Genomic DNA, 72,089 nt, shown 5'->3' with positions numbered 1-72,089 from the left:
TTTTTGTAAAGCTTCTTGCTTTGTCCAAGGTGTTAGTGATTTAAGCCTTTGAGTAGAATGTGAAAAACCTTTTGGAGAGCTTAATTCACTACCACTTGAGAAATATTTTCTCATGATTAAACAAAAGAATTTTTTTTTTTTTTTTGTATATGCTATGCAAAAAGTTATAAAATGTTTTTGGTATTTTCTAGGAATGAAAATAGCACTTGGAAGTCTAAGTGTACAAGTTGCACTATCAAGGGAGGTGAGCTACAAAGAGCCACTTAATAACCAAGCCTTTTCAAGTGGAAATCACTAAACTCCTTTGTGATACTTCCAATTCCCCAAAACTTTTCACAAAAATTTTGAATGCTTTTTCACAATTTGTTTGTTTTTGAGACTAAACTAAACGTGAGCAAGTAAATCTACACAAGTCTAGACGTTTCAAGGCAGCAAAATAAAGCAATTAAAAGACAAAGAACTTAAAGGAAACAATGTAAGCAACTAGTCGGATATCCTAAGTGGAAGCTTGAAACATATGAAATTTCCAAGCCACTTCCACTAGCACTACACGTGAGGATGCTAACAAGGAGTTAGATATACCTGACCAGCTTCTTAATACTCCCTCCAAGCTTTACAAATTGATTTTAAAATACAAGAGAGATTGCAAAATTTAAACTAGCCTAGAAAGCAATAAATGGCGGTTTTGGTGACCAATTTAGTGACGGATTGTTGTGCAAATTTTCCAACACTTAATCAAGTGTTTAATCCGCCACTAATCCTTCAATATGATGCTACTGGACCTGCAAAAGAAACACAACAAAGAGGTTAATGGTGGCTGCCTCACAAGGTGAAAGGAATGGTCACTCAAGTGAAGGAAGTTTAGGAGAAGTTTTGGTCACTAAATTAGGTCAAATTTTTAGGTCTTAGTGTCCAAACTTTTCCTACTCTTTGTTGAGCAATGCTTGATCCTTGAGCAAGGATTTGAGGCCACTTCCAGCACAGGGAAATTATTGAAAGAAAACTAGACAAGCAATAAAGCACAATTTGGAAAGCTTATACCAAAAGTTAAGAGTAATATGTATATATGACAAGACTCAAAGAGGTTCAACAAGTAAAACTGGAAAATAAGACTCCAAATAAAGCTAGCACTCAGTTAGGAATGTTCCTAGATAGGTACTAGAGTAGATGAACAAAACAAAAAAAATTTGAAAGCAATTGGATAAGTATAGCACAAGTAGTAGTCAAAACAATAACAAGGAATCAAGTGATTTTTCACCAATGTACACCTCTCAGCTTTTTCACTTTAAAATGCTTTCTCTAATTTTTTTTTTAATTCTTTCTTTTTCTATATTCAAGTTAAGAGTCCAGAGAGTATATTTGCCTTTTGTTTCAAATTTTTCTAAGATTCCAAGCTATAGAAACCGTGACTACAAGTTAGACAAAAATTCAAGTGAAAACAAGGAAACTAGTGCACTAGTTTTTAGGTTTTGTCTTGGATTCTTTTGTACACTTTTCTTCTTTGAATCTTTGTACTTTTCTTTTGATTTAGGCTCTGTTTTTGTCTCTGTTTTCAGCCTATTTACTTTTTAAAATTTGAATCCAAAAGATAGTGCACTAGAAGTAAGATTAAGCACTTGAAATTTTGAGTCACAAAATTTTTTTTATAAGATTTTTCAATGGAAATGTGATTTGAAAACTTAAGACACAATGGAAACCTAACTCTAAAGAAACTTACTAGAACTAATAGCAAGTTATGAACACAATAAGGTAAAAGAAAAAGCACATATAGGAGGCAAGAACAATAAGCAATCCGAGAGCAACAAATTGATGAACTAGACACAAAGAAAATTTAGGTCAACATGCTATTCAAGGAATTTTAAGACATATAAAGACTACACAAACATACTAAGACAAAACATGGATTAAAAACCAAAATCTAAATGCAATGTATGCAGTCCAATCACGGACACATATTAGGAATGGAGAGACTCAAAATTAAAATAAAAAATAAGCACAAGCTAATAGGTCCTAAACAAGTTGATTGAGGAAGAAAATTCAAGAACAATCAACCAATGGATCTATGGAACAAAATATGATATAAAGCATGTAGATCCGAAAAGAAACTCAAACAAGACACTTAGAACACAAAGAACACAAAAATAAACGGACCAAAAACTCAAGAACTTATCTCCTTGAAGACCTTGCTCTTGATACCAAAAATGATAGCAAACCTAGGAGAAGTGATGGATGATCTTCTCCACGGATTTGCTTAGGCCGGATCTTCTTCAATGGAGACTTGATTCTTCACTTATGAACACTTTGCTAGCTACGAACTCAAGATGAACTCAACCTAAACTAGGAAGGAAGCATCCAAGCTCAAGCATCAATGGAAAGCACACTTCAAAGAGGAGGATTCTAAGGTGGAATCCTAAGGTTTTGAAGATGAACTCTAGGGGACTTTTGAGAGGGGAAACTCGGCCAAAGGCTCACAAATTTCTATTATGATCAAAAGTGAATACAAAGAGTGGAAGAATCACTTAAGTAGGGTTCCAAGTGTGCAACTTTGGGCGCCTAAATCCAAGGCTACATGTGGCGCCCAAAATTTGAATTCAAACTTGAAATTTGAATTCAAATTTTGGCTCCCATGTGCTAGTCCGAAAATTTAGGTGCCTAGATGCATTTAGGTTTGATTTGAGAGTTATTTAGGGTTAATTTGAGTGGCACATGTTCAGCCACCCATGGTGCTAAACATGTGACTCAAATGTAACTTAAATGACTTCCAAATTAAACCTAGTTTAACCTATTTTACCTATTTAAGTAATTCTTGTATATTCCTAATCTAATGACCTAAATACAATGGTCAAACAAATACAATGGAAAGGAAAAATTACAAGAATGAAAATGAGCCCAATATTGGGTACCAAAAGCCCAAAGGCCCATGAAGCCCAAAATTAGGCCCAACAAGCCTAAAACCTAAAATGCTACTCTATGTGGTCCAAAATACAAGACCAAAATATATGATACCTATACTAACATGATGTATACAAAACATATGAAAATAGCTATAACAAAATATGGCCCATGAAAAGTTCAACTTGGGCCTTCCCAGGCCCATCAGGCCCATTGGGCCCTGACTGGCCCAAACCTTCATGTCTAGCCAACTCCTCTTGGCTCCTTCAATATGTCACCTCTTGCCTTCCTAGGCAGGATTCCATCAGATACAAATACAGGATGTGATAAAAGGAAGACATTTGTAATTTTGAGTTGTGAAAGAAGTGGAAAATTTAGAAGATCAAACAAAAATGCATTATCTAATAGGGTGACTAGTACCAAAAAATGTGAGTGCCCTTTCAAACTAAGGGGAACAACTTCACAAAAGGCTTGACGATGGACCCTTAAGATAATGTGTGGTTATCACAACCATGATTTAGCGAAAACATTAGTGGGTCATTCATATGCTAGTCGATTGAGTGTTGAAGAGAAGTCTTTAGTTGGTGAAATGACAAAGAACATGGTAAAGCCAAGAAACATACTACTTACATTGAAAGACTGTAATGTGCATAATGTCAGTACTATTATACACATTTACAATTATTGACAAGCTTATCGAACCTCTCTAAAAGATTCTGGAACAGAAATGCAACATCTATTGAAATTATTAGAACGTGATATGTATGTGTATTGGTATAGAAAGGTGGATAATTATGATGTTATCAAAGATATATTTTGGTCACATCTAGACTCCATTAAACTTTTTGGTACTTTTCATACTATTTTGCTCATAGATAATACTTATAAAACCAACAGATATGGGTTGTCATTACTTGAGATTATTGGTGTCACTTCAACAGAGTTAACATTCTCTGTGGCATTTGCTTATATGATGTCTGAGCGAGTTGATAACTTCACTTGGGCACTACAAAAGTTAAAAGGATTGATTACTAATGACAATGACACACCACAAGTGATTGTAACAGATAGAGACCTTGGTATGATGAAGGCCTTACAAATGATATTTCCTAGCTCTACTAATTTGTTATGTCGTTTTCACATCAACAAGAATGTGAAGGCTAAATGCAAGATGGTAGTTTACCCAAAGGAGAAATGGGACTTAGTAATGGATGCATGGGACTTAGTAATGGATGCATGGGATGATGTTATGAATTCTTCTAATGAGGATCAATATGTGTAACGTTTGACATTATTTGAGAAGTTTTGCTCAAATTTTCCTATTTTCAATGATTATGAGAGAGATTCATGGTTGATTCCGCACAAGGAAAAATTTGTCACTGAATGGACAAATAAGGTGATGCATTTGGGTAACACAACAACCAATAGGTAAGCTTAAATATATATTTCTATAACTTGCCGTGAAAATATATTATAATTATTAGTATTAATAATTTAAATACAATTATTATTATGCTAATAATTCTTTTTCTTATTATTATTATTATTATTATTATTACTACTACTACTGCTACTACTTTATTATAAATATTACTCTATTTAAATAATTTATCATGAACATATATTCTAATTATTATGCTATTTTTTTGTTATTATAATAATTATGTCAAAAATATTATGTTAATTATTATTATTATGCTAATTATTTATATAATAATAATTATTATAATTATTATCTTAGTTATTATGTGTTACTTAATAGGGTTGAGGCTACACATTGGAGGTTGAAGAGGTTTCTTCAAGATAGTAGAGGGGATATGTGTAATTGTTGGGATGCTATTATTGGGATACAAACAAGTCCCACATCGAAAAAATAAAACAAAAAATAACAACTTATATAGTACGAACATACTTCAATGATTGAGAGGCCTTTTGGGTAATGACCAAAAGTAAAACTGTGAGGGCTAAGGCCCAAAGCGGACAATATCTCATCATTGTGGAGTATGTTTGTGTAATAACCCCATAAAATAACCCTCATAAAATATCCTCTCAGACAAATACCATAAATAACCCCATCAGTGGTATCAGAGCCGCAGGTTGGATTCGGTGACAACCAATAACCCTTATAAAAAAACATGATAATGATAATATGATATATAAAGACAACATGATAATGATAATATGATATATAAAGACAGATTCCGCTGCATGAAAGGTTAGGTCCCTTGTTTGAGAGGAGGATTGTTGGGATACAAACAAGTCCCACATCGATAAAATATGATAAAAATAACAACTTATATAGTACAAACATACTTCAATGATTGAGAGACTTTTTGGGTAATGACCAAAAGCAAAACCGTTAGGGCTAAGGCCCAAAGCGGACAATATCTCATCATTGTGGAGTATGTTTGTGTAATTACCCTATAAAATAACCCTCATAAAATATCCTCTCAGACAAATACCATAAATAACCCCATCAGCTATGAATAACATGCTTACACTAGAACACACAGAGATTAAGGCATCATTTGAGAAAAGTATAAATGTAGTGAAATACAAACACAATAATTCATTTTACATGAAGTTGGGTGGATTTGTATCGAGGAGCACATTAAGTCATATAGCTTACCAATATGATCAAGTTAAGACCATTAGTATTGATAGGTGATGGCATCCTTACTTGCATGAACATGAGATGATGAGCAAAGAATAGGACGCCTTCTCCAAGGATCAAGTTCTTCAAAGGTGGCACAAGGTTTTAGGGTGGATGATGATGGAATGGACGAAAATGGAGGTTGGGTAGAAGGTGTTTGAGGAAATGCTTGAGAAGGGTACTCTAGGGTTGGCTCACTTCATGATGATGAAGGCCACTTCTAGGGTTTAGCTCTCAAGGTGGAGATAGGATGGGAGGTGGCCGAAAATAGCCAAGGTGACTAAGGATGATATAAAGGCAAAAATGCTCTCTTTATATTCAATTTCCAAAGTATTTACAAGGTGTGGTGCCTAGGGTATTTATAGGAGTGGGAGGCATCTAGGGTTACATTTAGGGTGCCAAATGCACACCAAATGAAACCCAAATTAACCCTAGATACAACTTGGTGGCCAAGGATGGAATCTTTGGGTTTAGTTAGGCTACATCTAGGTGCATGATAAGACCATGCAACCTTTGCCCTCCACTTGGGCCTAAGTCTTTCTAAGTCCAAAAATAGGTCCAAACACCACCAAAAATGTGTCTAGCTCCCTAATTAAATACCTTAGCCAAAAATTAAAAACCTATGATCTAAAACACCCCATAATACAAGGGTAAAATGGGAAATATAAAAGAAAATAAATCGTATGACTAAGATACCCCAAAATACAAGGGTAAAATAGGAAATTAAAGACAAGGGCAAAAATAGGAATAAAAATAAATGCTATAAAAACTTAGGAGCTAAGGCCCAAAAGTAGGCTTACTCCTCCTATGGTTTTTCAACGCTAACCCATTCCTCTTGCCTCCTTCAATATATCACCTCTTGGTCTTCTTGGCCTTAGTGTTATTCCATCATTCTCTCCCTCTTGAAAAGGATTTGACCTCAAATCAAGAGGTTCTTCATGGTGGGCCTCATGACCAACAAAAACATAAAAATAAGCATTAAAGGTGACAGTATATGATAGAAATGGAAAGTGTATCCTAAGAGGAGTTCCACTAAAAATGTTAAAAAGATTGTTTAAACTAAAAGGACTAGACTCTCTAATGTTAAGGATAGGATCCTCCCCATGGTGAAGTCTAGGTGTATAACTAAAACCTAAAAAGTTAAAAAGACTAAAACTATAGCACACTAAAGCACTAGTCCTAAGAACTAAAATATCTTGTTGGAGGTACCCAATGTAGTGACCTAGGTATGTATTGGAAAATAAAGAAAACTTAACTAAAAAATTACCTAAACAACTTTGTATTGCATTATTTGTTAGATACATATGAGAAAAAGGTGTTAAGAGGTGTCTAGAAAACTCATATAATTTAAGTTTGTCTTGTAGGGAAGTATCCAAGTTAAGTTCAAATAAGTTTGAACTTCCTTCAAGATCAAAAATAGAAGATACAACACCATGAGATGTATCCTACAAACCATACAAACCAAAAGTTGGGTGCTTTATGAAGAAAACTAAAGTAGAAAGAGTCTTAAAGAAAGAAGGCTTATCTACCTCGGGCACCACCAAGGAAGTAGTACAAGAGGTGGTACTAAGTGAAGTCCTCTTTTTCTTCACTAAATCTTGAAGTTGAGATTCTTTTTCTTTAAAAAGGACTTGTTTTTGAATCTCCACTTCATGACTAGTGGCAACGTGAGAGAAAGAATTAAGGTCTTGATGAATAAAGAGAGTCTTTTTTAAATCATTTTCAATGGGAAAATGACTCTCTTCAAGCATAAGCCCTTTGGAAGAAACATTATCCTCCTTACTCTTCTCTAAGAGTGTTGGTTGTTGTTTTTCTTGTTCTAACCACTCTTTAACCCTCTCTATACTTTTCTTCTTTTTTTCTTTCTTTTCTTTTTCTTTTCTTCTAAGTTCTTCCTCTCTTTTTGTATTTTTTTCCTCATGCATACTCTTAGGGATTCTAACCTCTTTGGATTTTTGATACCTAGTTGGGACAACCCTAGGTTTGGATCCACTAGTTTCTCTCCTCTCAACTAATTTTGCAAGTAATTGTTTTATTTCCTCCTTATTCCTAGTATTTTCTTTTTCCCTTTTTCTAATTTCTTCCTCTCTTTTTATGTGCTCCTCTTCTTTTTTTCTTATGTACTCTTTTAACTCTCTAATCTCATCTCTAACACTAGACCTAGTACTACAAGAATTATGTCCATGTACACTAGAATGATCACTCATCTTTGATCAAGAAAAGGTTTTCACAAATTTGTTTTCAAAAAGTTGGTAAAAAGGTTTTCACAAAGAATGAGTGATAAAAAGGTTTTCACAAAGAATGAGTGATAAAAAGGTTTTCACAAAAAAAGTGTATAAAATGAACTATCAAGGGAGGTGGACTACTAAGAATCACTTAAAAACCAAGCCTTTTCAAGTAAAAATCACTAAGCCTTTTCAAACTTTTCTCACAAAACAATTTTTCACAATACTTGTGTGTGTGTGCACGACCCCCTAGTAGGCAAAAGAAAGGCCTTCTAAACAAAAATTTAGACAAAATAAAGACCTAAGCAATTATACTACCAAAAGCTTTAAAACATGCAAAGGAAAGCAACTTAAAACATATACTAGTCGAATTCCTAGGTGAAGGTTTTCAAATCACCTTCAAACTACACGAAATTACTACCAAATTGAAGAGGTTTAAAATGGCCAATTACAACCCAAAATGAATGAAAGCAAAAGCCCAAAATACAAAAAAAAGGCCAAAAAATTTAATCAAGAAAGAACAAGTAAGAAAAGAAAATTTTGAGTCTCCAAGTCTTCAAATCTCCACCCCTTCACAATGAACACCCAAGGTTAGCCTTTCAATGGTGTTTGCACTCTTTGATTTAGAGTAATCCTCCAAAGCTCCTTGAACTCAAATCGGACAGCCCCTCCACTCAATCCCCCAAGAAAGTGTGTCGTGTTTAGAAGCTTTCCACATCTAGGTCAAGAAGAAACCAAAACCCAAGAGTACAAGAGGCCAAGAAAGAAAAACTAAAAAGGCACAATTAAAAAGGCTAAACTCAAGTGGAATTGATAAGACAAACTTAAGAGTAGAAAGAAGACACAAAACTAAAATTAAGGCACATTAAGAAAGGTAAGCACACAAGAGAATAAGTCCTAAAATGGCACTAGAATAGAATTTATCAAATAGGCTTAAAAGAAAGTAATGCACTTAATGTGTTTGATTAAATGTCTCATAAAGTCAATAAGCATTGTCCAAAAGTCCAAGAATAACTCCAAGTTCCAAGGTATGAAAATTTGGTCCAAAAATCCACAAGTCTAGCAAAGGTTCCCTTTTTCTTTTGTCTTTGATTCTTTTGATTTTGTTCCTTTTTATACTTGGCTAAGGTGTGGTTTTATTGTCCCAAAAGTCCAGCCACTCTCTTTTTTTTCTTCTTTTTTTTTTTGAATGTTTATACCTTTCCTTTGCTTGGGTTTTACACTTGTGTTTGTTGGTTTGGTTAGAAAATTTTTGGAGTATCCTTTTTAGTGACTTATGATGGCTTAATGAGACATGTTTTGAGTGTTTTCTTAAGGTTTAATGTGCAATGTCCAGCAGAAAAAATATGCACATAAAAGTTATTTTCATACTCAAAACATCAAACAAAACATAGGCATATCAAGTGCACCATGGATTACACAAAGTGGCCGAAAATTTTAAAGCAAATATGTGCAAAGAAATTAATCACACATGATATTTTAGGAATGTGGAACAAGCTAGAACTAATTAGCATGCATGATTGACTCTCTAAAGCACATCAAGGACTCACGACCATTTCATCAAACAAGTGGCATGCATGTCATTTTTTGTTTATTTCAAAGGCTAAGCATAAAAAACTTGGAATTTCTTTCAAGGTAGTTCAAAGAGACAAGCTTATGACAAAACTGGATGGATTAAAAAAATAAAAAGCATTAATATATCATGCAGCCCAAAATTTCCAGCAACTCAAAAATTTAAAGAAAAAGGAAAGAACCTAAATAAGAAAGCCTAAAATGCCAAGATGATTCACAAGGAAGATAAGGTATGAATCAATACAAGAAAGGAGATTTATGGATCATCAAAATATGGCAATTATGATGATTCATTTAAGCACACTTAGAAGACAAACAAAGATGACATGACATGACCGAATATATGTAGAGACAAAGAAAGTGTTACCCTTGAAAAACCAAGGCTCTAGATACCACATGATGGCATCCTAGCTTGCATGACATGGAGTGAAGAGCAAGAATGAGGACGCCTACTCCTTGGATCAAGTCCTTCAAAGGTGATGCGTGATTTAAAGATGATTATAAGGGGATGGATGAAAAATGGGAGATGTGGAGGAAGTGTTTGATGAAAGGTTTGAGAGGGCACTCTAAACCCCATGATCGGGTTTAGAGTGCTTACACTACAACACACAAAGATTAAGGAATCATTCGAGAAAAGTATAAATGTAGTGAAAGACAAACACAATAATTCATTTTACATGAAGTTGCGTGGATTTGTATCGAGGAGCACATTAAGTCATATAGCTTACCAATATGATCGGGTTAAGACCATTAGTATTTGATGGAAGAGCATGGGCTAAAGGCCCAACCACTAGAGCTATGGCCAGGAGGTTACTTGAAGATTTGACTGCTTCAGAGCTTGGTGGGCCCAATGGGCTTGGTGGGCCTAGGGTGCTTCTTACTTGGGCTTAATTGATTATACACCATGTTTATTTGTACTTTCTTAGTTTAGGAATCTATTTTCATGTTGGTCTTGTATTTTGACCATAGATTAGGGTTTAGGCTAGTTGGGCCTAGTTTTGGGCTTCATGGGCCTTTGGGCTTTTGGTACCCAATATTGGGCTCATTATTTTCCTTGTAATATTTCCTATTGATTGTATTCATTAGACCATTGTATTTAGGTCATTAGATTAGGTTTTAAGGAGGAACTATTAAAATTAAGGATTAGGCAACATTAGGTTAAATTTGACTTGCATTTAAGTTGAATTTGGAGTCACATTGTTTGCGCCACCTTGGCTGAACAAGTGTGACACAAATTCAACCCTAAATGCTAATCAAATTCAACCTAAATGGACACTAAACACCCATGTGACCGGACCTTGCATGTGAGTTAAGTTTTTGAATTCAAATTCAAATTTGAATTCAAAAACTTGGCGCCACATTAGGCTAGCACATTGGCGCCAAGTGTGAGCCATTTCCGGATATTATATATGCTACCTCCTTAACCATTTGTACTACTTTGAATATTGAATGAAATTTGAGAGCCTTTGGCCGAGTTTCCCCTTTCAAAGTCACCTTAGAGTTCATCTTCAAAACCTTAGGATTTCACCTTAGAATCCTCCTCTTTGAAGTGTGCTCTCCATTGATGCTTGAGCTTGGATGCTTCCCTCCTAGTTCTAGGTTGAGTGCATCCGTGAGTTCTTAAGCTTTTAAGTGTCTTGAGTTGAAGAATCAAGCCTCCATTGAAGAAGATCCGGCCTAAGCAAATCCGTGGAGAAGATCATCCATCACTTCTCCTAGGTTTGCCATCATTTTTGGTATCAAGAGCAAGGTCTTCAAGGAGATAAGTTCTTCATCTTGTTTTGGTCCGAATATTTTGTGTTCTTTGTGTTCTTATGTTTGTCTTAATTGAGTTTCAATTCGGATCTATATTTTGATGCTATTGAGTTCATAGATCCATTGTTGATTGTCTTGAATTTTCTTCCATAATCAACTTGTAGGAACTATTTGCTTTGTGCTAATTTTGAGTTTATTTTGAGTCTCTCCATTCCTTGTATGTGTCCGTGATTGGACCTCATGCATTGCATTTAGATTTTGTTTTTAAATCTTTGTTTTGTCTTAGAAGTTTGTGTTTAGTCCTTACTTGTTGTAAATTCCTTGAATAGCATGTTTAACCTAGTTTTATTTTGAGTTTTGTGTCCATATATTGCTTTCGGTTTACCTATTGTTCTTGCCTCCTATATGTGCTTTTTCTTTTGCCTTTTTGTGTTCATAACTTGCTATTAGTTCTAGTAAGTTTCCTTAGAGTTAGGTTTCCTTTGTGTTCTTAAGTTTTCAAATCACCTTCCATTAAAAATCTTCTAAAAAAAAATTTTCAAGTGTAATCCTATTTCTAGTGCACTTTCTTGTGGATTCAAATTTAATAAAAAAAAATTTTAGAGGCTGAAAAACAGAGATAAAACAGAGCCTAAACAAAAAAAAAGACCTAAAGTTCAAAAGAAAAATAGTTCAAAAAGAATCCAAACCAAAACCTAAAACTAGTGCACTAGTTTATCATTCTCACTTGAAATTTGACCTAATTTTTGGCTGATTTGTATTCTCGGTTTCTATAGCTTGGAATCTCTAAAAATTTTGAAACAAAAGGCAAATATACTCTCTGGACTCTTAATTTGATACTGGAAAAAGAAATAATTAAAAAAAAATAGAGAAAGAAAATTAAAAGGAAAAAGCCGAGAGGTATACAAGTTGAAAAACCTACTTGATTCCTTGTTATTATTTTGGCTACTACTTTTGCTATACTTGTCCAATTGTCTTCAAATTTTTTTTGTTTTGTTCATCTATTCTAGTACCTATCTAGGAACTCTTCTCTCCGAGTGCTAGCTTTTATTTGGAGTCTTAATTTTCAGTTTTACTTGTTGAACTTCTTTGAGTCTTGTCATATACACATATTACTCTTAATTTTGGTATAAGCTTTCCAAATTGTGCTTTGTTGCTTGTCTAGTTTTCTTTCAATAATTTCCTGTGCTGGAAGTGGCCTTAAATCCTTGCTCAAGGATCAAGCATTGCTCAACAAAGAGTAGGAAAAATTTTGGACACTATAATCACCAAATTTGACCTAATTTAGTGACCAAAATCATCCTAAATCTCCTTCACTTGAGTGACCAATTCCTTCACCTTGTGAGGCAGCCACCTTAACCTCTTTGTTGTGTTTCTTTTGCAGGTCCAGGAGCAGCATATTGAAGGATTAGTGGTGGATTAAACACTTGGTTAAGTGTTAGAAAAGTTGAACACAAAACCGCCACTAATTGGTCACCAAAGCCGCCACTTTATTGCTTTTTAGGCTAGTTTAATTTTTGTCAATTCTCTTGTATTTTTAAACCAATTTGTAAAGCTTGAAGGGAGTATTAAGAAGCTGGTCAGGTATATCTACATCCTTGATAGACTCTCACGTGTAGTACTAGTGGAAGTGGCTTGGAAATTTCATATGTTTCAAGCTTCCACTTAGGATATCCGACTAGTTGCTTAACTTGCTTCTTTCAAGTTTTCTTGTACTTAATTGCTTTACTTTGTTTCCTATAAACGTCTAGAATTGTGTAGTTTTATTTGTTCACGTTTAGTTAAGTGTTAAAAACAAACCAATTGTGAAAAAGCATACAAAAATTTTTGTGAAAAGTTTTGAGGAATTGGAAATACCACAAGGGAGTTTAGTGATTTCCACTTGAAAAGGCTTGGTTATTAAGTGGCTCTTTGTAGCTCACCTCCCTTGATAGTGCAACTTGTACACTTAGACTTCCAAGTGCTATTTTCATTCCTAGAAAATACCAAAAACATTTTATAACTTTTTGCATAGCATACAAATTCTTTTGCTTAACCATGAGTCATCATTCTCAAGGTAGTAGTGACTTTGATACTCCTAAAAGTTTTGAAAGAATTGTCAAGGAGGTTGAAGCACTAAAACTTTGGAAAAATGATGAGATGCTTCAAAAACAAAAAGAGAAACTTGAAAAAGAAGTACAAATCATGGCTTTGGAACAAGAAATCCAAAAGATTAAGCAAAGAGAAGAAAAACTTTTAAAAAGTTTAAATAAAAATAAAAGTCCAAAAGGTTCTTCTAGGAGCTCAACCAAGAGCTCCAATGATTCTCAAAACCAAGATAATGATGGTAGTATGCATATGGATGCTTACTATCAACCAACACCTAGGAGAGTCATTAAAGAACACAAAGTGAGGGAATCAAGGGTTGATCTCCCTTACTTTCATGGAAAAGATAATGTGGACATCTACTTGGATTGGGAGATGAAAGTGGAGCAAATCTTCACTTGTCATCAAGTAGGTGAGGAAAGAAAAGTTCCTTTGGCCACCCTAGCTTTTCAAGGACAAGCCATGTATTGGTGGACATCCTTGGAAAGAGTGAGAAGACTTCACAATGATCCTCCCATCACTTATTGGAATGAATTGAGGAGTGCTATGAGAAGAAGGCACATTCCTTCTTATTATAGTAGGGAGCTTATGGATAAGCTCCAAAGACTCCAACAAAAGGGTATGAGTGTTGAGGAGTATAGGCAAAAGATGGAGTTATATCTCATGAGGGCTGGGATAAGGGAAGAAGAAAGATTGACCATTGCTAGATTTCTAAGTGGTCTTAATTTTGACATAAGAGATAGAGTTGAGTTACTCCCTTATAGGGACCTTGATGATTTGGTCCAACTTTGTATAAGGGTGGAACAACAAAATTTGAGAAAATCCTCTTTTAAAGGTAAAACTCAATCTAGCTCTTATGTTAAGAAAGATTACAAGAGGGAGGGTCACTTTGATTCCTCTAAGAAATTTGGCAAAGAAAAAGAAAAAGAAAAAGAAAATGATAAAAATAAAAATATTGTCACTTCTAGTAGCAAAACTAGTGATATCAAATGCTTTAAGTGTCTTGGGAGAGGACACATAGCCTCTCAATGCCCAACTAAAAAGGTGATGATTTTGAAGGGGCAAGACATTTATAGTAGTGTTGATGAATCTAGTTCCACTACTTCAAGTGATAGTGAATCAAGTGAGGAAGACCATTCCATTGAAAGTGCATATCCTTGTGATGGTCAACTTCTCATGATTAGAAGGCTTCTAGGAAGCCAACCTAATGAGTCTCATCTTTCACAAAGGGAGAACATTTTTCACACAAGGTGTAAAGTTTTAGACAATGCTTGTTCTCTCATTGTAGATAGTGGGTCTTGTTGCAACTGTTGTAGCACAAGGTTGGTGGAGAAGCTTGGTCTTACTATTATTCCTCATCCGAAACCATATCAACTTCATTGGATTAATGAAGATGGGGATATTAATGTTAATCAACAAGTGAAAGTCAAGTTCTCTATTGGTAACTATGAAGACCAAGTGGTTTGTGACATAGTTCCAATGGAAGCTTGTCATATTTTGTTGGGAAGGCCATGACAATTTGACAAGAAAACCATGCACAATGGCCTTACCAATGAAATTACTTTCACCCATAAAGAAAAGAAATTTGTACTTCATCCTTTGTCTCCTTCACAAGTGATAGAGGATCAAGTACAAATGAAAAAGAAAAGAGAAGAAGAAAAAAAAAACTTGAATAAAAAAAAAGAAAAGAAGGAAAAGAAGCATAAATTTTCAAAGAAAGATGAAGAGAAACCTTTTCCAAAAGAAGGAATTCAACAAGAACCTTTTAAAAAAAAAACTTTGATTGTTGAAAAACCTTCTTACATTCTTCTTTGTAAAGGTGTGCTTCAGTGTCATAATTTAAGTATTGAACTTAATTCTTTATCTCCTCAAGTTTCTCATTTATTAAAAGAATTTGATGATATATTCCCTAGTGAAGGTCCACAATGCCTTCCTCCTTTTAGGGGTATAGAACATCAAATTGATTTTGTGCCTGGGGTTAGTCTACCCAATAGACCAGCCTATAGGACAAATCCTCAAGAAACTAAGGAGATCGAGAATCAAGTCCATGAATTATTGAATAAGGGTTGGGTACAAAAGAGTTTGAGTCCCTGTGCTGTGCCTGTATTGTTAGTGCCCAAGAAAGATGGAAAATGGAGAATGTGTTGTGATTGTAGGGCCATTAACAATATCACAATCAAGTACAGGCACCCAATCCCTAGACTTGATGATATGCTTGATGAGTTACATGGTGCTTCCATATTTTCTAAAATTGATCTTAAAAGTGGTTATCACCAAATAAGAATTAAAAAGGGTGATGAGTGGAAAACTGCTTTTAAAACCAAATTTGGATTATATGAGTGGTTAGTTATGCCTTTTGGTCTAACTAATGCACCAAGTACATTCATGAGGCTTATGAATCATGTCTTGAGAAAATGTATAGGAAAATTTGTGGTTGTTTATTTTGATGATATATTAATCTATAGTAGGTCTCAAGATGATCATTTAGGACATCTTAGAGAAGTTATGATGATCCTTATGGAAAACCAATTATTTGCAAATCTTGAAAAATGTACTTTTTGTGTGGATCATGTGGTTTTCCTAGGGTTCATTGTAAGCAAAAATGGGGTTCAAGTGGATCCCGAGAAAATTAAAGCCATTCAAGAGTGGCCAAAGCCTAAAAATGTTAGTGAAGTTAGGAGTTTTCATGGTTTAGCAAGTTTTTATAGAAGATTTGTACCTAACTTCTCTAGCATTGCTTCACCCTTGAATGAGCTTGTCAAAAAAGATATTTTATTTGAATGGACTGCCAAGCATGACCAAGCATTTCAATTACTTAAAGATCAACTTACTAATGCACCCATTTTAGCTCTACCTAATTTTGAAAAGACTTTTGAGCTAGAATGTGATGCATCAGGAGTTGGCATAGGAGCTGTGTTATTGCAAGGAGGACACCCCATTGCATATTTTAGTGAAAAACTAAAAGGTGCCTCCCTCAATTACCCTACCTATGATAAGGAGTTGTATGCCTTGGTTAGAGCTTTACAAACTTGGGAGCACTATCTTGTGTCCAAAGAGTTTGTCATCCATAGTGACCATGAGTCACTTAAATATTTAAGAGGTCAAGGTAAATTAAATAAGAGACATGCCAAATGGTTAGAGTTTCTTGAACAATTTCCATATATTATTAAATTCAAGAAAGGAAAATCCAATGTTGTAGCTGATGCTTTATCTAGGAGACATACTTTGCTTGTGTCCCTAGGAACTCAAATTCTTGGATTTGATAATATTAGGGAATTGTATGAAGAAGATCTTGAATTTGGTGTTAATTATAAAAAATGTCAACAAAAAGCTTTTGATGGTTTCTATATGGCTGAGGGGTATTTATACAAAGAAGGAAGATTGTGTATACCCCAAGGATCCATTAGGAAACTATTAATTAAAGAAAGTCATGAAGGTGGGCTTATGGGGCACTTTGGTGTTGATAAAACCCTTAGTTTGCTAAAAGAAAAATTTTATTGGCCCCATATGCGAAAAGATGTCCAAAGGCATTGTTTTAGATGTTTAGCTTGTTTACAAGCTAAGTCTAAAGTAATGCCTCATGGGACATACACACCTTTGCCTGTTGCTTCTTCTCCTTGGGTGGATATTAGCATGGATTTTGTGCTAGGTTTACCTAGAACCCAAAGGGGAATGGATTCTATTTTTGTGGTAGTGGACCGTTTTAGTGAAATGGCTCATTTTATTCCATGCCACAAAGTAGATGATGCAAGCAACATTGCAAAACTCTTCTTTAGAGATGTGGTTAAACTTCATGGGCTTCCTAAAACTATAGTTTCAGATAGAGATACAAAGTTTCTAAGCCATTTTTGGCGTGTCTTATGGTCAAGACTAGGAACTAAACTCCTCTTTTCAACTACTTGTCATCCTCAAACAGATGGCCAAACTGAGGTAGTGAATAGATCTCTGTCTACTATGCTTAGGGCAGTCCTAAAGGGTAATCACAAATCTTGGGATGAGTTTTTACCTCATATTGAATTTGCCTACAATAGGGTAGTTCATAAAACTACCAATATTTCTCCTTTTGAGGCTGTTTATGGGTTTAATCCTTTAACTCCTTTGGACTTGATACCTCTTCCTAATGTTGAACATTTCATTCATAAGGAAGGGGCTTCAAGGGCTGATTTTGTTAAGAAACTTCATGAAAGGATTAAAATTCATATTCAAAATCAAAATGAGAAATATGCAAAACAAGGAAGTAAAGGCAAGAAGTCTATGATCTTCGAGGAAGGTGATTGGGTTTGGCTTCATTTAAGAAAAGAACGTTTTCCAAATCAAAGGAAGTCTAAACTCAGTCCTAGAGGAGATGGTCCCTTTCAGGTCTTACAGCGTATCAATGATAACGCCTATAGACTTGATTTACCCTCTGACTATGGGGTCAGCACCACTTTTAATGTCAGTGATCTTAAACCTTTTGTAGGTGCTAGTGATGATGAGGAAGAGTCTTCAGATTCGAGGACGAATCCTTCTCAAGAGGGAGGGAATGATGGAAGAGCATGGGCTAAAGGCCCAACCACTAGAGCTATGGCCAGGAGGTTACTTGAAGATTTGACTGCTTCAGAGCTTGGTGGGCCCAATGGGCTTGGTGGGCCTAGGGTGCTTCTTACTTGGGCTTAATTGATTATACACCATGTTTATTTGTACTTTCTTAGTTTAGGAATCTATTTTCATGTTGGTCTTGTATTTTGACCATAGATTAGGGTTTAGGCTAGTTGGGCCTAGTTTTGGGCTTCATGGGCCTTTGGGCTTTTGGTACCCAATATTGGGCTCATTATTTTCCTTGTAATATTTCCTATTGATTGTATTCATTAGACCATTGTATTTAGGTCATTAGATTAGGTTTTAAGGAGGAATTATTAAAATTAAGGATTAGGCAACATTAGGTTAAATTTGACTTGCATTTAAGTTGAATTTGGAGTCACATTGTTTGCGCCACCTTGGCTGAACAAGTGTGACACAAATTCAACCCTAAATGCTAATCAAATTCAACCTAAATGGACACTAAACACCCATGTGACCGGACCTTGCATGTGAGTTAAGTTTTTGAATTCAAATTCAAATTTGAATTCAAAAACTTGGCGCCACATTAGGCTAGCACATTGGCGCCAAGTGTGAGCCATTTCCGGATATTATATATGCTACCTCCTTAACCATTTGTACTACTTTGAATATTGAATGAAATTTGAGAGCCTTTGGCCGAGTTTCCCCTTTCAAAGTCACCTTAGAGTTCATCTTCAAAACCTTAGGATTTCACCTTAGAATCCTCCTCTTTGAAGTGTGCTCTCCATTGATGCTTGAGCTTGGATGCTTCCCTCCTAGTTCTAGGTTGAGTGCATCCGTGAGTTCTTAAGCTTTTAAGTGTCTTGAGTTGAAGAATCAAGCCTCCATTGAAGAAGATCCGGCCTAAGCAAATCCGTGGAGAAGATCATCCATCACTTCTCCTAGGTTTGCCATCAGTATTGATAGGTATATATGTGGTTGCACAATTCGAACTACACATGGTTTACCTTGCGCATGTGAGCTTGCTAGATACAATATAATGTGTCAACCAATTCCCTTAGATACAATTCATAGTCATTGGAGGAGGTTAAATTTTGGTGACCAAGGGAAAAACCATGAAGGTAACGTGTTATCACTGCAACCTTATATAGATGCTTTGCTAAAGCGATTTATGGAACTTGATAATGTTGGAAAAGTAACTATACTTGAAAAATTGTGTGAGCTAGCATTTCCTGATACAACTTCATTGTGTCCACCTCCTAAAAAGGTAAAAACAAAGGGTGCACCAAATGGTTTAGGGTCAAAGAGAGATAGATTAACTAAGCATGATCCTTCTTATTGGGAACATGTTGATGCAGTACTTTCTATCCATGATAGCACATCAACTCACTCTTCATCTTATAGATCATCCCATGATTCTAAACGTAGGAAAGTTTTACCATTTATGGACTATTTTCCGGTTGAGCTTCATCCATTTATTGAAGACATTATTGATGTTAAAGCGGATGGAAATTGTGGTTATCGTGTAGTTGCAGCACAACTTGGTATGGGTGAGGAATCATGGTCTCTAGTTCATCAATATTTAATTAAGGAGCTTCAATAGTGGAAGGATGATTACGTCAAACTCTTTGGTAGTGTTAGCCGAGTGGATGTATTGAGACAATCTTTGTATGTTGATACACATGCATCTGTTGATAAGTGGATGACCTTATCAGATATGGGTTATGTAATTGCCGCAAGATATAAAGTGGTTCTCTTCACTTTATCCTTACAACAAAGTATGACATTCTTTCCTCTTAGAGGATGTCCTCTATCCAAGTCAAGTCACCAGCTTATTACTATTGGGTTTGTAAGTAATTGTCATTTCGTGCAGGTATGATATAATGCATATTATTTTAAATTAAATATTTAATCCAATTAAAAGTTATTAACTTTTATAATTTAAATTAATTTACAGGTTGTTTTGAAGGTTGAAGCTGCATTACCTCCTATTGCTTTGCAATGGTCCAAATATTGCAAAGTTGAATCTCGTTTTTGGCAAACTTCGTATATTAGCCGTATGCAATGGTTTAGATCATTATTTACTATAAAATAGATTATGTAGACATTACTAAGGATTGAGCGACCATATGTTGTAATTTTGAATAAGATTGACCTACCAGAGGTATGTGGTGCCCGCGCTTCTATGTGAGTTAAGTATTATCTTTTAATTTCCTTTTATTTTGAAAACATGTTCACCTTATTATAATTTTAGGCAAAGGATAGACTTCCATCATTGACTCAAGAAATTATGAAAATTGGCAATGATGGTGCTACTTTGGAATCAAAACCAATTTCTGAAGTTTCAGCTCAATTGTCCAATGAAACTGACATGAAGGAAAATAGACTTGAGGACTATTCACGACCTCTCTCTGTTGTTGGAGTTGTGTTTTGTTCATGTTTGACAGTTTGTTTTATACTTTTCTTTTATGATGTGTGTTTCTTCTTCACACATGTAGCAATTGTATTGATAATTTAATATAGTTTACTTTTAAAATTTATCACATTGGCTTAGGTCAATTTCTTGTTGCTTGCAAAAAAAGTATTAGAATAAACGAGATGTTAAAGGAGATAAGATCAGCTTTAAGGAAGTGCTCAGATTCCAATAAAACATTGGCTTCGAGGGTTCTACCTTGAGATTTGCCTGCCATATACTTTGTGATGTTGCTTTTCAATGAGACTTTCTCCTGTAGACTAACCACAAGTAAATTGGTTCTGGTATTAATTTGGCTATCCCAGGAAATTATAGATGAAGAAAATTTTCAATTTGTTTTAGAGAAATATTCGATTGAAGCGACGATTCCAAATTCCTAGACTTACATTTTTGTATGCATAAGATTGACAATTTGACATGATAAGTTGTATCATTGTTAGTACCAGAAATTAAATTCGGAGATACTCGAAATACAGGGGTTCTCGAAATCTTAGGTGATCGGAAAATGGCAAAGAAGTTTTTGAAGAAGGCATACGAAGCCTGAAGAGAATCAATAGATACGCGAAGACATTTTTCGTGAAACTCTTGAAATCCTTGAACTAGGAAAAGATGCTGCTTATGAGAAAGGCTCACAGTCTCGCAACCTCTCAAAGTACAAGAAAATCAAGAAGCATGCAAGTATACTTTTCGTTGGTCACTTGAAATCCCAAGGATCCGAACATACATGAACACACTTCACAACCTCTCAGAATGAAGAACTTAAAGGAGACACGATTTAAGAGCGGTTGAAGTAAATCATGGGATAAGTGTCAAAGACTGCAGAACGGTTTGGGGAAGTTAATGAGCGGTTCCAGGAATTATCCAAAGACGTGCCTGAGAATGAGCCACGATGTGGAAGTTTAAAACTGTTATGCACTTTCAGGGCACGTCAGATACAATTACCTTTCCCAAATCTTTGTCTATAAATTAGACGAGCCATGCTCGTAGCAAAGGGTCAGAAATCACACACCCACAATACCTCACACGCACTCCTCGCCTGCGCATAAGGCACACCGTGCAACGAGACAGCTTTGGGTACGATTTCTCGACCACCTTTCTTTTTCTTTTTTAGCGTAGCGTAGCATAGCGTAGCATAGCATAGTCTAGTGTAGTGTAGTCATCTGAACCTGTTTCGTTATCCTTACAAATTGTAATTCTGTTACCATTTAATGAAGGATATGAGTTTTGCAGTCAATATACATGTCATCTGTTCTATTCACGTTAATTCTTACATGCATGAATTTGATTGTATAATTAGCATAGATCTTCTGATGTTCTAAGCAAGCATAGATCTTCTGATGTGCTAAAACCAACATAGATCTTCTGATGTGCTAAAACCAACATAGATCTTCTAACGTGCTCAAATAGCGAGCATAGATCTTTTGACGTGCTGAAATAACACCCTAATTTATGAACTCTATTTGTTGCTTGTACGATTTTATTTTTTCACTGAAAGTCTTCGATTTTGTCACGTTGCGAACACGCATAAATTGAAATCATGCTAGTTCGAATAAAAAAAACCTATAAATGAAATCTTCCACAAACAAATTGGCACACCCGGTGAGACTCGTTTGGTGAGCTTAATTGAACTAATTGAACTAGTTTTGTGTGTGTTTATATTTTTATGAGACTTAGAAGTGGGAGAACTATGTCTACATCCAGTAGAAGAGATGCGCTTAATGAAGAACAAGGTAATGGAGAAAATTGGAATACAGATCAAGAAAATGTGGCAAATGAGACTAGGGGGCAATGTCTCCACCTCCTGTAAGTATTCTGAACTCCGCGAGATTTTTGAACGCATCACAAGAAATGGTGAACGCTACCCGTGAATACCCATGGGGGATGCCTCCGAATTGGAGAAGTACCCAACCCATGAGCGTAGAAATGCCAATACCATATTCTGGGCACAATCCTCAAATGCAAATATCATCATATGGGTATAATGCAGCCCCAAATGGGATGGGCTTTATGATGGAATTACTTGGAGAAGATTGATGTTTCTTCAAGTTGAACCATGCTAAGTCCCTTCTTCTCTTGAGGTTCTTCATATCAAGGTAAGAATGAAGGATTTTCAAGCTTCATAAAGCTTGAAGAAGCAACAATGGTGGTTCGGTTTCTCTTGAAGGAGAGAAACTTGAGGAACCAAGCACAAATGAGAAGTTCCTTTGTGAAGCTTCTAGGAGAAGGAGATTCTCCATGAAATTGGACTCTTGAAATGAGAGAGAATTTCTGAATTCTAACTCTCATAAATGTCAAAAGTGATTACAAGAGTAGAAATTACAAATATATAGAGGTAGGTAGCTTAAGGAGTAAGCTAACCTTAACCATGGTTCACTAGGAACCATGGTAAGGTTAATTGACCTTCTAGATGAGTTTAGAAACTTGTGGAGCAAGCTTCTCACTTACCTTGCTTGGGAAGCAAGCTAAGGAGAAGCTTGTAGCACAAGCTTCTCATCTCCTTGAAGGTTAGAGAAGCAATTCGGTCAAAGAAAGGAGACTAGGCAAGGTGGGCGGATTTGGTCTCTTTTGGCTCCTTGAATTAATTTAAAAAATGTTTGATTTGGTTTAGTTAGGTTCATCCAATGATGATGAAACCTAGCTAAATCAAATCTATGAAAAATTAGGAGCAAAATGAGTCCAATATGTAAAATTTTGCCTAGGCCCAATTCTGGCCCAATTACTAGTCACACCCTCAAGCATTGCTAAATGCCACCCCTCTTTTCCTACTGAAAAAATAGAACATGAGTGTATCAAAAAAAGATGTTAAATGGAGTCAAACTCTCCAAGTAACCCACCCTAGAATAAATATACAATGTGATGGAGTAGTTCCTTCCATGGAAGATGACAATGGTTGAAAGGAGACTCCTTACCCTTGATCTAGGTTCACCAAGGGGTAGACAAAGGAAGGTTTTTGTGGGACAAAAGGGAGATGGGCATGAAAGAAGGTGTTGGGCGGAAGCATATAGTGAAAGGTGTTTGGTGCTCACAAGGTTGGCTCACTCCAAGTGAAGGTGGAGGCCACTCTAGGTTTCCTATTCTCCAAGGGTGGAGATAGGAGGAGGTTAGCCGAAACTACCTAATGACTAAGGATGGATTTTGAGGCACAAAAGGCTCACTCAATATCATATAATCCAAAGTATTTACAAGTGGTGGGGTGTTGGGTATTTATAGGAGGGGAGGCATCTATGGTTGCATTTGGGACATGCATGGCCGAAATTCATAAGGCAAATGCACTCCAAATGACATGCCAAATGAACCCTAGATGCTACTTGGTGACCAAGTTTGGAATCTATGGGTCTAGATTGGCTACATCAAGGTGCATGATATGATCATGCAACCTTTACCCTCCACTTGGGCCTAAGCCTTTCTATCACCAAAAATAGATCCAAAACTCACCAAAAATGTGTCACCTCCTAATGTGATACCCTAGCCCAAATTAAAAACCTAATCATCTAAAGCACCCCATAATACAAGGGTAAAATGGGAAATACAAGGAAAATAAATCCTATGACTAAAATACCCCAAAATACAAGGGTAAAATTGGAATAAGGCAATAAATTCTATACTACTCAAATTGGCCATAGCCATGAACCATGTGATGGGTCTCACATGAAGTGAAGTACCAAGGATGGTCCTCCATCATACCCTCCTTCTTGAGAAGGATTTGACCTCAAATCTTTAAGCTCTTCCATTCCATTGATCCTTCAAAAGATGTGAAACCACAATTAGGGAAGTAAAAAAAAAATACTAAAACTTTAGCGATGCAATCCTTAAGTACACAATTTGTTGAATGAAAGTGCTAGGGAAAGGAGAGAGCCAAAGAGGCATCACCATTTAAATTATTGGCCCCATGCAATTCATTCACCAAATCATCTATCTTAGGGATTGGGTGCCTTTTATGCAATGATGGCTTTTAAAAAGGTGCTCATCCTCCATTGCCATCTTTCTTTGGCACCAAAAAAAAGGAGGATGACACAAGGGTTAAGGTTCTTTTGAACCTAGCCCTTTGTCTTCAAAGGAAAAATTCTTTTTTTCTTTTCTTTTCTTTTTGTTTTTGAATTTTCTGCATCTAATTATTCCAAATTTTATTTTCAGGGCAGTTTAATAATTATTTGGGCTCGGAATTAATTTAGGACTTCAAGTGGAGCTGCCACGTCATTTTCCACCTCAGCATCATTTTCCACATCAGCATTTATTTTCAGTTTTTATTCTATTTTATGGTATTGGGTCAGACTTGTATTTTATTGGGCCCAATTCATTTTTGCTCATTTAGGTCTAGGGTAGGGCTGACTTAGCAGCCATTAAGGAGGAGTCTGATGTGACTACGTGAACAGTAGCCTCCCTTTGGTTTTTCACAATTTTCTTTCATGAGCTAGAGTGTCTGGACGTTTTGGTTCCCTGTTGCTTTCTTTTACATTTTGTTCTCTTTGAGCTGCCATTTTTCGTTCTTCTATTCTCTTCTCTGGTTGTGGAACTTGAATATTTACATTTGAAGAATACATTGCATTTTCGTTTCTATTGTTTTTTCCTTGCATTTCCGTTTTCTTTCCATTCTCTGCCTTGCATTTTCATTTTCTTTCTCTGCCTGCATTTTCGTTTGTGTTTCCGTTTTAATGGAAGGCTAAAAACCCTTGGGGTTGGTTCCTTGAGCAGATTGAAATATCTATTTGAGGTTTTATTTGTATTTGAATCTGTGTTCTGCTTGGTTCTTCTTCATTGAACCTCTGAAACGTTTTTGACACCTGTTCATGCTTAATGAATCAGGTTGCTCACAAGTTGCTTAATCTTGTGGGGAGGTGTCGCCACCCGCCGAAACGGACATTGGCATTCGCGACGATGGTTGGACTCTTTTTAGAGGTTTGAAAAATGATGGATTGTTAGAACGACTTATTCTCAAACTGAGACCTCATCGAACTAACAATTTTATTAAATGATTCACCAATCCATGTTAATCCCAAGCGGGACCCTTCATGGATTAGTGGTTTTCGCAAAAAGAAGGGTTCTTGGAGTCGCCACCAATGTTTTACTCAAAACATTGGAAAAAGGGATAAGGCAATTGATTTTCGCAAATCAACCTTGGCCATTACAACCAGAGTTGGGTAAGGGAGTCGGTTACGTGCGGGGAAGGTGTTAGCACCCCACAACGCCCCTTTCGGGTCCCCTATGACGGATTATTTCATAAATAACAGTGTAAAATTACTAAATTACCCCTATTTATTAGAAACGACTATGAACAAGATATCTACATGATGAATAATTTAAACATGCGATGCAACAATCAGAAAGCAGTAAAAGGAAGGACTTTGAAGAAGAAACCTTTGAAGCGTGCTTTTATATATTCAAATAATAGGAGGCTTTTTGGCACTCCTTCCCACTACACGCTTGCTCGCTCCTTCCCTAAAAATTAATTTTTACTATGGAAATCAGAAAGATTTCCCTTCGACTAGTTCGAATCCTCAAGCAAAATGCTCAGAACTCAAGAACTTCGTCGGATCGGCTCTCGGAGAGACTTCTAGGGCAGAACACTGCTCAAAAACCCCAGAATACTCAACAAGAGAGTCCAAAAGGTGTCCAAATGTGTGGACCATGTGTGGAATGACGTCCAAATGACGTCCTATATATAGGAGTGAGGCGCAGTACGGCCTCTGACATCAATACGGCCCGTACTGAAGTTTTGAACTACAGTACGGCCGTATTGAATTCAGTACGGCCGTATTGTAGTTCAAATTGTTCAGTACGGCCGTACGAAACTTCTAGGAGGCCGTATTGAGCTCCAATCCTCCCACATCCTTATTTTAAGCTACTCTAAGACTTCTAAACCTATGAAGAATCATCCTAGGGTCTTCTAGGGTCTTCTAGGAGTCCTTTCGGCTGACTTTCCTTCGGTCTTCGAGAGTCTTCGAGTTTTATTTCCGACCCGGACAATTTTAGGGGTCTACAGCTGCCCCCCCTTTACTTAGTCAAACGGCTTTTTGGTGTACCGGTTGACAAGTAAAGGAGTTGACCCAATTGTCCGACTTGTAGTGTCTTCCGGTGGAAAATTGTTGAGTAGCCTCTCCAGGTTGAGTATTAGTCGTCGCCTCTCCAGGCTCGTGCATACCTCGGTGTTTCTGACAACCTCGGTAGCTGAGTACCGCCTCTCCAGGCTCTGCCTCCGTGTTTCTGACGACGTTAGCAGTTGCACACCTCCGTGTTTCTAACGACGTTGGTGGCTGAGTACCGCCTCTCCAGGCTCTGCCTCTGTGTTTCTAACGACATTGGCAGTTGCATACCTCCGTTGTTTCTGACGACGGGGTAGCTGAGTACCGCCTCTCCAGGCTCTGTCTCGGTGTTTCTGACAACCTTGACAGTTGCATACCTCCGTTGTTTCTGACGACGGGGTAGCTGAGTACCGCCTCTCCAGGCTCTGCCTCGGTGTTTCTGACAACCTTGGCAGCTGAGTTTGCCCTCTCCAGGGTCTGCGGTTTGCCCTCCCCAGGGTTGCATACCTCCGTGTTTCTGACGACGGGGTAGCTGAGTACCGCCTCTCCAGGCTCTGTCTCGGTGTTTCTGACAACCTTGACAGCTGAGTTTGCCCTCTCCAGGGTCTGCGGTTTGCCCTCCCCAGGGTTGCGTACCTCCGTGCTTCTGGTCACTTTGGTAGCGTGAGTTTGCCCTCTCCAGGGTCTGCGGTTTGCCCTCCCCAGGGTCTGCCTCCGTGTTTCTGACGACGTTGGCAGTGTGAGTTTGCCCTCTCCAGGGATTTGTGATGATTTTGTCTCCACAGTCCACGATGCTGCTTCGACGATTGTTTTTGATTTTTGTGCCACTGAGGGCTGGATAACGCAGGGATCCGTCTAGGGGATGTGCAGTTACTCATAGGTTCTTGTGTCCCAACTTTCCATTGCGTAGTTGGTGCCCACTGGGGAATTTCTGATTCCTTGGGGGTGCAGACACAAAGATGCTCTTTCTGATGTGAGCGGTGCCTTATGGTTGGTTGACGTCCTTTCGACGGTGGTGGAGTATCCCGGTTATCCTTATTCGGGTGACTCTTTTTGATTTTCTGGTTTTATTGCCTCTGCGTAGGCTGTTATCCGCTGGGGGATTCTATTGTGATGATTTTGTCTCCACAGTCCACGATGCTGCTTCGACGGTTGTTTTTGATTTTGATGCCGCTGAGGGCTGGATAACGCAGGGATCCGTCTAGGGGATGTGCAGTTACTCATAGGTTCTTGTGTCCCAACTTTCCATTGCGTAGTTGGTGCCCACTGGGGAATTTCTGATTCCTTGGGGGTGCAGACACAAAGATGCTCTTTCTGATGTGAGCGGTGCCTTATGATTGGCTGACGTCCTTTCGACGTTGGTGGAGTATCCCGGTTATCCTTATTCGGGTGACTCTTTTTGATTTTCTTGGTTTTGTTGCCTCTGCGTAGGCTGTTATCCGCTGGGGGATTCTGTCGTTAATTTTGATTAGCCTCTTCTGTTAGGCGGATCATCTTGACGTTCAATGATTGGCTGAATGCCGAATTCCGCTTGGGGAATGATTATTGATCTTTTTTGGATTTTCTCTTTTTGAAGGAGTGCCTCTGAGTAGGCGAATTATCTTGATGTTTGGTGTTTGGCTGAGTGCCGGATTCCGTTTGGGGAATGGTTATTGATCTTTTTGATTTTTCTCTTTTTGAAGGAGTGCCTCTGAGTAGGCGAATGATCTTGATGTTTGGTGTTCGGCTGAGTGCCGGATTCCGCTTGGGGAATGGTTATTGATCTTTTTGATTTTTCTCTTTTTGAAGGAGTGCCTCTGAGTAGGCGAATGATCTTGATGTTCGGTGTTCGGCTGAGTGCCGGATTCCGCTTGGGGAATGGTTATTGATCTTTTTGATTTTTCTCTTTTTGAAGGGGTGCCTCTGAGTAGGCGAATGGGGATTGAGGATCTTATGTATCCCAGAGTATTATTTAGAAAGCCTCTTCAGGCTTAGCTTCACTCGTCGCTCGAGTTGGAAAGCTATCTTCCACTGAGGAAGTCTGAGTCCTTTGACTCGGATATTTCGTTTGGATGATCATTGCTTCCATTGGGGAATCTTACTGATCTTGCTTTGATAGCTCTTACTGGGATTTGGTCCAAGAGTGTGAGCTGAGAAGTCTCTGGGGAGTATTATTTCGGCAAGCCTCTCCAGGCTTAGTTATTCTGCATGATTGTTGGATTTTCTGTTCAGCCCAAGAGTGCAAACTGAGATGTCTCTTGGGGAGTATTATTTCGGCAAGCCTCTCCAGGCTCAGTTATTCTGTACGATTGGGGAGTATTATTTCAGCAAGCCTCTCCAGGCTCAGTTATTCTGTATGATGAGGGAGTATTATTTCGGCAAGCCTCTCCAGGCTCAGTTATTCTGTATGATGCGGTTGATTTTCTGAATCTTTGCCTTTTTTGTCGAATTTTGGCTTTTTCTGTATTTTTGCCTTTTTTGTTGATTTTGGCTTTTTCTGTTATTGATTGCCTTTTCTGTCGATTTTGGCTTTTTCTGTATTTTTGCCTTTTTTGTTGATTTTGGCTTTTTCTGTATAGAAATTAAAGTGCTAAAGAATTTGGATTCAAAAGTGAAAAATTTCATTTATTAAGTAGAATGAAAATTGTACAATGGAAATGAAGAAAGTGGGACACAGCCCGATCAAACAAATACACAAAAAGCAAGAAAAATAGTCGGTCTTCACTCCTCTGCCGGCAGGTCCTGTGGAGGGTCTGGGAAGCGACGGTGCAGCCAGACTGACAGGCTGTCGAAATCCTGTCTGAGGGCGTCGATGCTGTACTGCGCCGTGTTGAATCGAGCGTCGATGCTCTGCTGCAACGCGTCGAAACGAGCATCGAAATAGGCCCTGTCCTGCTGATAGGTGCCGGCCTCTGGCTGCGGGTTCACGTCACTTGGGAGCTCGATGTTTTCGAAGAGCTCGCTGAAGGTGTCGTGTGTGGTCGCCCGTACAAATTGCCTCCCTGCCCTGGCAATGATCTTCATGTTGATCAGGGTGGCAGCTGTCGCCACCGGCCCGAAACGGGCTTTCGGCATTCGCGAAGGATGGTTGGACTCGTTTATTTGTTTAAAAATATGGATTGCTAGAATGACGTATTCTCAAACTGAGACCTTGTCAAACGAGCAATTTTATTAAATGATTCACCAATCCATATTAATCCTAAGCGGGACCCTCCATGGATTAGTGGTTTTCGCAAAAGGAGGGGTTCGTGGAGTCGCCACCAATGTTTTACTCAAAACATTGGAAAAAGGGATAAGGCAATTGATTTTACAAATCAACTTTGGCCATTACAACCAGAGTTGGGTAAGGGAGTCGGTTACGCGTGGGGAAGGTGTTAGCACCCCACAGCGCCCCTTTCGGGTTCCCTATGACAGATTATTTTCTAAAATAACAGCGTAAAATTACTAAATTACCCCTATTTATTATAAACAATTATAAATTAACTATCTACATGATGACAGTTTAAATATGCACACAGAAAGCAGTAAAAGGAAGGATTTAAGAAAAAACCTCTTGAAGCGTGCTTTTATATATTGAGTGAAACTGGGAAGCTTTTTGGCGTTCCCTCGCTCTACAAGCTCGCTCGCTCCTTCCTAAAAAACTTTTAACTATGGAAATCCGGAGGATTTCCCTTCGACTAGGTTCGATCCTCAAGCAAAATGGCTCGGGGCTCAAGAACTTTGTCGGATCAACTCTCCGAGTGATTTCTAGGGCAGAACACTGCTCAAAAACCTCAGAATACTCAAGGAGAGGGTTAAAACTATGTGAAAAAGTGTGGAATGACGTCCAATTGACGTCATATTTATAGGGAATAGGCGCAATACGGCCTACAGAAGCAATACGGCCGTATTGAAATTTTTAAACTTCAATACGGCCGTATTGAGTTCAATACGGCCGTATTGAAATTCAGAAATTTCAATACGGCCGTATTTGAGTTCAATACGGCTGTATTGAAGCTTCAATACGGCCGTATTGATTTGAGTACGGCCGTATTGAAGTTTCAGAAACTTCAATACGCCGTATTGAGTTCACTGCGGCCGTATTGAAGCTTCAATACGGCCGTATTAAGTTCAGTACGGCCGTATTGGGCTTCATTCCCTCCACTTCCTTATTTTGAGCTATTCTAAGACCTCTAGACCTACAGAGAACCCTCCTAGGGCCTTCCAGGAGTCCTTCTGGCTGATCTTCCTTCAGTCTTCGAGAGTCTTCAAGCTTTATTTCCGACCCGGACAATTTTAGGGGTCTACAGCTGCCCCCCCTTTACTTAGTCAAACGGTCTTTTGGTGTACCGGCTGACAAGTAAAGGAGTTGACCCAATTGTCCGGGTGATGCGCCGACCTTCTGACTTGTAGCGTCTTCCGGTGGAAAATTGTTGAGTAACCTCTCCAGGTTGTTGCATACCTCGGCGCTCCTGACAACCTCGGTAGCTAAGTTTACCCTCTTCAGGTCCTGCCTCTTAACATTCAGCAGTGTGAGTTTACCCTCTCCAGGTCCTGCCTCTTAACATTCAGCAGTGTGAGTTTACCCTCTCCAGGTCCTGCCTCTTAACATTCAGCAGTGTGAGTTTACCCTCTCCAGGTCCTGCCTCTTAACATTCAGCAGTGTGAGTTTACCCTCTCCAGGTCCTGCCTCTTAACATTCAGCAGTTGAGTTTATCCTCTCCAGGTCCTGCCTCTTAACATTCAGCAGTTGAGTTTACCCTCTCCAGGTCCTGCCTCTCAACATGAGGTAGTTGAATATCGCCTCTCCAGGCCCTGCCTCTCAACATGAGGTAGTTGAGTATCGCCTCTCCAGGCCCTGCCTCTCAACATGAGGTAGTTGAGTATCGCCTCTCCAGGCCCTGCCTCTCAACATGAGGTAGTTGAGTATCGCCTCTCCAGGCCCTGCCTCTTAACATTCAGCAGTTGAGTATTGCCTCTCCAGGCCCTGCCTCTCAACATGAGGTAATTGAGTATCGCCTCTCCAGGCCCTGCCTCTCAACATGAGGTAGTTGAGTATCGCCTCTCCAGGCCCTGCCTCTCAACATGAGGTAGTTGAGTATCGCCTCTCCAGGCCCTGCCTCTCAACATGAGGCAGTTGAGTATAGTTTGTCTCCACAGTCCACAATGCTGCTTCGACGGTTTGTTTTTCTGATTTTGTGCCGCTGAGGGCTGGATAACGCAGGGATCCGTCTAGGGGATGTGCAGTCATTCATAGGTTTCTGTGCCCCAACTTGCATTGCATTGTTGGTACCCATGGGGAATTTTTGACTCCTTGAGGTGTAGACACAGATGCTCTCTCTTTGAGCGATGCCTTATGTTTGGCTGACGTCCTTTTGACGTAGGTGGAGTATCCCGGTTGTCCTTATTCGGGTATCTCTTTTGGATTTTCTGATTTTTGCTGCCTCTGTGTAGGCTGTTATCCACTGGGGATTTTGTCATTCATTTCTTGACTGGCCTCTTCTGTTAGGCAAATAACCTTGATGTTTGGTGCTTGGCTGGATGCCGCATTCCGCTTGGGGAATATTTATTGATATATTTTTTGATTTTTCTCCTTTTGCAGGGATGCCTCTGAGTAGGCGATTGGGGATTTAGGGATCTTATGTATCCCAGAGTATTATTTAGGAAGCCTCTGCAGGCTTAGCCTCACTCAACGCTTGAGTTGGAGAGCTATCTTCCACTGAGGAAGTTTTAGTCCTTTGACTTGTATATACTGTTTGGATGATCGCACTTCCATTGGGGATTGCGTCGATCTTGCTTTGATAGCTCTCGCTGGGGATTTTCCCGTGAGCTTGAGCTGAGGTTCCCTCTGGGGAGTATTATTTCTGCGAGCCTCTCCAGGCTCAGTTATTCTGCATACTGTGGAGGATGTGGAGTATTATTTTGGTAAGCCTCTCCAGGCTTAGTTATTCTGTACAAACTGTTTGTTGGATTTTCTATATCCTTGCCTTTTTTCATTTTCGGCTTTTTCTGTATTTTGCCTTTTCTTCTGATTTGGCTTTTTCTGTATTTTGCCTTTTTATGTTTTTGGCTTTTGCTGTACAGAAATTAAAAGTGCTAAAGAAAATAAATTCAGTTATTATGAGAGAGTATTATTTCGGCAAGCCTCTCCAGGCTCAGTTATTTTGTAGGAGTATTATTTCGGCAAGCCTCTCCAGGCTCAATTATTCTGAAGGAGTATTATTTCGACAAGCCTCTCCAGGCTCAATTATTCTGAGAGTATTCTTTCGGCAAGCCTCTCCAGGCTCAGTTATTCTGAGAGTATTCTTTCGGCAAGCCTCTCCAGGCTCAGTTATTCTGAGAGTATTATTTCGACGAGCCTCTCCAGGCTCAATTATTCTGAGAGTATTATTTCGGCGAGCCTCTCCAGGCTCAGTTATTTTGAGAGAGTATTATTTCGACAAGCCTCTCCAGGCTCAGTTATTCTGAGAGTATTCTTTCGGCAAGCCTCTCCAGGCTCAGTTATTCTGTATGACGTTGTTGATTTTCTGAATCTTTGCATTTTGTTTGCTGCTGTCATACACAAGCAATTTTTTCTATTTTTTCTATCTTATGCAATTGCCTCATGATAAGGTCTTTAAATGTGCAATTAATATGTGTGATGCATGCAATACAATTTTTTATTTTTGTTCATTTATTTAGAAAAGTGAGTGGCTCTCCCTATCCTCTTCTTCTTGGAGGACTTTCTGTCATTGACGCGAGGGAGTATTTTTGTGAGCCTTTATGCAGGAGATTATGGATTTTACAGGAACCCCTCCAATTTTCTTTTATTGACCGATTAATAATGGAATTTCGTACAATTTTTATGAAAAACCAATTCAGAGGCATAATCACATGGTCAAGAAAGAAAAGAAACAAATGGATATTTTTATTGATATTCACAAGTGTTTTTACAGAAAGATATACAGAAGGAAATTTCTGAAGAATGGCTGGCCAAGGTAGGCTATACATTTTTGGCTTAAACAATTATATCTGTAATTGTCGCTCTTCCCGTTCCCCTAATCGTTTCGGGTGAGATGCCTGAGCCAGGAGTGTAGATACTGCAAGACGCTTGCTTCTAGAAGATTATCACTTGAACCTCCTTTCGGTTTTCGGTTCAAGTGATCGTTGCTTGCTTTGTTTTTATATCATATTCTTTTGCCCCTAACTTTTGCTTAGGACGTATCCTAACGGGGTAAATTTGCCTTTGTTTTGCCTAGTACCCTTGTACTGGCAGGCTTTTTATTTTGCCCTAACTTTTGCCTAGGATGCCCTTTTTGGGTTTTCATCCTAGCGGGCCTATGCAAGCAACGTCTTCAAGCATAGTACTTCTTTACCACGTCAGCGTTGACTGGGTATCGAAGTTCTTCTCCATCCATGTCTATGAGGATTAATGCTCCTTTTGAGAAAGCTCGCTTTGCCACATACGGTCCTTCGTGATTTGGGGCCCACTTTCCGATTTTGTCCTTTTGAGTTGGTAGTAATTTCTTCATTACCAACTCTCCCTCATGGTAGACTCGAGGGTGGACTTTCTTGTCAAGAGCCTTTTTGATCTTCCTCTGATAGGCTTGACCATGGCATATGGCGTTCAGCCGTTTCTCTTGGATAAGGTTCAACCGGTCGTATCGGCTTTGAACCCTTTCTGCCTCGGAAAGTTTTGCTTCCATGATTACCCTTATATAAGGTTTTTCGACTTCGACGGGTAGAACTGCCTCCTGAAGTCCTATAACCATGAAGAGCAAAGGGTAATATCTCGTGTCAGTCTTTAAATGAGACAACCATCTTTTGCACTATTTTCTTGATGTTCTTTTTGGTTGCCTCGACTGCCCCATTCATCTTTGGCCGATATGGGGAAGAGTTGTGGTGTTGGATCTTGAATTCTTGGCTCAGTTCTTCCACCATTTTGTTGTTCAGATTAGATCCATTATCAGTGATGATTTATTTCTTCATGCTTCCACTAGATTATTCCAAAATCTTTTGGGACAAGAGAGAAAAGAAGGAAGGGATATATTTTCAAAAGTTTGTGTTTTAGAGGGGATTATTTTATTTTTGAAAAATGGATTTTGTAAGAATGTTTGGCCAAGGTGGGCTTATGTGTTTAGGCTTGTTTGATTAAACACTTATGAAGTTAAGAAAATCTTTGTTTATTGACGTTGTGATTTTGACAACTTGGATAGCTTCTCTTGAACCTTTCTTTTTGAATTCGGTTCATGGTACCATCATGGATTTCTTTTGTTTTTTGATTGTCCTTATTTTTGCCTAAAACACCCTTTTGTGGCGTTTTAGCGGACTTTTGTTTTTTTGCAACCCTAACTTTTGCCTAGGTCACCCTTTCGTGGGATTCCTAGCGGGTTTTTTTTTTTGCTCTTATTTTTGCGCAGTCCCTTTTTGGGTTTCCTGCCGAGCTTTTTTGTTTTTAGGATTTCTTTTTATCCATGATGGCACTTGTCGAGGCCAAGGGGAGGTGCTCCAAGTTGTCGCACACATTTCCACATAAAAATGATGTGGGTTTATTATTATTAAGATGATTTTAACCTCATTCATGTTTATTCAAACAGGGTTAAAAAATGTGGTTTAGAATTTTATTATAAGCAAGAAAAGAAGCAATGAGAAAGAATGATTTTATTATAATCATAGTGGAAACATGTGTCCTTATTTCATCACTGATAAGGGTCCCAGTGTTGACCTCTTTTATCTCTCGGCCATGCCCCAAATTCACAGTCTCCAATTTCTCTTGACGAGTTGGAGTAAGCGAGCTTCTCGTTTTAGCAGTCTTTGCAGATCCGGAGAGATGGTCTCCTCATCACTCTCCAACTCAACCCATTCACTTTTGGATCCCGGTCAGAGCGAACAATTACAGACATAATTATTTTATTGGTTCTGTTTAGGTTTAGAATTTATTAATGTTAATGGGGAAAGAGAGAAAAGAATAAAAAGAGAATAATGTGTGAAATATGCCTCTTTATTGATATATGTATGTAGAACTGTACAAAACCCTTATTTACATGAAAAGGTTCTCATGATCTCGGGTACAGATCATGAGTCCCTAAAAGAAAAAAGTGGAGGGACCCTATCATGGCTTGTTATTCTCTCTAATCCTGCTTTGGCCGAGGATTCTTGCTCACGTCGGGCGCTATCGAATCAAAAGTGATCCACCCGGCATCAATAAGGTCTTGGACCTTATATTTGAGAGCTCTGCAGTTCTCCGTTGAATGCCCCGATGCCCCCGAATGGTATAAACATTTGTCTTGTGGTTTGTACCAACTGGGATGAGGTGGATCAATCTTCTTTAGTGGAACGTAAGCTAGAAGACGTGCTTCCACTAGCTTCGGCAGGATGTCGCTATATGTGGTCGGAAGTTTATCAAACTTCTTCACAGGTTTGAATTGCGATCTTCCTGACTTCGAAGTGGAAGAAGATGGAGAAATGGTTACAGCGTTGACTCCTCCTTCTTTCTTCTTCCCAAAGGTCTTCTTAGCTTTAAATGATTGGGAAGGTTTAGCTAGCTTCCCGCTTTTCAGCTCTTGTTCCACTCTTCCTCCAACATGATGGGACTCATGGTCACTGTGCTCAGCCCCTTGTATGTTGTGGTGACGCATGAGTTCCATCATTTGCGCCATTTGCTCTTTGAGCTGTGAGAGCTCGGCTATAAGCTCCTTATTTCGTTCCTCCAACGCGTCCATTTTCTTGTCGAGCTGAGAGAGCTCGGTTGTGAGCTTCTTATTTTGCTCCCCCAGCGCTTCCATCTTCTTGATTTTCTGCGCGCGTGTGAGGACAGAGAGATGACCAGCCACTTTCTAAAAATGAATATTTAATCTAATTAATTTATGGGATGAATACGCTCTTGACATGAGCTTGATAACCCTCCATTTTTAAGGCGCTGCCTTTTTAAAACAAAGCGTTACCACCCTCCTTGACTTATGATCTCTCCTCAACGGAGAATCTCGATAATTATGGGTCTCTTTTACTCATGTCAAGAGGTATTGGTGAACCTAAAATGCATGGTTTATGAGGATGCATGATATCTTTATTGGTAATGATGCACATGCTCCTCACTTTTATTATATTTTCACACATGGTTTTTCCTCTCATGTCATGGTATTTTCATGCATGGGGATTATTCTTAGACCTTATCACGAGGTTTATTATTAATGCACAAACAATTTCACATAAGCATTTACGCAAACAATTCACTCATCCACGAACAGTCATGAGCGAATCACGAGGTAGGGGTCTCCTGCAGAAAAGTGCATATTCAAGGAGGATCTAACTGTTCTCACTTGGTCAAAGGCCCCCAAGGTGCCCCCATTATAGGGACCCAATTCCTCTCGTCGTAAGTCGATGGAAAGCTCCAACGCACTGTCGGACTCAAGTTCATGGTTATCACCTTGAGTGATGTTTTTCCGACAACGGTCTCGTAGGCTCCTATAGACCCATTCAACCGGCCGTACTAACATCCACTCCCTATGGATTACCACTCATGCCCCCGGGTATAGAGGGAACTGTTGTGTGCAAAGGTTTGTGTGCAATTTTTATTTCAAACAATTGCGGAAATTTAAACAAACAACAATTATTTAAAGCCAAATATATAAAGCATGTTATCATACAAGCAAGGGGTAATGAAGTAATTTTAACTATTATTTGTTAAAAATAATCTGTCACTAAATGGGACTGACTCTCGAGGCTTCCCCAGCAGAGTCGCCATCTGTCGCCACCGGCCCGAAACGGGCTTTCGGCATTCGCGAAGGATGGTTGGACTCGTTTATTTGTTTAAAAATATGGATTGCTAGAATGACGTATTCTCAAACTGAGACCTTGTCAAACGAGCAATTTTATTAAATGATTCACCAATCCATATTAATCCCAAGCGGGACCCTCCATGGATTAGTGGTTTTCGTAAAAGGAGGGGTTCGTGGAGTCGCCACCAATGTTTTACTCAAAACATTGGAAAAAGGGATAAGGCAATTGATTTTACAAATCAACTTTGGCCATTACAACCAGAGTTGGGTAAGGGAGTCGGTTACGCGTGGGGAAGGTGTTAGCACCCCACAGCGCCCCTTTCGGGTTCCCTATGACATATTATTTTCTAAAATAACAGCGTAAAATTACTAAATTACCCCTATTTATTATAAACAATTATAAATTAACTATCTACATGATGACAGTTTAAATATGCACACAGAAAGCAGTAAAAGGAAGGATTTAAGAAAAAACCTCTTGAAGCGTGCTTTTATATATTGAGTGAAACTGGGAAGCTTTTTGGCGTTCCCTCGCTCTACAAGCTCGCTCGCTCCTTCCTAAAAAACTTTTAACTATGGAAATCCGGAGGATTTCCCTTCGACTAGGTTCGATCCTCAAGCAAAATGGCTCGGGGCTCAAGAACTTTGTCGGATCAACTCTCCGAGTGATTTCTAGGGCAGAACACTGCTCAAAAACCCCAGAATACTCAAGGAGAGGGTTAAAACTATGTGAAAAAGTGTGGAATGACGTCCAATTGACGTCATATTTATAGGGAATAGGCGCAATACGGCCTACAGAAGCAATACGGCCGTATTGAAATTTTTAAACTTCAATACGGCCGTATTGAGTTCAATACGGCCGTATTGAAATTCAGAAATTTCAATACGGCCGTATTTGAGTTCAATACGGCTGTATTGAAGCTTCAATACGGCCGTATTGATTTGAGTACGGCCGTATTGAAGTTTCAGAAACTTCAATACGCCGTATTGAGTTCACTGCGGCCGTATTGAAGCTTCAATACGGCCGTATTAAGTTCAGTACGGCCGTATTGGGCTTCATTCCCTCCACTTCCTTATTTTGAGCTATTCTAAGACCTCTAGACCTACAGAGAACCCTCCTAGGGCCTTTCAGGAGTCCTTCTGGCTGATCTTCCTTCAGTCTTCGAGAGTCTTCAAGCTTTATTTCCGACCCGGACAATTTTAGGGGTCTACAGCAGCATTAATGGGCTTGGGCGCCAACTCCCCTGCGTCTATGCCATCGGCGCACCCCCAAGTCTCGGCGAGTCATGAAAGTAGCGTGGAGACCATGATATATCCTCGCCGAGCGTCGCTACCCTCTCTTGCCCCCAGATTCTTTATGTGCTCGAGGAAAAAGAATCCGGGGTTGGCCTTCTGTCCGGTGACCATGCAATAGAGAGCCAGCAGATCCTGCCGCGTCACTGACTCTGGGCTCTTCGGTCTGGCATGGATGGAGCCAGTGATCAGCTTGTGGCAGATGCGGAGCGCTGTCGGGAGCCGAGTACCCTTCACTCCGGCGTGGTAGTCCATCTGACCCGTGAGCTCTCTCCACATCTCGTTCGTGGTCAGATTATCAGGGCACTCGCAGATGGCATCCCGATACTCCAGCTGGTCAGCTCGCTGGAAGAAGCCAGCCTGGACGTTGAATTCGTCCAGCGTCAGGGAGCGGTATCCTCCCATCATCCAAAAGTCTACCGAGTAGACCGTCGCACCGTAACTGTTCGTCGACTCTGTCATGCCGACGGTAGCTAGAAACTCCTTTGTTGCCGTCGGATAGATCTGAGGGTGGGGATCAAGGAGGAATCCCCATCCTATGGCGTTGATGTAGCCACGGACCTCGTCCTCCCACTCCATCGCCCGGAGTATGGTGAAGTCAAGCATCCTCGACGGCTGGAATATGAACGACTCTAGGAGTTCCAGCCTTTCTTGATGTCGCGCGGTCATCTCGATTTGCGCGAGAACTCTGTGCCTCTTTCTTGATAACTCGGCCATATCTCAGAATTGGGAAGACCTCAGACACACTCACAAAGAAGGTATGCAAAGGAATGAAGAATGCTGTGCAGAAATGAGAGAGAAAGGGGCCTATTTATAGAAAAATTTACGTCAGTACGGCTCGTATTGAATTCAATACGGCCGTACTGACTTGGCCGTTATCGTTCAAAATGGGGGACCAATACGGGCTGTATTGGATTCAATACGCCCGTATTGGTGTGTCAGTTGGGGTCAATACGGGCGTATTCAGTTCAGTACGCCCGTATTGAACTGAAGGGTTGCCCGTAACCCTAGTTTCAGTACGGGCGTACTGAACTGGGTACGGGCGTATTGGGCTTTTTTTTTTTTTTTTTTTTTTTTTGAATAAACAGAGAATAAGTGATCTTCCATTACACCTATCATCTGTATGCATGTATGCGGTATGATGCACCTAATTCTATTTGATTCATTTTTCAAAAGAATTAACCGATGCGTTTCTCTGTTTGAATTTTGCCATTCCTCCAAACGGGCTGTGCACTGCCGATTTCTGTAACCGAGGAATGATGCGTGTTATATCGAGATTGGTGTCATCAACCAAGTGATCCTTCCCTTCCTTTAGAAAACGTGTCAACCCTCCTATTGACCACTATATCTCCATGTTTCCACTAGATTACTCTAAAATCGTTTGGGACAAGAGAAAAGAAAGGAAAGATATTTTTTATTCTGAAGTTTGTGTTTTAGAGGGGATTATTTTTTCAAAAATGGTTTTTGTAAGAATGGCTGGCCAAGGTAGGCTTACGTGTTTAGGCTTGTTTGATTAAACACTTATGAAGTTAAGAAAATCTTGTTATTGACGTTGTGATTTGACAACTTAGATACCTTCCCTTGAACCTTTCTTTTTGAATTCGGTTCATGGTACCATCATGGATTTATTTTCGCTTTTTGATTGTCCTCATTTTTGCCTAAAACACCTTTTTGTGGTGTCTTAGCGGACCTTTGTTTTTGTTTATTTTTGCAACCCTAACTTTTGCCTAGGTTACCCTTTCGTGGGATTCCTAGCGGGTCTTTTGCTCTTATTTTTGCGCAGCCCCCCTTTTTGGGTTTCCTGCCGAGCTTCTTTTATTTTAAAGGATTTCTTTTTATCCATGATGGCACTTGTCGAGGCCAAGGAAAGGTGCTCCAAGTTGTCACACACACTTCCACATAAAAATGATGCGGGTTTATTGTTATTAAGATGATTTTAACCTCATTCATGTTTATTCAAACAGGGTTTAAAAATAATGTGGTTTAGAATTTTATTATAAGCAAGAAGAGAAGCAATGAGAAAGAATAAAGAACGATTTTATTATAATCATAATGGAAACATGTGCCCTATCGAGGCTCGGGGGTCGGGCTGTCCCCGAGGAGTCATCTCTAATAGTCATCAGGTCTATACATCCCTATCGGAAGGAGAAAAGCACTTGATGACGACGACCGGCCTTGACGCTTGTGAACCGGCCTTCCTAAAGATCTGGTTTAAAGAACGTCGAGAAGGATCTTGGTTCCTCTTCGTCCTTTGATCTTTATTAGGGTTGTATCCTAACCCTTGTTTCCCCGGATTATCCTTAATAATGGGTAGCTCGGGAATTCCTTGGGAATCCTTGCCAAGTCCTTGTCCAGGCAAGTATCCGTTCTTGGTGAGCATGTAGGCTACCTTCTTCATTTCTCGGGGAAACGTTTCGACATTGGCAATCTCCAATGCTTGGAAGGCGATTTCTAGAGCTTCCTCTGCTGCATCCACGTAAGGTATGGTGGATGGCTTGCTGATGAGTATGTCATCTTCAGCTTGTACAGTCACCAGCTTGTCACCCACTATGAATTTGACTTTCTGGTGGAGCGTAGAAGGAACAGCTTTCGCATCATGAATCCAAGGTCGGCCGAGGAGACAGCTGTATGTGGGAGTAATGTCCATCACTTGAAATTCGACGTTGAAGATGGTGGGTCCAATTTGGATTGGGAGATTGACTTCTCCCACCACTTCTCTTTTAGAACCGTCGAAAGCTCGGACAATCATGTTGCTCGGGCGCATCTGGAATCCCTTGATTGCCACTTGATCGAGCGTTCTTTTTGGCATTACGTTCAAGGAAGATCCATTATCCACCAAGACTTTAGCGATGTGATACTCCTTGCACTTTACAGAGATGTGCAAGGGCTTGTTGTGATTCGGTCCCTTAGCGGGGATCTCTTCATCGGTGAAAGAGAGGTGATCACTAGCCGTGATGTGACTAACAATCCCCTCAAACTTGTCTTGGGAGATAGTGTGCGACACATATGCCTCGTTCAAGACTTTCAACAGAGCTTGCCGATGCGGTTCGGAACTTAGGATCAACGACAACAGGGTAATCTTTGCTGGCGTCCTATGAAGTTGATCCACGATGGAGTACTCGCTCTGTCGGATATATCTTAACAGCTCGTCAGTCTCCTCCTCGGATTCTTTGTTTTCCTCGGTTTTCTCTTTTTCTTTTTCCTTTTCTTTATTCTTGGGAGCTTTATCATGAAGATCTTCGGGAGTGTAGATCCTGCCACTCCTAGTCATGCCCCCAAGTCCAGCGATGTTAGAGATATCGCTGTCGGCAGAAGAATGGATGTCGTATATCCATGGCACAGCCTTATTCGATTCGTAGGGGAAAGGTCTTGGAGCAGTGATCCTTAACGGTGTCGGACCTTCCCCTTTATTCGTCTTGATTACCAACAACGGAGTTGATGTGCGCTCACTTGGCGCGGTTGTTGGCTTACACTTAATAACAAATGGCGTGCGATCCATTCTGAACATACGCATCGCTTAATCCTTTCTTTTTATTACTATTATTAATGAATTACTAGGAGGGATGTATGAAATGTAAACCTAGATCCCTCCATGATCTTTGATAAGAATGCATGATATGAGATGATGACGTTGAATATGCATGCATTGTGTTTATTCAACTAAGCATTATCATGTTTTCGGGATGCTCGTAAGATGATGCATGATATTGCTTGGTTTGGATAAATATCTTTTTTTTTTGGATATTTTATTTTTGTATTTTTTTGGGTGAAAAGGGAAACTACCTATATGAATGTGATGAAGGTAGATGTTAACACCATGTAATGGAAGATTTTTATTCCTATTTATTCTTATTTTTAAAAGGAGAATGTTGTATGTTTAAAGAATGCAATGTATGCTCAAACAATGTCACATAAACAATGCACAGACAATTCACTCATCCACGAACAGTCACGAGCGAATCACGAGGTAGGGGTATCCTGCAGAAAAGTGCATATTCAAGGTGGTTCTAACTGTTCTCACTGGTCTGAGGCCCCCAAGGTGCCCCCATTATAGGGACCCAATTCCTCTCGTCGTAAGTCGATGGAAAGCTCCAATGCACTGTCGGACTCGAGTTCATGGTTATCACCTTGAGTGATGTTTTCCGACAACGGTCTACGGGCACCTAGACCCATTCGACAACCGGCCGTACTAACATCCACTCCCTATGGCTTTCCACTCATGCCCCCGGGTATAGAGGGAACTGTTGTGTGCAAAGGTTCGTGTGCAGTTTGTATTTCAAACAATTGCGAGAATTTAAACATACAACAGTTATTAAAGCCAAATAGATAAAGCATGTTATCATACAAGTGAGGGGTAACGAAGTAATTTTAAACTATTATTTTTTTAAAAATCCATCACTAAATGGGACTGACTCTCGAGGCTTCCCCAGTGGAGTCGCCATCTGTCGCCACCCGTCGAAACGGACCTTGGCATTCGCGATGATGGTTGGACTCTTTTTAGAGGTTTGAAAAATGATGGATTGTTAGAACGACTTATTCTCAAACTGAGACCTCATCGAACTAACAATTTTATTAAATGATTCACCAATCCATGTTAATCCCAAGCGGGACCCTCCATGGATTAGTGGTTTTCGCAAAAAGAAGGGTTCTTGGATTCGCCACCAATGTTTTACTCAAAACATTGGAAAAAGGGATAAGGCAATTGATTTTCGCAAATCAACCTAGGCCATTACAACCAGAGTTGAGTAAGGGAGTCGGTTACGTGCGGGGAAGGTGTTAGCACCCCACAACGCCCCTTTCGGGTCCCCTATGACGGATTATTTCATAAATAACAGTGTAAAATTACTAAATTACCCCTATTTATTAGAAACGACTATGAACAAGATATCTACATGATGAATAATTTAAACATGCGATGCAACAATCAGAAAGCAGTAAAAGGAAGGACTTTGAAGAAGAAACCTTTGAAGCGTTCTTTTATATATTCAAATAATAGGAGGCTTTTTGGCACTCCTTCCCACTACACGCTTGCTCGCTCCTTCCCTAAAAATTAATTTTTACTATGGAAATCAGAAAGATTTCCCTTCGACTAGTTCGAATCCTCAAGCAAAATGCTCAGAACTCAAGAACTTCGTCGGATCGGCTCTCGGAGAGACTTCTAGGGCAGAACACTGCTCAAAAACCCCAGAATACTCAACAAGAGAGTCCAAAAGGTGTCCAAATGTGTGGACCATGTGTGGAATGACGTCCAAATGACGTCCTATATATAGGAGTGAGGCGCAGTACGGCCTCTGACATCAATACGGCCCGTACTGAAGTTTTGAACTACAATACGGCCGTATTGAATTCAGTACGGCCGTATTGGTTTCAGTACGGCCGTATTGTAGTTCAAATTGTTCAGTACGGCCGTACTGAACTTCTAGGAGGCCGTATTGAGCTCCAATCCTCCCACATCCTTATTTTAAGCTACTCTAAGACTTCTAAACCTATGAAGAATCATCCTAGGGTCTTCCAGGGTCTTCCAGGAGTCCTTTCGGCTGACTTTCCTTCGGTCTTCGAGAGTCTTCGAGTCTTATTTCCGACCCGGACAATTTTAGGGGTCTACAGGAGGTTTAATGTTGTATACGTTTGCTTAATTCGTGTAGGGAAATCTTGAGTTAATCTTCGCTTAGTTGGTTAACTCGGATGGAACAAGGATTAAGTTATGAACAGAGAAATCTTTTGAGGACTAGGGATAAAAGAGTTGCAATCTGAACAGGAAACCAATCCGTTTTTACTTGCTGTTTTATTTCGTTTTATTATGTTACCTACTGAAAAACCCAAAAACAAACCCCCCCCACTGTGTTTTTAAGCCTTTAACAGTAAAAGAAGGTCCTTGGGAGACGACCTAGGAGTCACTTCCTAGTACTACATTTAATTGTATTTATTTGATTGGATACGGCTTCGATCAAATTTGGCGCCGTTGCCGGGGGACCATCGGTTCCTGTTAAAGGGTGTGTGTTATTTGTTTTTGTTGTGTGTTTAGTGTTTTAGAGTTTCTGTTATGTTATGTCTGTTTTTGGTGTAGTGTTTTAGTGTATCAGTATATTAGTTTTAGTGCATCAATTTTTGCCTTAATTTTGTATGAATTTTGTGTATCAGTTTGGTGCTTGCGTTTTTGTGTCTCATTACATGTTATATTGTGTATTTGTGTTTGTCATTAGTCTCCCCAGGTGTAGCAAGTAAGCCAACTGAAGAATTCATGTTGTTAAGTCTGATGAACAGTAAACCAATGGAACAGTAACTCAAATTTGGTTTTTGATGCATTTGTTGTCATGTGTTTGTCATAGCTGATCTTTATTGCATTTGATAGGCCATTGTGACCAATTATATTGATTCCATTTGGTGTGCTAAATCATTGTTGTGTGTGTTGAGTTTCAATTCTGGTGCATTTCGTGGTGCATTGTGGTGCAAAATCTGGTGCATTTTGGTTAAAAATCTGGTGCGTTTTTCCCCTGTTTTGGTGCATTTTTTTGGTGCGTTTTGGTGCATGCTCTGTTCTGGAATAGGCATACTCTGTTTTCTCTCCCTACTACTCTGTTTGGGTTCTAAAATTGTGGGAAAAGGGTGTGAAAGTGTTGCAAAAAAATCTGGTGCAAAAATGTGGCGCATGAATAGTGCTGAATAGTAGCTGAATTTTCCAATTAATTGTGATTTTTGTTTTTGATAGCTAGACTTGTTATTTTTGTCTGATTTTTTTTGTGGTAACTTCTTTCAACCTATATTTTGTGTAAAAAATAGCTAGGGCACATAGTTTGGTCAAAATATGGAGATACAAAATTATTTAAAAAAAATTTCAGCAAAACTTCAAAGGGCCATAACTTTGGCTCTGATTATCGGAATTAGGCAAACTTTTTTTTTCATTTTGTGTGGCCCCAGCTAGATCTTCAAAAAAAGGTCGTTTACTATTTCTTTTTTATTTTTGAAGTTTTATTTCACTATTTTTCCAAACTTTTCTAATTTTTTTAAAATAGTTAGGTTTTGAATTTTGTTCTCAACTTTTTTGTGGTAGTGTCTTATGGTTTTAGGATGATGTTGGTGCATTAGTTTTGATATTTTATGAGTTTTCATGGAAATTCCCAGTTTACCCCTACTGTTCACGTGTCCTGATGCATGTGTTGCATGTAGTGCATGACTAGGAGCAACCCTGATTTTTTGCATCCATTTGATCCTGAGATTGATAGGACATTCCATAGATTAATTAGAGAGCATATCATTCCATCTTTAGATAGTGTTAGTCATAGCCATAGTGATAGTCTTAGTGATAATCTTAGTGTAAGTGTTACATCTGAACTTGATTCAAGTCAACTAGAAAACATGGGTGAACAACCTTATAATGGACCTCGTGAAAGGACTCTTAGGGAGATGGTTGCACCTGATTTCACTTATGAGAGTTTGTGCATTCAATATCCTGAAGAAGATGTTCCTTTTGTACTTAAAACTGGACTAATCCATTTTTTGCCCAAGTTTCATGGTCATGCAGGTGAGGATCCACACAAACATCTGAAGGAGTTCCATATTGTTTGTTCTACCATGAAGCCTCCTGATGTTCAAGAGGATCACATTTACATGAAGGCATTTCCACATTCATTGGAGGGAGTTGCTAAAAACTGGCTGTATTATTTGGCTCCCAGGTCCATCACTAGCTGGGATGTTCTGAAAAGAATGTTTCTGGAGAAATTTTTCCCTGCCTCAAGGACCACTGCAATCAGAAAGGATATATCAGGGATTAGGCAACTTGGCGGAGAGAGCTTGTATGAATACTGGGAGAGATTTAAAAAATTATGTGCAAGCTGTCCCCACCACCAGATTTCTGAGCAGCTCCTATTGCAGTACTTTTATGAGGGCCTCAATAGCATGGAGAGGAGTATGATTGATGCTTCCAGTGGAGGAGCTCTTGGTGACATGACTCCGGCTGAGGCTAGACACTTAATTGAAAAAATGGCCTCCAATTCTCAACAGTTCAGCGCCGGGAATGATGCTATTGTGCTTAGGGGAATTAATGATGTAGCTGCTGACTCTTCTTCATCTGCAGATAGGAAGCTTGAAAGGAAGCTTGATACCTTGGTCAGTTTAGTCACTCAACTTGCCATGAACCAGAAATCTTCATTTTCATCTGTGGCAAGGGTTTGTGGCATTTGCACTTCAAATGACCATCATACAGATTCGTGTCCATCATTGCAACAGCCTTCTGATGTTCATGCTCCTCAAGCCTATGCTGCAAATATCTACAATAACAGACCAACGCAGCAACAACAACAACAAAATTATGATCTATCCTCCAATAGACACAATCCTGGTTGGAGAAATCATCCCAACTTGAGGTGGGGAAACTCTCAACAACAGCAGCAGCAAAATCCACCACCTTTCCAGAACCATCCCTCAAGTTCTTTATACTAGCCCCCTCAACAGAGACCTCCTCCTCTTGCACCTGTAGCTCAACCAGCTCAACCTTCTACTTCTGAGCCTTCATTGGAGGAGTTGGTTAGGCAGATGACCATTCAGAATATGCAATTTCAGCAAGAGACCAGAGCCTCCATTCAGAGCTTGACCAATCAGATGGGGCAGATGGCTACTCAACTCAATCAGGCACAGTCTCAAAATTTAGATAAGTTGCCTTCACAGACTGTGCAGAATCTGAAAAATGTGAGTGCCATCACATTGAGGTTAGGGAAACAGATTGACACACCCACTACAGTATCTCCACCTCCATCTGCACCTATGTTTGTGCCATTACCAGTTCCACCATCTGCACTTGAGCAAAATGATGAGCCAGTTGGTGCCCAAAATTTTCATGCAGGTGGACCTTCTTCCAGCACCAATTCTAATTTACAGTAGTCTCCTATCGCTCTTCCATTTCCTCCTAATTTAATTCCAAGCAAAAAGATGGAAGAGGTGGATAAGGAGATATTGGAGACCTTCAGGAAGGTGGAGGTGAACATACCTCTACTAGACGCCATCAAGCAAATTCCCAGATATGCAAAATTCTTGAAGGAGCTGTGCACTCATAAGAGGAAAATGAAGGGCAATGAGCGAATCAGCATGGGTAGAAATGTGTTTGCTTTGATAGGTAAATCTGTTCCTCACATTCCTGAAAAATGTAAGGAACCAGGTACTTTCTGCATACCTTGTATTATTGGGAATATCAAATTTGAAAATTCCATGCTTGATTTGGGTGCTTCTATAAATGTCATGACTCTGTCCATTTTTAAATCTCTGTCTCTAGGTCCTATACAGCCTACGGGTGTGGTGATACAGTTGGCAAATAGAAGTGTCGCCCACCCTACAGGTTTCATTGAGGATGTCTTAGTTCGGGTTGGTGAACTAATTTTTCCTGCTGATTTTTATGTGCTTGACATGGAGGAGGGATTCTCCCATGGTTCCGCCCCAAACATTTTAGGCAGACCATTTTTGAAAATAGCCTAAACTAAGATTAATGTGTATGTTGGTACATTGTCCATGGAGTTTGGTGATAGTGTTGTCCATTTTAATATTCTTGATGCCATGAAACATCCATCTGAGGACCATTCTATTTTTCGTGCTGAGATACTTGATGATGTTGTTGATCAGTATGCTTCTGATTTTTATTCTTTGCATGACAAGAAACATTATTTTCTATCTGATCTATATACTTATCTTGCATGCACTGAATCTAAATCTGATTTTGTATCTGATGTTTTGGGTGTTGTACCTCTGGATATTATTTCTTTAGAGTCAGAATGCACTAACCATGTTTCAGGAAGTACACATGAGTCTGACTTGCAGGTTGAGGTACATTATGTGGAACCCTTAGTTTTAGTTCCTTCTGATGTTCAGCCACCACCCACACCAGAATTGAAGCCTCTTCCAGAGAACCTCAATTACGCTTACTTGGAGGATAATGAGAAGTTGCCAGTGATCATTTCCACCTCCCTTGATGCTGTTCAAGAGGAGAAATTGTTGCAGGTTCTAAAAAAACATAAGAAAGCCATCGGTTGGACCCTAGCGGACATTCCTGGTATCAGTCCATCCACATGCATGCACAGGATATTACTGGAGGATGGAGCTAAACCAGTGAGACAGCCCTAGAGGCGACTCAACCCTGTCATTTTGGATGTAGTGAAGAAGGAGGTGACCAAGCTTCTTCAAGCTGGGATCATTTATCCTATATTAGATAGTCAGTGGGTGAGTGATGTTGTGCATTTTACTCGTATTTTAGCACTTTAATTCACAAGAATTCATAGCAAAATCATGCATATCTTTCATGTTTTTAATAAATTTTTATATCATTTTCCTATTTTATGCTTTTCTTGGTATGTGTTGTGTTTTCTCTGAGCAGGATCAAGATTTAAGAATTAAAGAGGAAATGCTGAGCTACAGGGAAAATCACGGCCGTGATTCTAAATCACGCCCGTGATTCACCAGAGAAAATCACGGCCGTGATTCCCAATCACACTCGTGAACGCCACTGACCCTTCATAGATGTGCTCCAGAGAAGATCACGGTCGTGATTCTCAGTCACGGCCGTGATTCACTTCGCGTCCCAGCTTTTTAAGTTTTATGTTTTTATTTTTATTTTATCTTTGTAATTTTTATCTTGGTAGTTTTACCTTTTTACCCTTTTAGGTTATAAATTAGATGAGGTTAGCCTAGAACGGGGATTTTTGTTTCGGAGACAGTTTTTTTTAGTTTTTGACACTTGGAGAAGGTTGGGCGCCTGTGCCATCGACTCTAAGGTTTGCTTTTCTTTTATTCTTTTTTTCTTGGAGAACTACTATGAACTCCTGTGAGTAGTTTCCCTTTTTCTGGGATCAGGGCTTAGCCTCTGAGAACCTCTTTATTAATGCATTATTCAGTTTCTTAATTTTATTCCAATTCTTGATCTGTTCTTTTATATTTTATATATGAACTTTAATATTATTGTTTTCATAATAACATTAATTAAGGATGAACTGAGAGGAGAACTTGATTATAATTATGATAAACAATTAATCTTAATTTTCATAATCATAGATAATTAGGGATGAACTGAGAGGAGAACCTAATTATCGGAACCTAAAGGAACAGACTTGAGTGTTAAATCACGAGAGTTGATTTAAGCTTTCGAGGAGCAATAGATTAACAAAGATCTTAATGGGTTTAATTGAACGTAATTACCACGAGAGTAGAGATTAATTTTAATTAAACACGTCCTCGTAGCCTGAGAAGGTGCAAGGATTAAATTAGGTTAAGACTACCTTCAAGATGGAATAGAATTAATTAATGAAAATAATAATTCAATAATGTTGGAACTCTTTGTGCGAACCCTAGATTCCCGGAAATCTCCTTATCTTATCTTAAAGTTTTATCTTATTCATTAATTGCATTACTATCTCTTTTACCATCGAATCTGATCTTATCATCTCAAAACAAAAATTCAATCTGTTTTAAAATTCAAATTAAAATACTAGTAATTCTAGGTCAAACACGTAGTCCCTGTGATTCGATATTTATTACTTGACGACAACCGTACACTTGCGGTTTTCCATACATCAAGTTTTTGGCGCCGTTGCCGGGGACTACGTCTCTTGATTTAAATTACAATTATTTTAATTCGAATTTAAAAAAAAAAAAAAAAATTAAATAAATAAATAATTTTTTTTTTGTTTGTTAGTATTTACTTCTCCAATTCAGATTTCACGGGTCACTTTCTTTTTTTTTTTTGCAGTGCCTTAGGGTTAATGCAAAAGAGATCTCTACGTCTTGGGAAACCAACACCACTTGATCCTGAGATTGAAAGAACTCTCCTGAGAAGGAAAAGAAACCTTTCTAGAGAATTTGACATGGCTGCACAACGAGATAATTTACCGCTTCGGGATTACTCTGCACCCGTAGCTCGTGGGATACCTGGAGGGGAGATGCAAACTGGAGCTACTGTACCAGCTTCTCTGGTGAATATGCTCAAACAGAACACCTTTGGAGGACTACCATCAGAAGATCCTAATGACCACTTAGAGGGGTTCTTGGAAATCTGTGAGACCCAGCAATTTGATGATGAAGTTTCTGATGGAATGCGACTCCGCTTATTCTCACTCACCTTGAGAGATAAGGCAAAGGTGTGGCTAAGAACAGTGCCTAGAGAAAAGATAGCAACTTGGGAATTATGTGAAAGAGCTTTTCTAGAGAAATTCTTTCCTCCTTCTAAAACTAAAGAATTGAGGAAGAAAATCACTAATTTCCAACAAGGCACTGGAGAGACTATTTATGAAGCATGGGAGCGGTTCAAAGGATATCTTCAAGCATGCCCACAACATGGCTTCAACCGTTGGCTTACCATCCAATTTTTCTTTGAAGGATTGGACCAACAAAGCACCATGATATTAGACTCAGCAGCTGGAGGATCTTTCATGGGGAAACCTATTAATGACTGCATGATTATTTTGGAAAATGTAGCCTCAAATCACAGCCAATACAGTGAAAGAGAAGTCACAGCAAGGAAAGGAACTCCGGGGCGATATGAAGTGAACAATATTGAGTTACTCTTAGCAAAATTTGATACTCTTAATCAAAGATTAGACAAGATGGAAAAAGCTAAGGTTAATTCAGTGGCTACAAATCAAGTATGTGACCTTTGTAGGGAACAAGGGCACACTGCAGTAGATTGTACCTCAATTTTTACTGGAGAAAAAGAAGATACTACTGAACAGGTGGCAGCTTCTCATAATTTCTATGACACTCCTCGAAGAGAGAAGAGTAATCCATATTCCAACACATACAACCCTGGTTGGAAGAATCATCCTAACTTTTCTTGGAAGAATAACCCAGTTCAAGGAACTAGCAATCAGCAACCTAATTTCCGTCCGTCCAATCACTTCATTAATGGGGAAGGAAATCCAGTACAGACACCCTCAATTCAACAAAGTGTTTCAACAAAGTGATTGGACGCCTGTGTACGGTTGTCGTCAAGTAATAAATATCGAATCACAGGGACTACGTGTTTGACCTAGAATTACTAGTATTTTAATTTGAATTTTAAAACAGATGGAATTTTTGTTTTGAGATGATAAGATCAGATTCGATGGTAAAAGAGATAGTAATGCAATTAATGAATAAGATAAAACTTTAAGATAAGATAAGGAGATTTCCGGGAATCTAGGGTTCGCACAAAGAGTTCCAACATTATTGAATTATTATTTTCATTAATTAATTCTATTCCATCTTGAAGGTAGTCTTAACCTAATTTAATCCTTGCACCTTCTCAGGCTACGAGGACGTGTTTAATTAAAATTAATCTCTACTCTCGTGGTAATTACGTTCAATTAAACCCATTAAGATCTTTGTTAATCTATTGCTCCTCGAAAGCTTAAATCAACTCTCGTGATTTAACACTCAAGTCTGTTCCTTTAGGTTCCGATAATTAGGTTCTCCTCTCAGTTCATCCCTAATTATCTATGATTATGAAAATTAAGATTAATTGTTTATCATAATTATAATCAAGTTCTCCTCTCAGTTCATCCTTAATTAATGTTATTATGAAAACAATAATATTAAAGTTCATATATAAAATATAAAAGAACAGATCAAGAATTGGAATAAAATTAAGAAACTGAATAATGCATTAATAAAGAGGTTCTCAGAGGCTAAGCCCTGATCCCAGAAAAAGGGAAACTACTCACAGGAGTTCATAGTAGTTCTCCAAGAAAAAAAGAATAAAAGAAAAGCAAACCTTAGAGTCGATGGCACAGGCGCCCAACCTTCTCCAAGTGTCAAAAACTAAAAAAAACTGTCTCCGAAACAAAAATCCCCGTTCTAGGCTAACCTCATCTAATTTATAACCTAAAAGGGTAAAAAGGTAAAACTACCAAGATAAAAATTACAAAGATAAAATAAAAATAAAAACATAAAACTTAAAAAGCTGGGACGCGAAGTGAATCACGGCCGTGACTGAGAATCACGACCGTGATCTTCTCTGGAGCACATCTATGAAGGGTCAGTGGCGTTCACGGGTGTGATTGGGAATCACGGCCGTGATTTTCTCTGGTGAATCACGGGCGTGATTTAGAATCACGGCCGTGATTTTCCCTGTAGCTCAGCATTTCCTCTTTAATTCTTAAATCTTGATCCTGCTCAGAGAAAACACAACACATACCAAGAAAAGCATAAAATAGGAAAATGATATAAAAATTTATTAAAAACATGAAAGATATGCATGATTTTGCTATGAATTCTTGTGAATTAAAGTGCTAAAATACGAGTAAAATGCACAACATCAATAACCCAGTTCAAGGAACTAGCAATCAGCAACCTAATTTTCGTCCGTCCAATCACTTCATTAATGGGGAAGGAAATCCAGTACAGACACCCTCAATTCAACAAAGTGTTTCAAGATTAGAAAACCTTATGGAGAATTTTGTCACTAATCAAAAACAGACCAATGATTCAATGGCAAATTCTATTCAAAACCTTGCTGTCAAGGTTGAGAATATTACTCTCCACAACAAGATGCTGGAAAATCAAATTGCACAGTTGATGCCTAGTTCAAACAATTCTCCAGGTAAGTTCCCAGGTAAAACAGTTGCAAACCCAGCTAAAAATGTTAATGCTGTTACTTTAAGGAGTGGGAAGAAATTAGACAGACCTGTGTCTAATCAAAATGATAATATTGAGATTGATGAAGACGCTTCTCCTATGGTTGAAAAACCTGAAAAAGAGAGATTAGAAAAAGAAAAAGTATCTTCATCAAAGCCTCAAACTGTTTATCACCCTCCAATTCCTTTTCCTCAAAGGTTAGCAAGGACTAAACTTGATAGACAATTTGAAAATTTTTTAAATATGATCAAACAAGTGTATGTAAACATTCCATTTGTAGAAGCTCTACAACAGATGCCTACATATGCTAAATTTCTTAAGGATCTTTTAGCTAACCGAAGGAAATTGGATGATAGAGAGACTGTTACATTGATCCATCATAATTTGCCCAAAAAACTTAAGGATCCTGGTAGTTTCTCTATACCTTGTCTCATTGGAAATCTAAGGTTTGAAAAAGCCTTATGTGACCTTGGGGCAAGTATCAGTTTAATGCCTTTATCAATTTGCAAGAAATTAGATATGGGAGAATTAAAGCCTACAGCAATGTCAATCCAGTTAGCAGATAGATCTATAAAATATCCCATAGGAATTTTAGAAGATGTTCCAGTTAAGATAGGTAAATTTTTAATTCCGGGAGATTTTGTTGTTTTAGAAATGGAAGAGGACAAACAAATACCAATCATACTAGGTAGACCATTTTTGGCTACAGCAGGCGTGATTTTCCCTGTAGCTCAGCATTTCCTCTTTAATTCTTAAATCTTGATCCGGCGCACTTATGTCAAACATGGAAAATTGTCCTTATCCATTAATGATGAAACAATGGAATTTAATATTGCTAAATCTGTTAGACAACCTTCTCTTGAAAATATTTGCTGCAGGGTTGATATATTGCCTAAAGACATGGAGGAAGAAGTCATGAGATCTATTTTGAGGGATCCCTTGGAGAATTTTCTAGTTGGAGGAAAGCACATAGATCTTGAGGGGATTCAACCTAATTATGCTTGCTTGATCGATTCAAGTCCCCCGTGTAAAGAAAAAGATCCTCTAGTAGAAAGTCTTCTTGAGTCTTCAACAGATTGGCAAGAAGAAAACTCTCCAAAGTTAGAACTTAAACCACTTCCTTCATCTTTAAGGTATGAGTTTTTGGGGGCTAATTCCACTTATCCAGTCATAGTAAATTCAGCTTTAAATGAAAAAGAAACTGAAAAACTTCTCAATGAGTTGAGAAAATTTAGAAAAGTTATTGGATATACTATGGCTGATATAAAGGGAATTAGTTCTTCATTTTGTATGCATCGCATCTTCTTGGAGGAAGGATCCAAACCTTCTGTTGAAGCTCAAAGAAGACTAAATCCCAAGATGAAAGAAGAGGTAAAGAAAGAAATTTTGAAATTATTGGATGCTAAGGTAATTTATGCTATATCTGATAGTCCTTGGGTAAGTCCAGTTCATGTGGTTCCTAAGAAAGGTGGGATGACAGTAGTTAAAAATGATAATAATGAATTAATTCCCACAAGAACTGTGACTGGGTGGCGTATGTGTGTTGATTATAGAAAATTAAATAATGCCACTAGAAAGGATCACTTTCCCTTACCTTTTATTGATCAAATGCTTGAAAGGTTAGCAATGCATTCATACTTTTGTTATTTGGACGGATACTCCGGTTTTCATCAAATCCCTATTCATCCATTAGACCAAGAGAAAACTACTTTTACATGTCCCTATGGTACTTTTGCTTATAGGAGAATGCCTTTTGGCCTATGTAATGCACCTGCTACCTTTCAAAGATGTATGACTGCAATCTTTAGTGATTTATTAGAAAAAGAGATGGAAGTTTTCATGGATGACTTTTCAGTTTATGGTATTTCCTTTGATGACTGTCTATTAAATCTAACTAAAGTATTGCAGCGTTGCTCTGAAGTGAATTTAGTCTTAAATTGGGAAAAATGTCATTTTATGGTACAAGAAGGAATTGTCTTAGGACACCTAATATCTGGGAGAGGAATTGAGGTAGATAGAGCAAAAATAGAAGTAATTGATAAATTGCCTCTTCCAATTGATGTTAAAGGTGTTAGAAGTTTCTTAGGGCATGCCGGTTTCTACCGAAGGTTTATTAAAGATTTTTCAAAAATCTCTAAACCATTATCTAATCTACTTGTGAAAGAGGTACCTTTTAACTTTGATGTTTCTTGTAAGAATGCATTCTACAGGTTGAAAGAAGCTCTCACTACAGCTCCTATTCTACAAACTCCTGACTGGAGCCTTCCTTTTGAAATCATGTGTGATGCAAGTGACTATGCTATAGGAGCTGTATTGGGACAAAGAAAGGACAAGAAGGTTCATGCTATATACTATGCCAGCAAGACTCTTGATGAAGCCCAAGCCAATTATGCAACAACAGAAAAAGAATTGTTAGCAGTCGTCTATGCTTTTGAAAAGTTCAGATCTTATCTTGTGGGGTCTAAGGTTATTGTTTACACAGATCACTCTGCCCTAAAGTATCTTTTTAATAAAAAGGATGCTAAACCTAGGCTCCTCAGATGGATTCTCCTTTTACAAGAATTTGATTTAGAGATTGTGGACAGAAAGGGAGTAGAAAATGTAGTAGCTGATCATCTCTCTCGACTTCCACAAGACCAAGCAACAAAGGAGGAACTCCCTGTAGACCCCTAAAATTGTCCGGGTCGGAAATAAAGCTTGAAGACTCTCGAAGACTGAAGGAAGATCAGCCAGAAGGACTCCCGGAAGGCCCTAGGAGGGTTCTCTGTAGGTCTAGAGGTCTTAGAAAAGCTCAAAATAAGGAAGTGGAGGGAATGAAGCCCAATACGGCCGTACTGAACTTAATACGGCCGTATTGAAGCTTCAATACGGCCGCAGTGAACTCAATACGGCGTATTGAAGTTTCTGAAACTTCAATACGGCCGTACTGAAACCAATACGGGCGTATTGAAATTTCTGAATTTCAATACGGCCGTATTGAACTCAATACGACCGTATTGAAGTTCAAAAATTTCAATACGGCCGTATTGCTCCTGTAGGCCGTATTGCGCCTATTCCCTATAAATATGACGTCAATTGGACGTCATTCCACACTTTTTCAGATAGTTTCAACCCTCTCCTTGAGTATTCTGGGGTTTTTGAGCAGTGTTCTGCCCTAGAAATCACTCGGAGAGTTGATCCGACAAAGTTCTTGAGCCCCGAGCCATTTTGCTTGAGGATCGAACCTAGTCGAAGGGAAATCCTCCGGATTTCCATAGTTAAAAGTTTTAGGAAGGAGCGAGCGAGTTTGTAGAGCGAGGGAACGCCAAAAAGCTTCCCAGTTTTACTCAATATATAAAAGCACGCTTCAAGAGGTTTCTTCTTAAATCCTTCCTTTTACTGCTTTCTGTGTGCATATTTAAACTATCACCATGTAGATAGTTAATTTATAATCGCTTATAATAAATAGGGGTAATTTAGTAATTTTACGCTGTTATTTTAGAAAATAATCTGTCATAGGGAACCCGAAAGGGGCGCTGTGGGGTGCTAACACCTTCCCCACGCGTAACCGACTCCCTTACCCAACTCTGGTTGTAATGGCCAAAGTTGATTTGTAAAATCAGTTGCCTTATCCCTTTTTCCAATGTTTTGAGTAAAACATTGGTGGCGACTCCACGAACCCCTCCTTTTGCGAAAACCACTAATCCATGGAGGGTCCCGCTTGGGATTAATATGGATTGGTGAATCATTTAATAAAATTGCTCGTTTGACAAGGTCTCAGTTTGAGAATACGTCATTCTAGCAATCCATATTTTTAAACAATTAAACGAGTCCAACCATCCTTCGCGAATGCCGAAAGCCCGTTTTGGGCCGGTGGCGACAGATGGCGACTCCACTGGGGAAGCTTCGAGAGTCAGTCCCATTTAGTGACAGATTATTTTTAACAAATAATAGTTAAAAATTACTTCATTACCCCTTGCTTGTATGATAACATGCTTTATATATTTGGCTTTAAATAACTGTTGTTTGTTTAAATTTCCGCAATTGTTTGAAATAAATTGCACACAAACCTTTGCACACAACAGTTCCCTCTATACCCGGGGGCATGAGTGGTAATCCATAGGGAGTGGATGTTAGTACGGCCGGTTGAATGGGTCTATAGGAGCCTACGAGACCGTTGTCGGAAAAACATCACTCAAGGTGATAACCATGAACTCGAGTCCGACAGTGCGTTGGAACTTTCCATCGACTTACGACGAGAGGAATTGGGTCCCTATAATGGGGGCACCTTGGGGGCCTTTGACCAAGTGAGAACAGTTAGATCCTCCTTGAATATGCACTTTTCTGCAGGAGACCCCTACCTCGTGATTCGTTCGTGACTGTTCGTGGATGAGTGAATTGTTTGTGTAAATGCTTATGTGCAATTGTTTGTGCATTAATAAATAACCTCGTAATAAGGTCTAAGAATAAATCCCCATGCATGAAAATGTCATGACATGAGAGGAAAAAACCAATGTGTGAAAATATAAAAGTAAGGGGCATGTGCATCATTACCAATAAGAGACCATGCATCCTCATAAAAAAAAAAAAAAAAAAAAAAAAAAAAAAAAAACATACATTTTAGGGTCACCAATACCTCTTGACATGAGTGAAAGAGACCCATGACTATAGAGATTCTCCGTTGGGGAGAGATCATAGATAAAGAAGGGTGGTAAACTTCCGTCTTAAAAAGGCAGCGCCTTAAAGATGGAGGTTTATCAAGCTCATGTTAAAGAGTGTATTCATTCCATAAAATAAACTAACTAAACATTCATTTTAGAAAGTGGCTGGTCATCTCTCTGTCCTTACGCGCGCACAGAGAATCAAGAAAATGGAAGCATTGGAGGAGCAAAACAAGAAGCTCACAACCGAGCTTTCACAGCTTAAAGAGCAAATGGCGCAAATGATGGAACTCATGCGTCACCACAACGTCCATGGATCTCATCACAGTGAACATGGGTCCCATCATGAGGGAGAGGAGGAAGAGCATGAAAAAGATCCTCCACACACTGTACCCCTTGGGGCTGGAATTATGATTAAAGAGCCCGAGGTTTCAAAAGAACAATTCCACGCCCTAGAGGATCGGTTGAGGGCTATGGAGGGGCATGATTTTGACATCAAAGATGCCGCTGACATGTGTTTAGTGAGGGACATTCAATTCCCTCCTAAATTTAAAGTGCCGGATTTCCCAAAGTACGTGGGATCGACTTGCCCCAAAAGTCATCTCACCATGTACTGTCGCAAGATGGCTGCATATGCCACAAATGAAAAGCTCTTGATCCACTGCTTTCAAGAGAGCTTAGCCGAAACTGCACTCAATTGGTATATGCAGCTGGATGGAAATCAAGTGTGCACGTGGAGACAGTTGGCCGACGCCTTTCTCAAGCGCTATAAGTATAACATCGACCTAACACCCGATAGGTCAGATCTTCAAGCCTTGAGTAAAAAGAATGATGAATCCTTCAAGGCGTACGCCCAACGTTGGAGGGAGTTGGCGGCACAGATAGAGCCCCCGCTGTCGGATAAGGAGACGGTGTCCTTATTCATCAACTCGTTGACTGGTCCCTATTACGATAAAATGATAGGGAACACAACGACACTCTTCTCGGACATCATCACCATTGGAGAAAGGGTGGAACAAGGACTTAAAAGTGGGAAGCTGGCTAAGCCTTCCCAACCATATGAAGCTAAGAAGGCCTTCGGGAAGAAGAAAGAAGGAGGAGTCAACGCTGTAACCATTTCTCCATCTTCTTCCACTTCGAAGTCAGGCAAATCGCAATACAACTCTGTGAAGAAGTTTGACAAACTTCCGACCACTTATAGCGATCTCCTGCCGAAGCTAGTGGAGGCGCGTCTTATAGCTTACATTCCACCAAAGAAAGTGAATCCACCTTACCCCGATTGGTACAATCCACAAGACAAATGTCTATACCATTCGGGGGCACCGGGACATTCAACGGAGAACTGCAGAGCTCTCAAGTATAAGGTCCAAGACCTTATCGATGCTGGGTGGGTCACTTTCGATTCGACGGCGCCCGACGTGAGCAAGAATCCTCTACCGCAGCAGGAGTAGAGAGAAGGGCAAGCCATGATAGGGCCCCTCCACATTTTTTCTTTTAGGGACTCATGATCAGTACCCGAGATCATGAGGACCTTTTCATGTAAATAAAGGGTTTTGTACAGTTTTACACTCATATATCAATAAAGAGGCATTTTTTCACACATTATTCTCTCATTTTGTTCTATTCTCTCTCTCTCATTAATATTAATAAACTCTAAACCTAAACAGAACCAATAAATAATTATGTCTGTGATTGCTCGCTCTGACCGGGATCCGAAAGCCGAGGGTGAATGGGTTGAGTTGGACAGTGATGAGGAGACCATCTCTCCGGATCTGCAAAGACTGCTAGATCAAGAAGCTCGTCTACTCCAACCGAATCAAGAAGAATTGGAGACCGTGAATTTGGGGCAGGATCAAGAATTGAAAGAGGTCAACATTGGGACCCGTATCAGTGATGGAATAAAAACACAATTGATTCAATTATTGAGGGAATACAAGGACGTATTTGCATGGTCGTACCATGATATGCCCGGGTTGGACTCCAACATTGTGAACACAAGTTGCCCTTAAAAGAGGGGTTTCGACCCATTAAGCAAAAGCTTCGACGAATCAAGCCCGAATGGTCCTTAAAGATTAAGGAGGAGGTAGAAAAACAATTGGACGCGGGATTCTTGGTTGTATCCCAGTATCCCGAATGGCTGGCTAACATTGTGCCAGTCGTCAAAAAGAATGGGAAGGTTAGAGTGTGTGTTGATTATAGGGATTTGAATCGTGCCAGTCCAAAGGACGATTTTCCCTTGCCCCACATCGATACGCTTGTGGATCACACCGCCACAAACACACTCTATTCCTTTATGGATGGATACTCGGGGTATAATCAAATCAAGATGAATATAGAAGACCGCGAGAAAACTTCTTTCATTACACCCTGGGGAACTTTCTGCTACAGGGTGATGCCTTTTGGACTTAAAAATGCGGGTGCCACCTACCAACGAGCGATGGTGACGCTATTCCACGATATGATCCACAAAGAAATTGAAGTATACGTGGATGACATGATCGCAAAGTCAAAAGACGAGATGGACCACATCCAATATTTGAGAAAATTATTCAATCGGCTTCGTAAGTATCAGCTTAAGCTAAACCCGGCTAAGTGTACTTTCGGAGTTCGGTCAGGTAAGCTTCTCGGGTTCATCGTCAGTGAAAAAGGCATAGAGGTGGACCCCGATAAAGTAAAGGCAATAATGGAAATGCCTCCTCCTAAAACTGAGAAAGAAATTAGAGGATTCCTCGGCAGGGTGAACTACGTCGCAAGGTTCATCGCACAGTTGACTGACACGTGCAAACCAATATTCAAGCTGTTGCGCAAGAATCATTCCGAAGTTTGGGATGAGAATTGTCAACAAGCTTTCGATAAGATCAAACAGTGTTTGGCCAATCCACCAGTGTTGGTGCCACCTGTCGAGGGAAGACCATTAATCCTCTATCTAACGGTGCTTGATGAGTCCATGGGAGCTGTGCTAGGACAACAAGATGAAACAAAGAAGAAAGAACAAGCCATCTACTACCTGAGCAAAAAGTTCCTTGATTATGAAACCCGCTACACGCCACTAGAAAAGACGTGCTGTGCGTTAGCATGGGCAACACAACGGCTCAGGCAGTATATGATTAGGCATACTACTTGGTTGGTTTCCAAAATGGACCCAATTAAGTACGTGTTCGACAAACCGATAATCACTGGGAAGATTGCCCGATGGCAAGTGCAATTATCAGAATTTGACATCATACATGTCACACAAAAGGCCATCAAGGGTAGTACCCTAGCTGATTACCTAGCACACGGGCCGACCAATGACTATCAATCCCTTCAGGATGATTTCCCCGATGAGGATATAATGCATTTACAACATGAAGATCCTAAGGATGATACGTGGACCATGTATTTCGATGGAGCCTCCAACATGCTTGGACAGGGGATTGGAACAGTATTAATCTCCCCACAAGGAAAGCATATCCCCTTAACGGCAAGACTCAACTTTGACTGTACAAATAACATGGCCGAATACGAGGCTTGCGCGTTAGGAATCCAAGCAGCAATCAACAATGGTATCCTAAAGCTCAAAGTAATTGGAGATTCGGCTTTAGTCATTCACCAACTGCGAGGTGAATGGGAAGTCCGAAATCCTAAGCTGATACCATATGTTGAGCATATCAAAGACCTGATACAATTCTTTCAAAATGTCGTCTTTGAATATATCCCAAGGGAGGAAAATCAGTTCGCTGACGCCCTTGCCACACTATCATCGATGTTCGCCTTGGATAAGGAGCATGAAATGCCCATCATCAATATCCGGCGGCACGATAAGCAAGCGTTCTGCCTACTGATAGATGAAGCTGTTGACGATCATCCATGGTTCCATGACATCAAACAATATCTGTCAAAAGGGGAATATCCTGATATGGCCAGCGATAATGATAAAAAGCATATCCGAAGAAGGGCCATGGGATTTCTGTTGATTGGAGAAACCCTCTACAAAAAGAATTATGACTCAGTCTTGTTGAGGTGCATAGACCAAGTCGAAGCTCAAAATGTAATCAAAGAAATACATGAGGGGGTTTTCGGTACCCATATTCCCGGGCCTGCAATGGCTAAGAAAATCCTCAGAGCAGGATATTATTGGTCGACCATTGAAAGGGATTGTTACCAATACGTCCGGAAATGCCACAAGTGTCAAGCATACGCCGACAACATTCATGTCCCACCAACGCCACTCAATGTGTTGGCTTCACCATGGCCATTCGCAATATGGGGCATGGATGTTATTGGACCCATCGAGCCAAAGGCATCCAATGGACATAGGTTCATCCTTGTGGCCATTGACTATTTCACCAAATGGGTAGAAGCGGCATCGTATGCTCATGTGACCCGAAAGGTGGTAACATCCTTCATCAGAAAGAATATCATATGCAGATACGGTATTCCCGACAAAATCATCACTGATAATGGATCCAATTTGAACAATAAGATGGTGGAAGAACTATGCAAAGAGTTCAAAATTCAGCACCATAACTCTTCCCCATATCGACCAAAGATGAATGGGGCGGTCGAGGCAGCCAATAAGAATATCAAGAAGATAGTACAAAAGATGGTTGTCTCATTCAAAGACTGGCATGAGATGCTACCCTTCGCTCTCCATGGTTATAGGACTTCAGTACGTACATCCACAGGAGCTACTCCATTCTCCCTTGTTTATGGAATGGAGGCAGTTCTGCCGGTTGAAGTCGAGATACCGTCTCTGAGAGTAATCATGGAAGCAAAACTTTCCGAGGCAGAATGGGTTCAAAGTCGACACGACCAATTGAACCTTATCGAAGAAAAACGACTGAACGCCATATGCCATGGTCAAGCCTACCAAAGGAAGATCAAAAAGGCTTTTGACAAGAAAGTCCATCCTCGAATCTACCATGAGGGAGAGCTGGTAATGAAGAAATTGCTACCAGCTCAAAAGGACAAAATCGGAAAGTGGGCCCCAAATTACGAAGGACCATACGTGGTGAAGCGAGCCTTCTCCGGAGGAGCATTGATTCTCACAGACATGGACGGAGAAGAACTTCGATACCCAGTCAACGCTGACGTGGTAAAGAAGTATTATGCTTGAAGACGTTGCTTGCATCAGCCCGCTAGGATGAAAACCCAAAAAGGGCATCCTAGGCAAAAGTTAGGGCAAAACAAAAAGCCCGCCAGTACAAGGGTACTAGGCAAAACAAAGGCAAAATTATCCCCGCTAGGACATGTCCTAGGCAAAAATTAGGGGCAAAAGAATAAGATGCAAAAAGTAAAGCAAGCAACGATCACTTGAACCGAAAACCGAAAGGCGGTCCAAGTGATAATCTTCTAGAAGCAAGCGTCTTGCAGTATCTACACTCCTGGCTCAGGCATCTCACCCGAAACAACTAGGGAAACGGGAAGAGCAGCAATCACAGATATAATTGTTTAAGCCAAAAATGTATACCCACCTCGGCCAGCCATTCTTCAGAAAATCCCTTTGTAAACCTTTCTGTAAAAACACTTGTGAATATCAATAAAAATATCCATTTGTTTCTTTTCTTTCTTGACCATGTGATTATGCCTCTGAATTGGTTTTTCATAAAATTGTACGAAATTCCATTAATAATCGGTCAATAAAAGAAAATTGGAGGGGTTCCTGTAAAATCCATAATCTCCTGCATAAAGGCTCACAAAAATACTCCCTCGCGTCAATGACAGAAAGTCCTCCAAGAAGAAAAGGATAGGGAGAGCCACTCACTTTTCTAAATAAATGAACAAAAATAAAAAATTGTATTGCATTTGTGCATCACACACACATTAGTTGTACATTCAAAGACCTTATCATGAGGCAATTACATAAAATAGAAAAATAGAAAATTGCTTGTGTATGACAGCAGCAAGCAAAATACAAAGATTCAGAAAATCAACAGCATCATACAGAATAACTGAGCCTGGAGAGGCTTGCCGAAAGAATACTCACAGAATAACTGAGCCTGGAGAGGCTTGCCGAAAGAATACTCTCAGAATAACTGAGCCTGGAGAGGCTTGCCGAAATAATACTCCTACAAAATAACTGAGCCTGGAGAGGCTTGCCGAAATAATACTCTCTCATAATAACTGAATTTAATTTCTTTGGCACTTTTAATTTCTGTACAGCAAAAGCCAAAAACATAAAAAAAGGCAAAATACAGAAAAAGCCAAATCAGAAGAAAAGGCAAAATACAGAAAAAGCCGAAAATGAAAAAGGCAAGGATATAGAAAATCCAACAAAAAGATCCCGCAGAATAACCGAGCCTGGAGAGGCTTGCCGAAACAATACTCATCAGTTTGTACAGAATAACTGAGCCTGGAGAGGCTTACCAAAATACTCCTCATCCTCCACATCAAAGAATAAATGAGCCTGGAGAGGCTCGCAGAAATAATACTCCCCAGAGGGAACCTCAACTCATGCTCTTGGATTCAAAATCCCCAGCAAGAGCTATCAAGCAAGATCGTCAAAATCCCCAATGGAAGTACGATCTCCCAAGCAGAATATCCAAGTCAAAGGACTTAAACTTCCTCAGTGAAGATAGCTCTCCAACTCAAGTGTCGAGTGAGGCTAAGCCTGTAGAGGCTTCCTAAATAATACTCTGGGATACATAAGATCCCTCATTCCCCAATCGCCTACATAAGAGGCACTCCTTCAAACGGAAAAATCATAAAAAGATCAATAATCATTCCCCAAGTGGAATCTGGCTCTCAGCCAATCATTGAACATCAAGGTGATATGCCTAACAGAAGAGGCTAATCAAAATCAACATCCAGAATCCCCAGCGGATAACAGCCTACACAGAGGCAGCAAAAAATCAGAAAATCAAAAAGAGTTACCCGAACAAGGATAACCGGGATACTCCACCAACGTCGAAAGGACGTCAGCCAATCATAAGGCACCGCTCACATCAGAAAGAGCATCTTTGTGTCTGCATCCCTAAGGAATCAGAAATTCCCCAGTGGGCACCAACTACGCAATGGAAAGTTGGGACACAAAAAACCTATGAGTAACTGCACATCCCCTAGACGGATCCCTGCGTTATCCAGCCCTCAGTGGCACAAAAATCAAAAAACAACCGTCGAAGCAGCATCGTGGACTGTGGAGACAAAATCATCACAAATCCCTGGAAAGGAGATATTCACGCTACCCCGTCGTCACAAACACGGAGGTATGCAGCTTCCGGCTCGAGCAATGAGCGAAGCTATCTCTGGAAAGGGGGGTACTCACTGCTTACCGTTGTCACAAGGGTACTTAGCTTCCGGCTCAAACAAAGAGTGAAGCTAAGCCTGGAGAGGCGGTACTCACAGCTTCCAGCTTGGGCAGCAAGCAAAGCAAAGCCTGGAGAGGCGAAACTCACACTGCTCACCGTCGTCACAAAGGTGCTTAGTTTCCGGCTCGAACAAAGAGCGAGACTAAGCCTGGAGAGGTGAAACTCACACTGCTACCGTTGTCACAAGGGTACTTAGCTTCCGGCTCGAACAAAGAGTGAAGCTAAGCCTGGAGAGGCGGTACTCACAGCTTCCAGCTTGGGCAGCAAGCAAAGCAAAACCTGGAAAGGCTACTCGACAATTTTCCACCGGAAGACGCTACAAGTCAGAAGGTCGGCGCATCACCCGGACAATTGGGTCAACTCCTTTACTTGTCAGCCGATACACCAAAAGGCCGTCCGACTAAGTAAAGGGGGGGCAGCTGTAGACCCCTAAAATTGTCCGGGTCGGAAATAAAGCTTGAAGACTCTCGAAGACTGAAGGAAGATCAGCCAGAAGGACTCCCGGAAGGCCCTAGGAGGGTTCTCTGTAGGTCTAGAGGTCTTAGAAAAGCTCAAAATAAGGAAGTGGAGGGAATGAAGCCCAATACGGCCGTACTGAACTTAATACGGCCGTATTGAAGCTTCAATACGGCCGCAGTGAACTCAATACGGCGTATTGAAGTTTCTGAAACTTCAATACGGCCGTACTGAAACCAATACGGGCGTATTGAAATTTCTGAATTTCAATACGGCCGTATTGAACTCAATACGACCGTATTGAAGTTCAAAAATTTCAATACGGCCGTATTGCTCCTGTAGGCCGTATTGCGCCTATTCCCTATAAATATGACGTCAATTGGACGTCATTCCACACTTTTTCAGATAGTTTCAACCCTCTCCTTGAGTATTCTGGGGTTTTTGAGCAGTGTTCTGCCCTAGAAATCACTCGGAGAGTTGATCCGACAAAGTTCTTGAGCCCCGAGCCATTTTGCTTGAGGATCGAACCTAGTCGAAGGGAAATCCTCCGGATTTCCATAGTTAAAAGTTTTAGGAAGGAGCGAGCGAGTTTGTAGAGCGAGGGAACGCCAAAAAGCTTCCCAGTTTTACTCAATATATAAAAGCACGCTTCAAGAGGTTTCTTCTTAAATCCTTCCTTTTACTGCTTTCTGTGTGCATATTTAAACTATCACCATGTAGATAGTTAATTTATAATCGCTTATAATAAATAGGGGTAATTTAGTAATTTTACGCTGTTATTTTAGAAAATAATCTGTCATAGGGAACCCGAAAGGGGCGCTGTGGGGTGCTAACACCTTCCCCACGCGTAACCGACTCCCTTACCCAACTCTGGTTGTAATGGCCAAAGTTGATTTGTAAAATCAATTGCCTTATCCCTTTTTCCAATGTTTTGAGTAAAACATTGGTGGCGACTCCACGAACCCCTCCTTTTGCGAAAACCACTAATCCATGGAGGGTCCCGCTTGGGATTAATATGGATTGGTGAATCATTTAATAAAATTGCTCGTTTGACAAGGTCTCAGTTTGAGAATACGTCATTCTAGCAATCCATATTTTTAAACAATTAAACGAGTCCAACGCGAATGCCGAAAGCCCGTTTTGGGCCGGTGGCGACACTCCCTATTAATGACAGCTTCCCAGACGAAAAGCTTTTAGCAGTTGTTGTGAAAAACAGTCCCTGGTATGCAGATTATGTGAATTACTTAGCATGTGGAGTCCTTCCTGAAGACTTTAATTATCAACAAAAGAAGAAATTCTTTAGTGACCTTAACAGCTTTATTTGGGATGAACCTTACCTATATAAGAGGTGTAGAGATGGTATCTACAGAAGGTGTATCTCAGAAGAAGCAGCTCCTCACATCATTCACTCATGTCATTCTTCCGCATATGGAGGGCATGCTAGTACGTCAAAAACTGCAGCTAAAATTCTACAATCTGGTTTTTACTGGCCAAACTTATTTAAGGATACTTGGAAGATGGTAAATTCTTGTGACCAATGCCAAAGATCAGGGAATATATCCAGGAAACATGAAATGCCATTAAATGGGATTTTAGAAGTAGAAATTTTTGATGTATGGGGAGTAGATTACATGGGACCATTCCCAAGTTCTAAAGGTTACAAGTTCATATTAGTTGCAGTTGATTATGTGTCCAAGTGGGTAGAAGCGATTCCCGCTCAAACGAGTGATTCAAATACTGTCATTAAACTCTTCAAAAGAATTATATTTCCAAGATTTGGGGTCCCAAGAGCTGTGATCAGTGATGGAGGCTCACATTTTATTAAAAGAAAGTTTGAATCTCTCTTAAAAAAGTATGGAGTCACTCACAAGGTTGGTACACCTTATCACCCTCAAACAAGTGGACAGGTAGAAATATCCAACAGAGAAATCAAAAAGATTCTTGAGAAGACTGTATCTACAACAAGAAAGGACTGGTCTTTAAGATTAGATGAAGCTCTTTGGGCCTACAGGACTGCTTACAAAACACCTATTGGCATGTCTCCATTTAGGCTGATTTATGGCAAATCTTGCCATCTTCCTGTAGAGCTAGAACACAAGGCTTTGTGGGCAATAAAATACTTCAACTATGACCTAAAGGATGCTGGAGAAAAAAGGAAATTGGAACTCAATGAGCTTGATGAAATCAGATTAGACTCATATGAAAATGCTAAGATTTACAAAGAAAGAACAAAGAGGTGGCATGACAAGCATATACATAGAAGAGAATTCAAGCAAGGGGACTCGGTGCTATTATTTAATTCCAGACTCAGATTGTTTCCTGGAAAATTGAAGTCAAGATGGTCAGGGCCTTTTACAGTTCAAAAAGTATATCCCTATGGAGCTGTAGAAATCAGAAACGATAAAGGCGACATATTCAAGGTCAATGCACAGAGATTGAAGTTATATTTCCATGGGGAACACTTAGAAAAATTATACTCTATGGTTCTTCAGGAACCTACTCAAGCATCATGAAAAAAAAAATAATAAAAAAAAAATAAAAAAATAAAATAAAATAATAAAATAAAATTTCAGAGTTCCAGAGAGAATCACGACCGTGATTCTAAATCACGGGCGTGATCTTCTCTGGAAAATTTTTGGAAAACCCCAGAGAGAATCACGACCGTGATTATAAATCACGGGCGTGATCTCCTCTGTTTGAATTTTTGAAAACTCACAAAGAGAATCACGGCCGTGATTTCCAATCACGCCCGTGATTCCCTGCTGACGCTCAACAGATACAACCCGTGATTTTTGAAATTCCCCTTTCCCTTATATATTTTTCCCCCTCCTTTTACATTCTCACTTCTCTCAAACTTACGAACTCTGCCCATTCTCTCTTTTCTTCTCTCCCAAACCCTAGCTTCTCACTTCTTCTTCCTCTTCTTCCCTCTTCCTCCCACATTCACTCCTTCCGTTCATCCATGGCTCCCAAGCGCACCCGTACCGTTGGTTCGTCCTCCACCGCTTCCGATACCCACAGTTACGAGGAAGAAGCAAGTGAAATTCCGCACCTTCCTCCGAGGTTCTATCGGAACGATGAACAGCGTGAGCGGAACGAGGTATTACGCTTCCGCACTATCCATCCTACCAGGTATCTCGACTTCCCATTTATTCGTAAGTTGGGTTTACGTGCTGATATCAATTTCATGTTAACTAACATTGGGTGGACAACCTTTGCTACCATGCATAATGATGTTGTTTATCCTCGACTAGTTCTTGAGTTCTTGAGCTCTCTCCACACGGAAATATTATCTAGGCCAAATTGTTCTGAAGGTTTGATTTCTTTCCGTATGTTTAACCAAGAACACGAATTAACCCTGGCTCAGTTCAATAATATTTTTGGATTTCCCACTGGAGGGAGCACGAGAACCCCAAGTTCTTTCAACCCTGGTTCTTTTTGGTATAGTTTGACAGGTACAAGTAATTGGGTCGCTGGAAAATGTAATTCCTCTGCTTTCCGCCATCCCGCCATCCGTATTATGCACCGCTTTATTGCCTCTACTTTTTTGGCCCGAGGTGATTCTGAAGGAAAGGTTCGTTTGAGCGACCTTTTACTTTTATGGGCTATGATGGAAAACAGAGAGGAGCCTATTGATTCTGGCAGTCATTTGGCACGACAGTTCCAGAGTATTTCCAATACCAGCCACGGTGCGATTGTGAATGGCGGCCTCATTACCACTATAGCCAAACACCTTGGCTATCACGCTTGGCTGGACCAGTTAGAACCACTCCCTGGAAGCCGTACTATTAATTTTGCTACCTGCTCTTCTATGAACTGCATTGCGAAAGATGAAGATGATAAATACTACTTTGTAGTAACCCAGTCGGGAGTGCACCACCAGTTACCAAATCCAACATACACCGTGAAGAACCGGGCTACACGGCAGTTTCCACTGGAGCCATTAGAGGACCTACCTCCAGCAGCTGAGGAAGCGGCTCCTGCAGATGAGGAAGCAGCTCCTGAACAACCCCCTCTACATCCTGGACCTGAGGTGGACAATGCTGCTATCCTAGCGGCTATTCAATCAATGGATAACCGGCTGAAACAAATGGATGAACGCCAGCAGCATTATAATTACATGGTTGATCAAATGTATCAATGGCACATTCAACGGTATCCAGATGATTTTCCACCACAGTGAGATCTTTCTTATTCCTTATTTTACTCTGATGCTTAGGGACAAGCATTCCTTTCTGTTGTGGGTTGGTTGCATATTCATGCATTTTATAATTTTGTCAAAATAATCTATCATGCATTCATTAGCTCTTTGCTTCGGGACAAGCAAATCTTTAAGTTTGGGGTTAGGAGGATGTACGCATTTCATTCATTCATGCAAAAAAAAAAAATAAAAAAAAAAAAAAAATCATGCATATATACATATTCAGTTAATCCCAGCTTGAATTTGTGTTTGAAAAGTAAATATTTTTAATGAAATTGTTCGTCTTTGAAAACACTGAATGTGATGAATTGAATCTTGAAGTCTCAGAACAAAAGGTTGAAAAATTAGCTGGTTTTGTGGCTAGCACTTGGTTCTTAGTATTGAGGCTTGAAATGATCGAGAATTATAAAAATAGTCTCTTGAAGATAAATTCTTTTTAATTCGTGCTTAAAAGCTTTTGGGGGGTAAAAAATAAAAAAAAAAAATAAAAAAATAAAAAATCACCTAGCACCCCTTTGAGGTCATAGGTTAGAGGGAGAATATTCTTAACCTTAGAAAACTAAGGGAACTAATTAGCTACTGGGGAATTGTTTAGTAAAATAGCTAGCCCCCCTTTGAGGCTACGTGTTCTTGAAATTATCATCCTCTCTACACTGATTGGCTACTGGGGAAATGTTTTAGGTGAGACAAAAACAAAAATAAAAATATTACCCCTATTTGTGTCACAAGCATTGAAAAATTATTTCTGTTAAATTATCTTCATTTGACTAATGAGCTTTACAAGATTTGACATCATGAAACTCTTAGAAACTAAGAGTTGGCACTAGTAATGAAAGATTAAGATTCTAATTGGACCTTGTGAGACTAAGAGTGAAGATTTTAAATGCTCAGTTAATTCTTGATGATTTTTTTTTTCTTTTTTCAAAGTGCTAATTATTGTTTGAGGACAAACAAAAGTTCAAGTTTGGGGTTATTTGATGTTGTGTATTTTACTCGTATTTTAGCACTTTAATTCACAAGAATTCATAGCAAAATCATGCATATCTTTCATGTTTTTAATAAATTTTTATATCATTTTCCTATTTTATGCTTTTCTTGGTATGTGTTGTGTTTTCTCTGAGCAGGATCAAGATTTAAGAATTAAAGAGGAAATGCTGAGCTACAGGGAAAATCACGGCCGTGATTCTAAATCACGCCCGTGATTCACCAGAGAAAATCACGGCCGTGATTCCCAATCACACCCGTGAACGCCACTGACCCTTCATAGATGTGCTCCAGAGAAGATCACGGTCGTGATTCTCAGTCACGGCCGTGATTCACTTCGCGTCCCAGCTTTTTAAGTTTTATGTTTTTATTTTTATTTTATCTTTGTAATTTTTATCTTGGTAGTTTTACCTTTTTACCCTTTTAGGTTATAAATTAGATGAGGTTAGCCTAGAACGGGGATTTTTGTTTCGGAGACAGTTTTTTTTAGTTTTTGACACTTGGAGAAGGTTGGGCGCCTGTGCCATCGACTCTAAGGTTTGCTTTTCTTTTATTCTTTTTTTCTTGGAGAACTACTATGAACTCCTGTGAGTAGTTTCCCTTTTTCTGGGATCAGGGCTTAGCCTCTGAGAACCTCTTTATTAATGCATTATTCAGTTTCTTAATTTTATTCCAATTCTTGATCTGTTCTTTTATATTTTATATATGAACTTTAATATTATTGTTTTCATAATAACATTAATTAAGGATGAACTGAGAGGAGAACTTGATTATAATTATGATAAACAATTAATCTTAATTTTCATAATCATAGATAATTAGGGATGAACTGAGAGGAGAACCTAATTATCGGAACCTAAAGGAACAGACTTGAGTGTTAAATCACGAGAGTTGATTTAAGCTTTCGAGGAGCAATAGATTAACAAAGATCTTAATGGGTTTAATTGAACGTAATTACCACGAGAGTAGAGATTAATTTTAATTAAACACGTCCTCGTAGCCTGAGAAGGTGCAAGGATTAAATTAGGTTAAGACTACCTTCAAGATGGAATAGAATTAATTAATGAAAATAATAATTCAATAATGTTGGAACTCTTTGTGCGAACCCTAGATTCCCGGAAATCTCCTTATCTTATCTTAAAGTTTTATCTTATTCATTAATTGCATTACTATCTCTTTTACCATCGAATCTGATCTTATCATCTCAAAACAAAAATTCCATCTGTTTTAAAATTCAAATTAAAATACTAGTAATTCTAGGTCAAACACGTAGTCCCTGTGATTCGATATTTATTACTTGACGACAACCGTACACTTGCGGTTTTCCATACATCAGTGAGTCCGGTCCAAGTGGTCCCCAAGAAGACAGGCCTCACTGTTGTGAAAAATGAGAGGGATGAGCTCATTTCCACTAGAGTGCAAAACAGTTGGAGGGTCTGTATTATCTACCGGAGGCTCAACCAAGTAACAAGGAAGGATCATTTTCCTCTGCCCTTCATTGATCAGATGCTTGAGCGTCTGGCAGGTAAATCTCATTACTATTTTCTTGATGGGTTCTCTAGTTATTTTCAGATTCATATTGCTCCTGAGGATCAGGAAAAGACCACATTCACCTACCCTTTTGGTACTTTTTCCTATAGGAGGATGCCTTTTGGCCTATGCAATGCCCCTGGTAACTTCCAGCGGTGCATGCTTAGTATCTTTTCTGACT

The 72,089-nt window shown here is 39.5% G+C and overlaps 1 protein-coding gene and 1 non-coding gene across 2 annotated transcripts; one reads left to right on the top strand and one right to left on the bottom strand.

The window, feature by feature from the left end:
- Nucleotides 1-45,578: 45,578 nt before the first annotated feature.
- Nucleotides 45,579-46,661, top strand: LOC109794384 (uncharacterized). Its single transcript, XM_020353834.2, has one exon. The coding sequence runs from the start codon at nt 45,579-45,581 to the stop codon at nt 46,659-46,661; it is 1,083 nt and encodes a 360-aa protein (XP_020209423.2).
- A 3,770-nt stretch (nt 46,662-50,431) lies between these two features.
- LOC145955357 (small nucleolar RNA R71) lies at nt 50,432-50,538 on the bottom strand. The gene has a single exon (XR_014431971.1). It is a non-coding gene; the product is annotated as a small nucleolar RNA R71 (small nucleolar RNA).
- Nucleotides 50,539-72,089: the final 21,551 nt, after the last annotated feature.

This window comes from Cajanus cajan, chromosome 2 (assembly GCF_000230855.2).
Source record: "Cajanus cajan strain Asha chromosome 2, NIPB_CcT2T_4, whole genome shotgun sequence".
Lineage (NCBI taxonomy): Eukaryota > Viridiplantae > Streptophyta > Magnoliopsida > Fabales > Fabaceae > Cajanus > Cajanus cajan.
The sequence above is the reverse complement of the archived record's forward strand: the minus strand, read 5'-3'. Positions and strand labels throughout refer to the sequence as shown.

Bases quoted from the DNA above. Each gene is read 5' to 3' on its own strand.
- LOC109794384 (XM_020353834.2), top strand. From the start codon at position 45,579: ATGGGTGAACAACCTTATAATGGACCTCGTGAAAGGACTCTTAGGGAG.